At 32.7% G+C, this 72,089-nt stretch overlaps 3 protein-coding genes across 3 annotated transcripts; 2 read left to right on the forward strand and 1 right to left on the reverse strand.

Moving 5' to 3' along the window:
• Positions 1-4,926: 4,926 nt before the first annotated feature.
• Positions 4,927-10,548, forward strand: LOC107922660 (GTP-binding protein ERG). The gene is made up of 8 exons (XM_016852787.2): positions 4,927-5,624; positions 5,721-5,810; positions 6,146-6,291; positions 7,505-7,663; positions 8,055-8,121; positions 8,833-8,940; positions 9,423-9,562; positions 10,084-10,548. Exons 1-8 carry the CDS (start codon positions 5,127-5,129, stop codon positions 10,169-10,171), a joined length of 1,296 nt encoding a protein of 431 aa, XP_016708276.2. The 5' UTR covers positions 4,927-5,126; the 3' UTR covers positions 10,172-10,548.
• Positions 10,549-15,042: 4,494 nt separating this feature from the next.
• Positions 15,043-16,184, reverse strand: LOC107921413 (uncharacterized). Its single transcript, XM_016851268.2, has one exon. The coding sequence runs from the start codon at positions 15,948-15,950 to the stop codon at positions 15,174-15,176; it is 777 nt and encodes a 258-aa protein (XP_016706757.1). The 5' UTR covers positions 15,951-16,184; the 3' UTR covers positions 15,043-15,173.
• Positions 16,185-17,430: 1,246 nt separating this feature from the next.
• LOC107921072 (uncharacterized) lies at positions 17,431-18,570 on the forward strand. Its single transcript, XM_016850924.2, has one exon. The coding sequence runs from the start codon at positions 17,431-17,433 to the stop codon at positions 18,568-18,570; it is 1,140 nt and encodes a 379-aa protein (XP_016706413.1).
• Positions 18,571-72,089: the final 53,519 nt, after the last annotated feature.

A 72,089-nucleotide genomic window follows, 5' to 3' on the forward strand; every position in this document is an offset into this window, starting at 1 on the left:
AAAGAATATAATTAGGAGTAAATTAAGTTAACAAGGGAAATGTAAAGTGTAGTTACTATTAGTATATTTTGAGAAAAGATTAAATTGAAAAAAATTAAATAAATTATGTTGCAATAGGCATGAGGTTCCGATACATGTGTTTCAAAGGTTCAATACATGAATAATTTGATGTTAAAAAAGATTAGTAATGTACAGGTCTTGATACTATGAATGAGATATCGATATCTTTATTCTTAGAATCATAAATTCACCTAAAAATGCTCTGGAAAAAAGATTTAAGGTTATCTAATTAAAATTTTAATAATATAAAATTTTAGAAAGAGATTTAATATCATATGGAGTCCAGATATTGTTAGAAAAGTAAGCAAGGGTTAGGGGATTGAAATTAAAAATTTTAATGTGACATTTCTTATTTATATATGTTAATGAGTCAGATAAGGGGTGTTACATTATTAGTCTTGTTGTTGTATCATTAAAGACCTGAGACTAAACTCCTAATTATATATCATTATGGAAGCTAACAAATAAAATTTTGTTAAATGACCTTATTAAATTATTGCAATCCTCATAAGCCACATGTGATCCCTTTATGTTTTATCCATTCACCAACTTTGATAACCTTTTTCTTAAAGTTATACTATTTATATTATAGTGTAAATAATCATCAATCCAATGAATGACTTCAATCAATTCGAAATAACTTATGGTTATGCTTTAATTATATCAACCATATAATGCCTTTAAAAAGATACTTTAACTCTTTGGTGAGAGGTATGGTTCTATATCTATATGAAAAGTTACACCATAAATAAGTTGCATACCCAACGTATAAACTTACTTGCTTACTACCTTGAGAACACTTTTATTGATAGTACTATAACACTTTGTTACCCGACCCGATCATTGGGTTTAAGCTTCAAGATGCCACATTTGTTTCTGGAGCAACTATAAACAATTACATTTAATTAGAATCATTAAACATCCAAATATGAGTAATACACATGTATAATATAATATGTAATCATTCTCAGGTGTTATACGAGCTTACAAAAGCTCTTTTGCTAACCTGAGATCGAATTAAGACTAAATTGTAAAGAATTCAAAATGTTGGGTTGACGTTGTGACTTCAGGGGTCCCTTATCGTGGTGCAACTCACTAACTAGGTCCCGTCGCGACGTTGAGAGTATGTCGTCACGATGTGACTCTGTTTTGAAAATAGCCAAAATAGCACCAACCTGCATCACTTAGAAAACAAATTCACCACAACCAATCACCGATTCAGCCAAATTTTTCATTGTCAAATGTTCAATCTTAGCATATCTCATCATATATACCTTTATATCACCAAAACTTACATATTAACACAAATAATTATACAATTACCATCCATTTACCAAATTGACATATATATATTCACGTATAATCCCGATATTACAACCATTCATACAAACCAAAAAGTACCAAGTTCATATATGCAATTCAATCATTTGACCATTTTCAAGTTACCATTTCAAGCTTCAATTATGAACATATTTACACCTTATGAAAAAATCAACTCAACTTAGGTACATGTCGTATAACGAATAAAGGAGACTTTACAAACATTGGTGAGTCGAGGATATCAGACCAGATGCTGGAATCACTTCTCAAGACCTTGAGATGTACCTATACCTGCGCACGAGAAAAAAGATCATACGTTGAACGATAATGCTCATTGGTATTTCTATGATTCAAATCAATATAACATAAGTTAAATCAATTTCAAACATTCAATTCAAATTTTATTTCCATCCAACTATTATGCTATCATACTAAGTTTTAATCAACATATCAATCTACATATGCAACTACAAGCACCAAATATACCATATGAATCACTCTATACATGTTTAAATTAACCAATCTAAAGATTATACCATGTTAACATATTAGTATCGTTGATATCACATTTATAATCAATTCATAGCATTTGGTCATATCAACATACCATTTCTGAATGAATCAATTAATTCACCACATTTTCATATAGACCTTTTGAGCTCGTATATCTAGTTCGCATGATCTTTCACATGCTATTGATATTCATATATCATAATTCATCTTTGTAACACCAAATGACATTATCGATCCAGTTCACATATCATTTATCAATTTTACACATTATATCCCTATTAACCTGACTCAGACTCGAATGGATACATGGATCCCAACCAACACACCAATTTGGCATCTACTGCCTCATCGAAACGTCCGAAGTAAACATATTGCACCTAGTGCTCATTGGTATAATCGAAGTAATTGTTGTGCCTAGCACTCATCAAAACGTCCAAAGGAAAATGTGCTTAGTGCTCATCGACATATAGTTGAATTAATCCCGTACTCAATCTATCTTATGGCATGCCAACTATATATTGACTTTGTCCGAACAGTTAATAGAGTAACCAATTTTCCAATTTCATTGTATAGTTAAATTCACATTCTATCAATCTCAATTTATCATCAATTCATCAAGTTATATAACATTTTTCAACTCAATTTCATACCAAATATCATAAATCATTAAGTTATGCTACTTTCCATTTTATTTAGTTTAGTCTTCTATCTTGATAATCAATCTCAATCGTAGCAATTTAATTAAAATAACCATTTTCAACTCACCTCAATAACATATTATGCAAAACATCATGAATATGCAACAATTAAATTGATCCCAGATCATAAAAATACAAACCAAGTTTCCGAGTAACTCGTCGACAACTTTTGTTCTTCCTTTCCCTCTTGCAGGATCTGCGTCAATGTTAGCTACATACAATCAAAAGACATATGCATTATCAATTTCCCATCCAACTCACATTCAATTACAAAGACAAGCATATTTTATAATTTATTCAATTTAGTCCCTAAACTCGGGACATAACTTTCGATCTAAAGCTTCTGATTAAAATCTAATTTCACATATACTCATTAAGGACTTTCTACTTTCTATTCCTACCAAAATTTCATAACATTTTTTCATTTTATTCAATTTGGTCCCTAATGTACGAAACTAATAATTAAGCTTTACAATTTAGTCCTTTTCATAAACTAAGCTTAATTTCTATCAATTTCATACCTAATTCTTCAAGAATTCAATAATGGAAACTTTCTAAAACTTTAATAGTTTCACAAATTAGTACATGGGCTAGCTAAATCAAGCTTCAATGATTCAATTTCCATAAAAATCAAAGAAGAATGGTTAGGGACTTACTTGAAATAAGTGGTCGAATGTGAAAATAGGTTGAAAGCTTTCTCATTTGGCTTTCAAATGGTAGGAGGTGGATTTAGGAAGAAGATGATGGCTTTTGTCATCTTTTTCTACCAAAAGTTATCTTTTATACTTAGGTTTAGCTGTTATTAAACTTAAATATTTTGTTTAATCTTAATTAATTATCACTTAATATTTAATTAACCAATGTTATTGACATCCACCAGCACAATCCACTATCATCTATTTAAATTTCGTTTATTAGCCATTTGAGTCCTTTGGATAATTGCTATCTAAGTCCCCAAGCCTTTTTCTAATTAAAAATCTATAGCAATTGGATTTTTACAAATTAATCCTTGATCCTTTATTAACCACTTTTTCAGCTAAATTACTTAACCAAATTTCAATTCATCCATATAATAACTCTATAAATATTCTTATTTAATATTTACAAACTCAGTTTATGAAAATAGAGTTCCAAAACCACATTTTTTGACTCCACTAGAAATCGGATTATTACAAGTACATTAAAACAATCAAGTTATACATGTGCATACGAATACTTAGGTTTAAGGTTAAACATAGTGACTTTCACAAAGTGAACTATAGATAGTTGAGACATCTATTCAATTTAGGTTTAGTCCAATGCATTGTCACTCCAAGTTAATATATCTACTCAGGAGTCGCTCATGCTTTGATAACTAAGAGAAGCTATCTTTTTATATGAAATTTATACAATGTAATAGTTCTTACATGAGTTACTTGCTCTTGAAAACTTCGTGAATTACAAACATGTTTAAATTAACAACTATATAAAAACTATAGGAAGTTATCTTCAACATAGAAAACTTATTTGTTATGTTATTTTAACATAGTCTAACTTGGGTAATCAATTAATCATGCTTGCTTATACCATTTGTTTTACATGCAAACCATTTAGAGCAGAATATGTGCATATTATCATGAATAATAGTGTGGATGTTTAAAGTAATTTACATTATAATGAAAATGGACAAATCTTAACAATCTCGCACTTAAAGTAAAGATTTGGCATAATGACTTATTTTACTCTCCAACTTTACAAAAAAGTCATTTTAGTCATTCATTTATTTTTTCGTTTCTTTTAGCCTTGAACTTGTAGTATTTGTCAAATCACCCCAAAATGGATGGAAAATTTAATAAATGTTAACTTTACTAACACGACAACCACGTGTATGCCATGTTAGTAATTAATTTACTTTTCTATCCATTTTTAGGTGATTTGACAAATAACACATGTAAGGGCTAAAAGAGGTGAAAATTAAATTAAGGGCTAAAATAAAATTTTCTGTAAAGTTTAAGGGCCAAATAAGTTATTATACCAAAATATTTTGCATCCCATATATATATTGAGTGTAACAAGTACAATACAATTACAAATACAAGTCCGAATAACCACAAGTATTAAACTATTACAAATGGACTATCCAAGTAACCACAAAGTATAATCATACTATTACAACATAAATAAATTAAGAACTAATACAATTCAGACTAAAATCAACTAATTGAAATTATTTGAACTAAAATTTCCATTATGGGACTTGGATACCTATGAATAGAGTATTTGACAACACATTTTATAGGATAGGGGAATAAAAACTTAATTGCCTCGGCCTGACCTGCGCTATTGGGCTCCTGAGAGGCCCCTACTCCAAAACTTTTGTGTTTTTTTTCCCTCTTCGAAGTCCAAAGTCTAAAACCCCAAAACCCCAAAACGCTCCTCGTCTTCGGCACTCTGCAATCATCACCACCACCCCAACCGCTCGCCCTACAGCTACAGGACGCTCGCAGTGTGTTTACCGAGAACAAACGGAAGCAAATCCAAGATAACAGAAATCCAATGAATACAACAAAGAAGGCTTTGACAGCAGTCACACATCTTACTTCTCTTTATCCTCGCCGACTACACACCTTCCACCATCACCGCCTATTTTATCGTTTATTTTCAGCCCAACCCCAGCAACGCCAAGATGATTCGGACGACTCCCACCCTAACAACAGCGCTATCTCTGACTTTGACAGTGCCCAATTCTCCATCCCCGATGCCCTCAGAACTACCCCTCAACAACCTACCTGGGATGTCCACCATAGGCAACGAGTTGAGCGGATATTCTCCAACGGCGATCTCCGCCACAGAAAAGTTAAAGAAGAGGAAGAGGAAGAGGAAGAGGAGAGCAGGAGAAGGATTCTTGCAAAAGCCTTGCTTGAGGCAGCCTTAGAGGGCCCAGACGAGGATGCCGACCAGGACCAAGAGGTCAAGGAAGAGGACCAGAAGTCTCTCTCCGTTGGGATAATTGGCGCCCCTAATGCTGGAAAGTCAGCCCTTACTAATTTTATGGTTTGTTCATTAGCTCATTCTATTTCCTTCTCTTTAGGCATTGGCGTATTCATTCATATCACAACTAATTGATATCTCCAATGCGTTTTTTATAAGGTTGGGACTAAGGTTGCTGCTGTGTCACGGAAGACAAACACAACCACACATGAAGTTTTAGGGGTCATGACTAAAGGGGATACCCAAATTGTATGTTCCTTTTTTTTTTGTTTATTCCTATTACTATGCTTTCACTTCTCTGTTTGCTTTTGGAATTTTCCTGCTCCTTTGTGACATACAGTACGCCCTGTTTTTTACTGCAAGACACAACAATATTTGTTCAACTGTGTTACTTTTAGCTGTTTTACTGGCTTTCTATCTCCTTTTTTATACTAAATTTCAGAAAATGGGATTGTTATGATTCCATGTTTCTTTCTCGCCCTCCTGGGAATTCATGTGTGGGGAACTCATCTTTTACTCTTGCTTTATTGTTATAGTGGCCTTTAGGAATATCATTCTACTAATCTGGTGTGTACATTATGCAGTGCTTTTTTGATACCCCTGGACTCATGTTAAATAGAAGTGGATATCTTCACAAAGATATGAAGGTTCGCGTTGAGAGTGCCTGGAGTTCAGTTAATCTCTATGATGTGCTCATGGTTATTTTTGATGTCCATAGGCATCTTACAAAGTTAGTGATACACCACAGCTGATATTTTGACCTTCTTATACTTTTATATTAATTTTCTCCTTGGACATGTAGCAACCTTATTGTTGGTGTGCTTCTGATTTGGTTCATTTTTTTATCATCTCTTTTACTGCCCAATACATTGTTGTCCATTTAGCTTGATTCCAGGATTTCTAGCCTCCATTCATCCTGTCCATTTGCTTACTATCCTGCATTATCTAGAGAGGTTGCTGATTGTATGGTCAATTTGATTAACTCTTAGCCTTCAGTGCATCCTTTGGAAACCAGTGTAGTTCATAGCTTTTCTGTTACCATTTCATCATCATTGTAGATCTATTTGCCTCGGGGACTTCAACCGAGATCTATCATCAGTCTTCTGTTATCCGTAGACTATACTACATGGTTTTATCTTGTAATGGTGTACCAAACTTTCTTCATGAGGGAAGCTGCTTTGCTTTCTTGTAACAAATTAGAGATAGCGGGTGGATCTAACCTATTCCTAAAAGGGTTAAGGTCTTTAAGGGTTGTGGCTTTGATTTTCTGACTGGAATTCGAGGCACTTGGAATGGGTGATGAATGGTTGCATGCTATTTCTTGGTTAAGGAGTTTGGTATGCCATGAACGTGATAAATGTTGTTGTTTTTGCTTTCAGTGTTGTGTGCAGCCGTTAGAAATGCAGGCAGTCCTCATCTTGTGCTACTGTGAGCTGCAAAAAGCTTTTTTGGTCCCTCACCTTATAGATATCTAAATAAGAAAGATTGTCCTCCTGGTGTCATAATTTATTATATATATTTAGCTTATGAATTGCAATGAGCTTTTAGTATGTTCATGTGCAATGCTTAGTTTTCTGTTTGAAGAATTTTAGCAAGGAAATTTTCTGTGCAGCTATTCAGTTCCCCCAGAACAACACATATCCCCTTTTAGAATATACTTCAGATTGACTTCTGCCTCTTGCTTTCAAAATGCATAATTCTCTCTGTTTTCTCAAACTTGTCACTTCGGCGTACTGATCTCTTCCGATATGCCTTTTATCATAAACATTTGGGGCCTTCCATGTGGTTATGTGTTGCTTTGATCATATAAAATGGTCTTTAAGTCGGGAAAATACTTTTTTGTACTCTAACTTTAGCCTTTCAAGCTTCTTGTCTAATGCTGAAGTTGTTTTCTTCATCTTGATCGCTGATCAGATTCTCATTCTAATGATTCATCCATACAGGCCTGATTCAAGGGTGATAAGATTAATCAAACGTATGGGAGAAGAACCGAATCCTAAACAAATACGGATTTTATGCATGAATAAGGTAGATTTGATAGAGAAAAAGAAGGAATTGTTGAAGGTTGCTGAGCAGTTCAAAGATCTTCCTGGCTATGGAAGGTAGGTTTTCCTGCTGAAAGGAGGTAGCTCCTTTTAGGATATAAACAAGCATGCTTATTTTCATTCATTTCGAAGCTCCGAAACAACATGACTGACCTGTCCGATGTTGGCAGCTATATAAGCGAGATACGGACATTAACCCCTTTGTTTGAGTCTGTACTGTTTTCATTCATCTGTAAGCATGGTAATAGAGTAGCACATAGCCTAGCAACTAAGGGTGTAGAAAGGGCCAGTCCTATCTTGTTTGATATGGATTACCCTGATTATTTGCATGATTTCATTATGTATGACATCATTGAAGCTGATTAATAAAACTTTTACGAGGTATATTCAGAAACAAAAAGCATGCTTAAGTTAGCTTCTAATAAATTTAATTCTACTTATTTTCCAGGATTTTCATGATCTCAGGATTGAAGGGCTCTGGAGTAGAAGATCTTACTAAATATCTCATGGAACAGGCATTTTTTTATTCTACTTATGCTTCTATTTGAAGTAACTGGATTCTGTTATGTCTTTAAAATATGCCATTTATTCTCTTATGCATCTGGTTTAAGTAACTGGATTCTGTTATTTCTTTGATATGGCTTTTCATAATATCTTTTCTAGTTAACTAATTTGTTTGTACATGTTATCTTCTCTCAAGATCATTTTAGGATGATGGTAAGGATATTCAAATGATATCTTGCCTCTGGACTCTTCTGAGGCATGGTGTTATTGTTACCAATTTTGTTGTCAAATATATTTTCATTTTCTGATATTATTTTTTCATATTCAGCCTTATTGTTTTCGCAAATATTTATATGCATTTTTATTTTAGATTGATTTGATGTGATTTGCTCTTAAGATTATAGTTTATTTGTGTTATGTGAACCTTGTGTTAGCATATACATGCGTCTTTACTGGATGAATGAGTAAAGAATAAAATAGCTGGTGGTCATTAGTTACAAAGAGCTCTGTCACTCCTTCCGTTCTGCATTGGATTTTTTTTACCTTGAATCTGAATGATAATGCATTATGTATTCTATTAGATATTTCTTTGGCATTAATACCTTCTTAGTATGCTTCTGTCGAAGGGTGAAGCATGCTGAAGTTTTGTTCTGCCATTGCATGTCCTCCTCCCTCTATAAAGTAATACAACTTAGTATCAATGGCATTTTTTTCACCCGTAGGCAGTTCAAAGGCCTTGGGATGAAGATCCTATCACAATGAGTGAAGAAGTCATGAAGAATATTTCATTGGAAGTTGTCCGGGAAAGGTTACTAGATCATGTGCATCAGGTAAAACTTGTGTTGTTTGTCTATGCCTTGGCTTTTGGTTCATTGGAAGTTCTCGTATTCAAATTCCAATTCTAGAGGTGGAATTTGTGAAATTCCTTGATTTTTACTAGGAAATTAGTCATTTATTACATTTCCTTCTTTATGTGATTTTTTTATTTTCCATTTTATTTACAAAACTCATTTAAATATATATATTTTCATGCTATTAGATCTCTATTTACTTTTACAAACCTAATGAAATCCCTATCGGATATTTTTTGTATTTTATTTTTAATGCAATTTTTGTTATAATTATTTTATCAAATTCTGGTATTGAAATTTTATTAAAAATATTTATCCAAACAATGCAATTACCATTGCTAGTATTTTGAATTGGTGAATTTTGATATGCTTTTATTTTTACTTCTTTTTTTGAGGGTTGTGTTGAGGAGTTGTCTAATGATCAAAGATTAAAACAAGGACTAAAACTTTTCTTGTGGCAGGAAATCCCATATGGTATTGATCACCGTTTGGTAGACTGGAAGGAGTTACGAGATGGATCTCTGAGGATTGAGCATCACTTCATTACCAGCAAAATGAGCCAGCGAAAGATTCTTGTGGGGAAGAATGGCTCAAAAATAGGGTAAGCTAGTGCTATCTCCAATTAATTTCTTTTCATGGTTCCACTGGTATTTCAATCATGTGCAACATAGTGTCTCCTTGAAATCTTAATGCTAAGATATGAGGTGGTCCGCTGTGTGCGCTATAGTAGCATGATATCAGAAGATGTCTAATTCATATTCCCCCTTGATTCAACGGACACAAAATAATAACAAATAAATAAAGCAGGAGGATGGACAATGAAAAACTGAATGTCAGTATTGCAGCAATACAAGGGCTAGCAGAAACTTTATTACGTAAATATCATGACAAGTTCAATTCTGTGGTTCCATTTTTGCTTCCTGTGATCCCTTGAGGTCCATATGCCTTCATTTTAGTTAAAGCATGGAAACCTCACAGGGATTTGATTTTTGCTTGTTTCTTTAGAGTTCCGTATTCTTTCCTGAAGTTCTGAAATAAAATCTGATATTTTAATGTTTGCTTGAATGCAATTCTCACAATGATTATGTGTGTGTTATATATATACTATTTAATTAATCACAGGAGAATCGGGATTGAAGCTAACGAGGAGCTAAGGTCTATCTTCAAAAGGGAGGTGCATCTCATTCTTCAGGTTAGAGTTAAAACATAAGCTCCAAGAAAATATAGTCAAAATGTCCAGAACTGCACACACATCCCGGGATACCATCTGAGGTGTATATAAAACGAGTAGCCAATGTATTTGTACCGTCATTTCCCTAGGGTCTTATCTTTGTAAGGCCAAAATGAAGTCAGCTATTAGTGGCTACAGATGATTAATTTTATTGGGAGGTTCAAGTGGGGGTAACACAAATTATGAAAAGATCCCACTTTTGCTCTCCTTCAATGCGCCTACGTGTGCTAAATTTTTAGGTGAATTACTTTTAATTTCTTGTAGTCCCAAGTGTTGTATTCATGTCTCATTACATGAAAGCTAAGGTTGAGGACCTATTCAGTTAATTCATTTGTCATTTTATTATTTAAAGTAGAGATCATTCCTTACTTTTTCACATATCTATTTTAGTAAGTTGTCAAGAGAGGACAAAATTGATGTTGTATCCTGTCACAGCAATTAGTGGATGTTTAAGTTTTATAATCCTCTGCTTGTAGATATAAAACATTGAGCTTATTCCATTTTTATACCGTTCTGAGCCCTTTGGCTATAAGATATAAATGTATGGGTGAGAATTACTTGCTTGAAAGATGGTGAATGCTGGATGTATGTCAGAATTCAGAGTTGTTGGGACTTGGGAGTCACTTTTATTTGTTTAGTAGTGGAGGGGGGGGGGGATTTCTACGACTGAACTCAGGAGATGAGTTTGGTCGACAATGAACAAAAAGGAGAAAAGATGTATAGGCCCCTGTAGATGCCTGCCTGTCTTGTTCACCCCAAAACTGGCAATTTTTATTTTTTAAATCTTCATAAGGTTGGGCATCATGTAATTTTTTAAAATCGATCAAATCAAGATAATGAAATTGGACTTTCACGGTTTTATTTCCTTACTTTTTTTAGCTACTCAATTATCAAAAATTACAATCAAAAGTTTGTAACATTTTGGTAGTTCGTGTTTTGATATTATGCAAATTAAAACTTAATATTACTTAAACAATAATTATGATTTTCATAAATATATAAATTAATTGGTGTGAACTAAAGTTGGTTATTGGATTTGATGAAGAACATCCAAATAAATTGACTTGTCCTTTACCCTTTTGCTACATAAATTTTTACGTGTTTGGTAGAATAGAAAAGCAAAAGGATTGAAAAGAAAAATTTTAAATGTGCTTGCTAGAGAAAAAAAGTGAGGAAAGAAAATAGAAGAGATGGTTATTTTTTATGCTAATGTATAAAAATCAATCCTAACAAGAAGTGGATGGAATACTTTTTCTTTCAAATTATTCATCTCTACTTGAATTATATTTTCTATTTTTCTTTCATTTTGGTTGAGAAAGGAACTGCATTAAATAAATTCAAAGTAGAGTAAGATACATAACAAGCTCTAAGAATCTCTCTCAATTTCGAAAATTGAGCGAATTAGTCCCTCTTAAAAAAATTGAAAAAATATAATTTCGGTCAATTTTGAAAGTGAGCAATTAAGAACAATTAATCACGGCATTAATGTTTTTTGTTAATTGTGCACAATTTTGATTGATATAATAACAAATTTAGTCTTCGGTGTATATATTTTGTTAATTTAGTCTTGATTCTAAAAAAAGTAACAAAGTTAGCCTCAACGTTTACACATTTACAAAAATATGTGGACTAAATTTGGTAAATCATGATCAAATTGGTAGAATGTATAAATTATGAGAGTTAAATTTGTTATTGTAGCAATCAAATTTATGTAAAATTGAAAAATATTGATGCCATAATTAATTGTCCTTAGTTGCTCACTTTCAAAATTGATAGGAATTAAATTGTTTCGACTTTTTTGAGAGAGACCAATTTGCTTAATACCGAAATTGAGAGGGATTGGAGAGGTCTTTTTACCGATATAAAATAATCCAAGTTACTAGGAGGGCATTGTGTAATGCATGGTTAAGTGTCAAGTAAGGAAATTGTAAGAGTCACTTTTACATGGAAAATGCACCAGTCTTAGGAGAGTGAGAGGTTGTTTGGGTGCTTAAAAATTGTTTGCAACATTGTTGGTGAAATCAATTGCTGCTCCCTTCTCTTCCAATTAGATGCTGGCGCTATTGCAATCGTTGGAAGTTGTTGCTGCCTTTGTCCTTCAAAGCCCACCTTATCCAAAGTGTTTCCAAGGAGAGGTGCATAGAAGATGAGTTTGAAAGGCAAGTGTTTCCATAAATTCGTAATCGACTAAATGTGCAAAGTTAGCAATTGATCAGTAATACATTCATATTAAAAAGGCTAATTCATGATTAGTAATACAATTGATTAATAAGTTAATGATGAGTTAGTAAACAAGATTGATAGTTGGTATTAATTAAAATGTAATTTAAGCATGTTTAATGTCATTGATGGTAAAATTCCATGCATGAAAAAGTCGTCAGATTTCACTCTTTCAAAACAACTTCCTTTCATTTTCTTTTGGAATAGAGGTTGGCGTTGAGGTATTTTTTCAATCAAGTGACGTTGCATAGAAAAATTGTCATGTTTGGATTGGCAAGTTCTAACAACAAATATAATGATTAAGATACTTGTCAACTCATCTTTCGTATCCAAGCTATACTTACCAAGAGATCACAAAATTTTCTTTAGATTATATCGAAGTAATTATCTCCCCTTAAATTATGGAGCAGATTGAATCAAGCCTTTGAAGAAAAGATATCCAGATCATTGAAAATTTATCTTATAATATTCTAGAAATATTATGTGATATTTATCTTAATTACTTCAAGAAAAATGTAGTTTTTCTTTTCAACAATACATAAAATTAAAAAAGTGTAAATTAAAAAAAATGTAAGGAAAAAGTCCAAAAATTAAATTATTCTTATGAGATATGACATGTTGCTAAATTAAAAGAATTCTTATAATTTGGGGCTAAAATTATTAAAAAATAGAAAATATAATAATGTATTTTAAAAAAATAAAATTAAAAAAATATAGAAAACATTCAAGGTTACTAAATTTACTATAGATATTTAGATATCTATATTTTTTTTTCTATTTTTTAATTTTGGTATTTTTTTAGTTTTATGTATATATATTAAAAAGTCATTTATATATATATTTATAATTTTTCTGATTATTAAAAAAATATATTTTGAGATTTTTTTTTGCTCTTTTTTTAAATTTCTCTCTTTTTTTTTTTTCGAATTTGTTTTACATTAATAATAGAGTGATGTGGCAAGTTCGGAGCGATCACATCAATGTTTTCTTAATGAATCGAGCCTTGGAGTAATGGATGTGATGTTCGGAGACTTTCGATCATAAAGTGATGAAAAAAAGGTTTTTTAAATACCAAAGTAATAATTGGATACAATTTAGGAGTTAAATTATGCATTAATTCTGAATTTTTACGTAAAAGTATCATAGAGAGGCGCCAAATTGTATTTTGTCCATTCTACTCAAAAGATAAGCGAAATAGTCTCTGTACATTAGATGAAAGAACAAATTAATCATTCTGTTAAAGAAAATCTATTTTTACTATTAAAAATTGCTCTCTATACGTTAATATGAGGTACACGTGGTGCTCTATATGTAACTGTCTGGTCATTCCAGTAGCTACGTCAATTTTTAACAATAAAAATTGATGAAATTTTTAATAGAAAAACTATATATTTTTTGATCCAATATATAAAAAATTAATTTACCTATAAATTTTATTAGTTCATACATAAGCAGAAAAAAGAGGGAATCCAATTTTGGAGATTTAAAAAAGACTAGTATTTTAATCATCTTTTAAAGTTAGAAACAAAAAGACACAGAAGCATGGGTCCCTCTTCAACTCAAAATCAGTATGGACATATCTAATTACTTTCTTTTTACCTTCCATCTTTAAAAAGAAAACAAAGGAAACTGGTTGCTTTAAAAGAGAACAAAAAAGAAAAAGATAAAAATGAGGGATTCATGCCTTTTTAAGTGTTTATACTCATATCTACATGTAAATGTATTAGGGAAGAAGTTAAATTGCATTTTTACTCCCCTATTTAAAAAATGAATAAATTAATCTCTTTATACTAGATTAAAAAATAGACTAGTTATTCTCTGTAAAAATTCCATCTAGCTCTATTATTAAAAATTGATCTTTATACATCAGTATAAGGTACATGTGGCACGTTACGTGTCCACCAACTTTTAACAATACAAATGAATGAATTTTTTAATAAAAAAGATCAATTTGCCCATTGGTTTAACGTACGGGGATTAAGTTACCTATTTTTTTTAGTAGAGGAGGCAAAATGCAATCTGACTTCTAGTATAAGAGCCTCCATGGTACTTTTATCCATATACATTTGAATATTAAATTTGTGATTGGAATATGATATTTGAAATGGTAAAAGCACCATAGAGGTCCCTGTAGTAGGAGTCATATTGCATTTTCCCCTTTCTACTCAAAAAATGGGCTAATTAGTCCTTGTATATTAGATCAAAGAGCAAATTGATCCTCCTGTTAAAAACTCCATCCATTTCTATTGTTAAAAATTGGTTTTTGACGTACATGTGGTGTGCTAGTTATTTAGTCAGGCACACTGGTTTTTAATAGTACAAATAGATGAAACTTTAAATAAAAAAGACTAATTTGCTCTTTAATCTAATGTACATAGACCAATTTGCTCATTTTTTTGAGTAGAGGAGGCAAAATGCAATCTAAATCTTAATATAGGGGCCACTATAGTAGTTTTACCTATTTTAAATATATTGGAAAATCATTTAAAATTTTAAATATATTGGTATCAATTGAGGACAGCATAATTGATAGCCATGAAACTAGATAATTGATAGGCATGAAAGAGAAATACCATGTTTACCTGTCTGCCAAGTCCATAACACTGATGTTTGTTCACATCCATCACTGATTTAGATCTAATCTCTTTCTTTTACTAAATTCAATTCTTCTAATTTACAGATATGCTAACCACATTCACAAATTCATGGCCAGCTAAAATACCCAACTGTACTTAAAAATGTAATATGAACTGAAAACTGTTCATCTTTTCTTCGTTTTGGTCTTACCATTACAGAAGAGTGAACCAAACCCAAAAAAGCTTACAGTTGCATTAGAAATGATTGGATTTGGAAGATTCAAAATAGGACTCACTCGAACTCCATTCCCATGAGCTCCACAACTCTTCTTTAATGCAGGCTTTTGTGTAGAATTACCATAATAAGTATAATACAACGTACCAGAAGAAGAACTTGACACTGATGATCTTCTTGTCAAAGATGGCTGTTTCTGGGTTTCTTTTGGAATTGGAGTTGAACCTGTTGAATTACTGCGTGTAAGAAATTGAAGTGACCGGATTAGGCTTTTACTTCGACTGCTTTCACAATTGAGACTACTGCTTCTGTTAAACTGCCAGAAAGATTTGGATGAGGCAGGCTTATCATCTTCATCAATGCTCATTAATAAAAATTCTTTCAATCTTTTCTTCTCTGGGTTATCTGTTTTGAACTGCTGGGGTGAAGAACGAACAACAGCACCAGGTTGGAGTTGACGACGAACTTGATTCGCAACCACAGCTTTTTCCTTTATCTCAATTGGTCGAATCTTGCCATTGGAAAAGAGCTCATCAGCTGAAGGGAGTTCTTGAACGAAACTATTATTAACAAAACAGAAATCGAAATCCGATGTTGGATTTAAGAGTGATGTGTCTAATCTCTGATGATGACATTCTTCAATGGAATCTACCCCATCTTCTTGGTCGAGATCGTCAGAAAACGAGATTCTTGGGCTTGAAATCTCTGCCAAAATTTCAATTGCCATAGTTTAAAACCATGTTTCAATCTATATGTAACAATGGCGAATGGGAGAGAAGAGAAAAGAAGTGTACAAAGTTGTGGAATTCAAGCACCGAAAGGATAGAAAAGGAACTCTTTTTTGGGTTTCCAATGAAACTTTTACTTTAGGAATGTAACCTCTAAGAATTGATAGATAGCTTCACCTTATACTTGTTTGGATTTCACTTTATTAATAATTTAAGATGAAGAACTTGGTCCACTGTGTAACAAAACCTTCAAATCTCAATTAATCATCTACTTGTATTAATTGGATCTGATCTAATTGTATTATATAATTCAGATAATATCCATTTTAGTAATTTGGAACTTGTTTTTAATAATTTTATAATTATTTCCTTATGTGCCCACATATACACAATAATGTCCCTTCCATTTCAATAATTTAAAATAAATATATATATTTTTGTTTTAAACTCCCTTTTCTAAGTATTTTTACATAGATTTAAGTATTTCTGGGTTGAGGTGTGTTCATAGCTTTTATAATGCTCTTTAAATCGCCTTATGTTGAATTATTGTACTCCAGTTATGACCATTTTAGTAAAAACTAAGATAGTTAGAAAATTTTGAATAAGCTTTTAATTATAATAGATTTAATTTTAAGGCATAAATTTTAATTATGTGTAAGCCCAATAATATATTTATTAAATTTTATATTTTAGACATTTATTTATTTCGAATTAATTGGTATTTTAGATTAATTTGGCTGATTGAAGATGTAAAGAAAAGTGATTATATGGTTGAATATGATAGATGTTAAGAGTCGAGTAATTAAGTCATGGCTAAAAAAAAGGGTATTCTTACAATGTTTGCAATTCATGATGGTGTTGGAGTTTTGTTGCATAAGGTCGGGAAAGGGTTGTTTGCTCAATCTTGGTGAGCTTTCGGGACATGCAATGTTAGAAGAGAAAGGAACCTGTTTGATGAAACAAACAGAGATGACCACTCCAGCAGGTGAATTGGAAGAAGAATGATTGTTTAGGAATTAAATGCAAAAATAAATATAATTAAATCACTTTCATACATCATATCATATTAGAATCATTGCATGAACGTGGCCATAAAACAAAAAGGCTTAGTAAAGGGTTGATGATAGCAGTTGTAGGCAAAGAGAAATCCCAGCCTTTGTTGTGACCCAAAGCTATTGGGCATAAATTAAAAAACCCAACATCCTGAAGCTGAATTTGTGCCCTAAACCCTAATAAACCAGGTTTTAAGACTTTGTAGGTCGTGCAATCGAAAGAACCCAGGTTTAGATTTATCAGCAACAAAGCATCAGTGTCAAAGAAAGGCAGGTTGCCGTTACAAGACAAAAGCTGGTGTGGTGTTACAGGCAAGTTTCTCAGTCCTCCGACATGTATGAATCTTTGTAATTTCAGTTTGTTATGCTAGAAGAAAGCCCGAATCTAAACCAGTAAAACCCCACGAGAAGAAAAAAGGAAAAAACAATGGCACCGCCTATAATCAGATCTCTAATCGCATTCTCTCTGAATAAATCATGCCGTTCTCAGAAACCCATTTCTGGTTACTCCATCTCTTCTATTTTCTTCTCATCTTCACCCACCCAGGAATCAAGAGCTTCCCTTCCTTTAGCGGATCACTTGGTTGAGAAACACAGCTTTTCCCCTGAACTTGCCGTCAAGACTGCATCTTCCCTAACCTATGTGAAGGATCCTCGTAAGTGTGATACTATAATTTCCTTCTTGAAAGAAAGCGGTTTCTCTAAATCCCATATTGAAGCAGTGGTCAAAAGAAAGCCTAACCTTCTATATTCTAGTCTTGAGAAAACCATTAAACCCAAGTTCAAGATTTTCCAGGATTTAGGATTTTCAACACATGATGTTGCTGATATTGTAGCTAGTGATCCCTGGATTTTGACTAGAAGCGTGGATGATAGGATTGCACCTTCTATTTCCGATTTAAAGACTGTTTTAGGATCGAATGATGATGTTGTTAAGTTATTGAAAACTTCTGCTTGGTTTCTCAAATCTGATTTGCAAAAGACTATGATGCCTAATATAGAGTTCTTGAGAAATTGCGGGATTTGTTCATCGCAAATTGTTTCATATGTGTTCAGCTTTCCTAGATTTTTCTTGCTTAAACCTGAGAGCATTAAGCAGTTTGTTGAAAGGGCGGATGCCTTGGGGTTCGATAGGAAGTCAAATATGTTTCTTGCTGCTATTAGGATGTTGAGTTCAATGAGTGAAGAGAATTGGGAACTCAAATTGAAGCTTTTTAGGAAATTGGGTTTCTCTGAAGATGATATCATGTCTACTTTTAGGAGGACACCACAGGTGTTTGCTGTATCTGAAAGGAAGATTAAGCAAGTCACTGACTTTTTGCTTAATAGAACGAATGTAGGTATTTCATTTATAATAAGCCACCCAATGGTGCTTATTTGCAGCCTTGAGCGTAGGCTGAAGCCTCGGTTACTGGTTATTGAGACTCTGGAAAGTAAGAATTCTCTAAGAAGGAAAGTTAGCATGACTACAATTTATAAGATGCCTGACAAGAAGTTCAGAGAGAAATACGTTGTTCCTTACTTAAAAGAGCTCGAGGAAGTATCCATGTCTATTGTGGGCACTTAATTGTTAAATTTTGTATAGTTGAGGGCACATATCAAATCTTTGATGTACTTTGGGTTCATAATCCCGTATTTCTTCATGAAATTGGTTCTTTAAGCAGTTTGTAAGATTTTACTTCGCAATAATCGAGTCTTATGTTGGATAACTCCAATACTGTCTCAATACAACAGACAACATTGTAGTTGATTGTTTTAGACTGTTAGTCATTGTTTCCAGTCTCTGCACTATGCACAATGCACATCCACTTGTGATGGTTCCTGTATTTGCTGCTTTCTAATGTTATTTATATATACTCACACCGATGGTTTTAGGGTGTGTTCTCGTACTGGTTATTGTTAGAAACTTTTCGTTTTCTTGCCATTGAATATCTACTCTGATATGCCATAGTTTTGCATGTAAATGGTCATTTGCTGCTGCAGGCAGGTTGCTAACCTTAAATGCATTTTGGATTGACCTATTGCAGGTCACTGTAAATCATGTTTTTGATCAATTGCATGAGAACCAGTGTTTTGCGAAGCTGAATTATTTTTAATAAGGAAATTGCGTGGATCTTTCTTTTAAACAAATAGGAATGCAGAAACATGTTAAAGTTTGTTTTGAAGGGAAAAGCATAGTAAAAATGAATTTTAAGAGTTATGTCAAAAGAAAATGAGATCTTGAAGTGGCACTTATTGAGAGACTTGGTCTTTAACTTGTGGCAAATCATGGGATTTTGTTTTAGTTTGAAATGGGATCATTTGTATCTCAAATCTCCAAAGGATGAATTCTAGATGATTGCATATTTTATTATACAGGGCTAGCCTTATCTTTGAGGTACAGTTACTGTCCTGCAAACCACAGAAGGTTCTGGTCTTTGTTAGGGTTGTACTTTAGCAGAGTCAAGCTTGATTCAAAACTTGCTGCTTGGAGCTTAATTTGAGCTCTATCAAATACTATTTATCCATGCAGGGGTGAAGGTACATGCTACTAACACCTGGTTATTTATGCTAGTCCTAAATTAGATGAACCTAAACTCTTATGGCAGAATTTTAGGACTGTTGTGGATTTATGCCGTGGCTCGTGACTAAGGCCTTCAATGAGATTATTTCTCCTTAGGAGAGGGCATGTCCCCATCTCTTAATATGTTGGTCCAAGGGAAAGTTATCAACATTGTAACTTCCTTTACTCGACCCAATAACAAATCCGAATAAAATATTTCATATCCATTTATTATTATTATTATTTAAACTTGAAATCGTTTAAGGCTTTTTTTCTGTTAATCCTTAATTTAGCACTTTATACCCTTTTTCGTGCACTACAATAAAGCATTTACATTAAATCATCTTAGGAATTCTTCTGTACTTTTATTGGAATTTGTACAAATAACCATCTTAGGATTGAATTCCTAAAAAATCACTTATTCGGATTGAAATTTTTAAATAATTTAATGTAGTTTTGATGAATTTTGAAAAAACCAAAAAGCACAGAGGAAATCTTAAAAAATCATTAACGAATAATTTCAACATATTTGAATTTTGAATTATGAAAAATAAAGAGACTAAATTCTTGGAAATAAAATACAATGACTAAATTTTAAATTTGCAAAGAGTATAAGGATTGATGATATATTTTAACCTTAAAATAAATATTAAACTAGATTTCTTACTTTACTATGCACAAATTAATTGTATGTATTAATAAAATATATTAAAATGTATTGTAATTTTGTTAATAAAATGATAAATAAATTTAAACATAATATTTAAATTTTTGTTAAAAGTTGTTTTGAATAATTAAATGTTATGAATGGATTGGCAGTTCAACGTTTTTTAATATTAGAATATAAAAATTTAACTTCAAAATTCCCAATATCTCTTTATACAATAATTTCAAGTATTTTAATTTTAAAACATACTAATTTTTTTTATTGTAAAGAAGAGGGAAATATACGTCGTCAAAAAACAGCTGAACCACCCCTCGCGATAGCTGTCCCTGTTGCATCGTGTCCAATTTAGTGCCTAACACCCTCTATTAGTGTGTCAAAAAACTGAGTTTCCATGTCCTCTAGATTGCAGGATTTTGCTAAGCTGTTTGCTACAAAGTTTGCTTCAAGTAAAACACTCGCTACTCGGACCAGCCAATCTCGTCTGCAAAGCTCTCTAATGCGACGAACAACACCCAAACAAGCTCCATCATGCTCCCCATTTGCTAAACAAACAGCCTGCACATTGCCACTCTCAAGTATCCCTTGCTCCAAGCTACTTCGAGTCCAATGAGGATCGTCCATAGCTCTGCCGTAAGGATGTCCCCCATTCCAGTGATCTTCCAAAATCCAGTAGCCACCGACCAGCTTCATCCCGAACCACCCCTCCAACTGATGTCCATCCCAACCCTACATGCAACGCCCCGTCCACGTTAACTTTCACCCAACCTGAATCAGGGGCATTCCAACTCACCACCGACGGGGCGTGGGCATTGCTTAGCTTACGCCATTCCTCTGCGTGTTGGATAGTAGCAGCCCAGCTTACACTAGCTGTCAAAATTGCACTCGAGTTTGCATTGGCGGTTTTATATAGAAAGACAATATTCCTACTCATCCATATCTGCCAGCAAACCACCCTAAATAAAATGCACCAATTAATACCCGCATAATCCATATTATGTTCATCTCCCAAGTTAGGCACCAGCCAATTCGAAAGAGTAGCCAAGAGGAAATCATGTTGACGACTTAATGGTACAATCGCCCCCCAAACAGCCTTGGCCATGCCGCAATCTCGTAAGACATGCATGACCGACTCGCATTGCGCTCCACAAACCTAACATGTAGGCGACTCAACAACCCCTCTTTGGCACGGGAGCCATAAGAGAAGCGAATGCGCTGAGGTAATGGACACTTCCATACCAACCCCATTGTTGTTCCCGATCTGCAATGGCTACCCCAGCCAACTTCTTATACATTGTTAGCTAAAATAATCAAACTGGAATTGTCAAGAGAGGGGGTGAACTGGCTTTTAAAAAAATTGTGTAAGCTAGAGAATAAGGATAAAAAAATTTGACACAAGAATTTAGAATGGTTCGGCTCAAATTTCCTACTCCACTACCTTAGATTTCCATTAATAAGAAATTTCCCAAATTCACTAATTTGATAATTTTTGAGGATAAAGTTTAACCTTACAAACTCTCTTAAGGTTTCTATCCAAACCTTAAGACACAAACCCTTCCTAAAGAAATACAAATGAGCAAACAAAGAAGGAGCACTTACAAGATCAAAATGTTTGCAAATTAAGCTCAATTACAAGGAAGAACACTTGAGCTAAATGAAAACAATGAAAGCTCACAAGTGTTTAAAGAAAATTGTTGAGAATTATAAGCACAATGTTGTTTTTTTATTGAACTTTTTGCTTGATAATCTCTCTAGTTGTTGTAGATCCTTTGGAGGCTGGTTTATATACTCCTAATTGATTTCCAACCGTTGTGATTCTTGGAGACATGAATAGAGCCGTTGGGGATGAAATAACCAGTGCATTTAATTCACCTGCAACAACAAGTATCGATTCTAGCAAAGGAGATTTTGATATTTTTTGCATTTAATGCAAAATTCAGTGACCATTGTAACTGAAGATATTGATACCAGTGGTCTTTTATTGATACCTTATGAAAAAGTATCGATACTGGATCGATATTTAGTTGAATTTGTGAAAAAAATGTCAATTTAGTATCGTTTTTAAAAGGGGTATTGATATTTTTTTTAGCCTGGAGCTATCCTGACATGCTTAAAAACAATTTAACTTATTGACAAAAATTCTAACTTGATTGAAATAATTTTAACTTGATTTAAAAGTTGATTTGATTTTTTTCTAAGAGTTCAAAGTATAAGATTCAAAATTTTATCTCTTAGACTTCATTTGAAATATCATTTTGCCAATTTTGTTCAACTTTAACTTTTATTTAAAAACATTTTAATTTGTTATATTAAAACATATTATCAAATAAAGTTTGACTTAACAATCTCCCCCCCTTTTTTTTATATAACAAAACATTTGGCAAATTTGTTTTTGAATAAATTGCTTCCCCATTATAAAAGACATTTTCAATTTAAGGTCCTTTAAAACAAATTGACATAAGTTTAAAACTTTGACATTCATTTTTACTTTTGAAAAAAAAATGTTCACATAATTTGCATAAAGTTAATTTAGCACAATATCAAATATTAATCAACCAAATTACCTTTACTTATCAACAATTTACCTTTGCTTTCTCCTCTTTTTATTATATAAAAAAAATCAAATAAAGCTTAGGAGAAAAGAAATGGTTAGTTCAAGAATAAAAATATAAAAATATAGACTAAGTAACTAACATGTGCCAAAAAAATCACCAAAATATCTTAAAATACTAATAAAAAACATTAAGGTTCAAAATGCAATAGTCATAGGAAATTAGCAAAAATAATAGTGCAAATGTTATGAACAATGATACGAAGATGCAAACTTAAAGATATACCCTAATTTTCATCATGAGGAGAAAAGGGACGTGTCGAAGGAAAATGAGCTAGAAGTGATTCCATTTGTATCTCTAACGTCATCAGCCTCGAGTCAACATCATCTCTAAAACCCCGAGGATCATTATACAATGAATGAATAGCACTAAGGAGAGCAACATTGACGTTAGAAGCAGCCTAAGATGGAGCAGCCGGTGGAAGAACATGTTCGGGAGAAGGAACATGTTTCGAAGCCAGAGCATCCTCGAAAGCACTTTCTGTAATACCCCCTACCTGTATTCATCGCCGAAATAGGGTACGAGGCATTACCGAAGTTTACCTAATTAATTTTTCGCAAAGTCTCAATTTTTTTTTATAAAAACTCAATATAATCCCTTTATAAATATTCAACCTTCCTTGCAATTTTTAAAACCGGAACCAATCCAAACCAACCAATCTATTTCAATCAATTTGATACCAAATCATACTTTAATTATAATTATACTATTTAGCATATTCATCACACTTTACTTTAATTCATATTCATTAAACAAGTTTTAGTATTTATATTATCATCAAACTATATACATGCCATATAAATCAAAAAGGAAATTTACAAAAGCTATCAGAGAAAATCTGGATAGTGTGATCCTCAGTGTTGATCCGATCCTCCGTATATTTTCACGTCAATCTACAAGAGACATTGAATACACTCAAGTAAGTTTATAGAAACTTAGTAAGTTCATAGGCATAAAACATAAATCTTACCAAACATTTATACACTTATACATTATACACCATTACTAAGTTTACCAGTCAACCACAATCATTGGTGAGTCCCTTGGTATAAACTCACTACTACTTATCCTTTTATTATAATTCTTTTGGGACCATTTGTCACTTACCATCCTTAATCAAAATTAGGGAACGGTTACGGAAATTTGAGTACTTCACTTCCACTTTGCCATAGTATAACTATGGTCTTACGTATGATCACTTGTCACTTGTCCCTGATCAAATAAGTGTAGCTAAGTTACCACTTATCACTTGTCACTTGTCACTGATCAGATAAGTTTAGCTGAAGCTACTACTTATCACTTGTCACTGATCAGATAAATGTAGCTGAAGCTACTACTTATCACTTGTCACTGATCAGAAATACTCAAATTCGGCGTTTCGCTCAATTTGATCGTTTATTTGGTTTTCGCATTTTTATTTTATTCTCATTTCAACAATAAATATATCTCATCATACATTATATAATTCATGAAATTAACATTTAATCATTAAATTTCAGCCATATGAACTTATCTGGGTCGATTTGTAGAATTTGTAAAAGTTCAGGGACTAATCAGCTACTTTTTCTTTTCCTCGGCTTGCTACGGGTTCTCGATATGATTCAAATATATGAAAAATTAGCTTGGAGGGACTCGTAAATGGCGTTCTTGGTTGAGAAATATGAAGAATTACCTAGAAACTCTTTTAATTAAGATTTTTATTTGTTAATTTTTACAAAATTTCCAATTTTGCCCTTATTACATCACTTTTTCAGATTTTTTTCTTCTCTTATGCCGTCTCAACTATCCCATATTGGCATATTTATGCCTTAAGTCCCTCCTTATTTATCACTTAAGCTATTTAATCACTTTTTAACAAATTTTGCATTATTTTCAATTTAGTCCTTTTTAATTAATTGACCACCTAAACGTTAGAATTTTCTAACGAAACTTTAATACCAACTCAATGACACTCTATAAATATTTCTAAAAATATTTATGGCTCATTTTATGAATTTGGGGTTTCGATACCTCATTTTTGATTCTAATTATTTTAATATTTATTTCTAGTACACTATTCACTATTTCAAAATTTTTCCTAACTTCACATTTAACTTATACTCAGTAAATTAATAATATTTTCTACTCACTTGTCGGATTTAGTGATCTTGAATCACCGTTCCGATACCACTGAAAATTCAGGCCATTACAACTCTCCCCCCTCTTAGGAAATTTCATCCTCGAAATTTCGTACCTGTAAATAAATTCGGATACTGAAATCTCATCAATTCCTCCATTTCCCAGGTTGCCTCATCAGATCCATGTCGATTCCATAACACTTTAACTAGTGGTACACATTTATTCCTCAACTCTTTAACTTCCCGAGCTAAAATTTTCACCGATTCCTCTGAATAAGTCATGTTGGGTTGGAGCTCTATTTCCATAATAGGAATTACATGTGATGGATCTGATCTGTACTGTCTCAACATAGACACATGAAACACGTTATGAATATTTTCAAGTTTTGGGGGCAAATCCAATCTATAGGCTACCGGAACGATTCTTTCAATAATTTTATACGGCCCGATAAATCGTGGGCTGAGTTTTCCCTTCCTGCCGAACCGCAAAAATTTCTTCCACGGTGACACTTTCAAAAATACACGATCACCCACATTAAACTCTATATCCCTTCTCTTCAAATTTGCATATGATTTTTGCCGATCGGAGACAACTTTTAAACAATCTCAAATAATACAAACTTTTTCTTCAGTTTCTCGAATCAAGTCCACTCCTACTAGTTTCGGTTCACTTAATTTAAACCAATATAATGGAGTTCTACACTTCTATACAGAGCTTCAAATGGTGCCATTTTAATACTAGTTTGATAACTATTATTATAAGCAAATTCAGCTAAAGGTATTCCTTAATATATCTTCTAAAATCTGAATCACTCGCTCTGACTGCCCGTCTGTTTGGGGATGAAAAGCTGGGCTGAAATTTAATTTGGTTCACTCCACCCAATCAAAATCCCACTATTCTCTCCATGATTCACTCCTCCATTCAAATTCCACAGCATTTCAGTCAAACTCCACCACCTCACAACACAGGTAATAAAAATAAATACTCCACAGTACAACACAAGACTCGAACCTCAAACCTTAAGAGTACTCCACACGCCACCTACCACTAGACCAACAGGCTCTTTTTGTCATAAAACAAGCACTAATATTTATAAAGCCTATATACCAGCGTCTAGATTCATTTAAGGCAAAAACTAAAAATTCTGCAAATGCCAAGTCTTAAACCTAGGCATCTCAAACACTCTCATACACACCCAAATCACTTAGCCAATAAAGCAAACAAGCAATTTATATCAAATCATGCAAAAACTAATTGCTTAGATTTTTGGGGCGTTACAGTAAGATAAAACAAAGAACCAATCATAGACCTAAATAATGTAAAGTCTACACATTTACCTTCTTCATCTTTGTCAAGCTTTGTGGAAGGGCTCATAGGAGTAGCTTGAGGTTTAAGGATGTCCATCCCAAATTTCTTGAGCATTTCCTTTATATACTTGGCTATATTTATGAAGATGCCATCTTTCTTTTACTTGATTTGGAGCCCCAAAAAGAATGAGAGCTCTCCGATCATGCTCATCTCAAACTTACATTGCATTAGCTTTGAAAAATCCTCACAAAGAATTTTATTAGTAGCACCAAAAATAATATCATCAACATAAATTTGTACTACTAATAAATCTTTTCCTTTTCTCTTAATAAAAAATGTTGTGTTAACATTCCTTTTAGAAAAACCTTTTTCAACAAGAAAATTTGAAAGTCTTTCATACAAAGCTCTAGGAGCTTGTTTCAAACCATATAAAGCTTTAGAGAATTTGAAAATTTTGGATCTTCAAAACCTGGTGGTTGTTCAACATACACTTCTTAATTTATAAAACCATTTAGAAAAGCAATTTTGAAATCCATTTGAAATAATTTAAACTATTAAAATATGCAAATGCTAAAAGCATCCTAATGGCTTCCATTTTAGCTACGAGAGCATATGTTTCATCATAGTTTATTCCTTCCTCTTGAGTGTAACATTGACCTACAAGCCTAGCCTTATTCCTCACTATGTTACCACTCTCATCTAACTTATTCCTAAAAACCTACTTAGTACCTATAGTAGATTTTTCACTAGGTCTATCAACTAGGGTCTATACATTACTTCTCTCAAATTGATTTAAATCATCTTATATGACCAACATCCAATATTCATCATTAAATGCTTTTTTAATATTTTTAGGCTTTATGCATGAGATAAATGCAACATAATTACATGCATTTTTACGAGAAGATCTAGTAGTTACCCTTATTGATGGATCTCCCAAAATCTTACCATTATTCACATAGCTAAACTTTATTAGATGAGTGACTTCCCTCTCCTCTAATGTAAGCTCCATTAGAGCATCTTGAGCTTATTCTTGTATCTTCTCACTTGATGATTGTTCCACTTTATCATCATCATTATTAAAAATTTATGCATCATAATCATCAATACAAGAATCCTTTCTAGGAGGAAGGTTAGAGTCATAAAAAACAACATGTATAGACATTTCTACTACTAAAGTTCTTTTGTTAAACATCCGATAACCTTTAGAATTTAAAGAATAACCAAAAAAGAAAATCCTTCATCACTTTTTGTATAAAACTTACCAAGATTGCATTTTTCATTATTTAAAATAAAACACTTGCATAAGGATGAAAATAGCTAATGTTAGGCTTTTTGTTGTTGAAAAGTTCATATGAAGTTTTCTTTAAAATATGTCTAATCATTACTCTTAATAATATATCAAGTGGTGTTTGTGGCTTCTGCCAAAAAATATTTTGGTAATTTATTTTCACAAAGCATGGTTCTAGCCATTTCCTCTAAAGTTCTATTTTCTTCTCAACAACTTCATTTGTTGAGGGGTTCTAGGTGCAGAAAAATTATGGCTAATCCTATTTGAATTACAAATATTATCAAAACCAAAATTTTGAAATTCGGTTCCATGGTCACTCCTCACACTAGAAATAGAGTAACATTTTTCATTTTGATTCATTTTTGAAAATGTGACGAATTTTTCTAAAGCCTCATCTTTAATACTTAAGAAAAAAACTCAAGTAAATCTAGAATAGTCATCAACAAGTACAAATGCATATTGTTTTCCACCCAAGCTAGTTGTTTTAATAGGCCCAAAAAGATCCATGTGAATTAGTTGAAGAACTCTACTAGTGGATACATCATTAATAGGTTTAAGGAAACTCTTCTATGTTTACCCTTGGTACATGCATCACAAATTTTGTCTAAATCGAAGTCAATTTTAGGAAGTCCTTTAACTAAGTTATTTTTGGCTAATTTTTGCAATATGATCATGCTAGCATGTCCTAGTTTTCTATGTCATAACCAAGAAAAATTTTCATTTTTAACAACAAGGCATATGAATGAATCATGCATGTCATCTAAATGCACCATGTAAGTATTTCCTATCCTATGTCCTATAAGCATAATCGTACTAGACACAATTTCAATTACTTTACATCCATTAGACTCAAAAAATGACATGGAGACCTTTATCACACAATTGACTAATAATTAATAGATTATGCTTAAGATTGTTGACATACAAAATATTTTCAATAAAAGTTGAATTTTTTTTACTAATAGAACCAATTCCTTCTATTTGTCCTTTGGAGTTGTCACCAAATGTAAGTTCTCCACTTTTTGGCTTTAATTTGATAAAGTAACTCTTGTCACCGATTATGTGCCTTGAGCATTCACTGTCAAGGTACCATGAGTTTTTGCTTGAATTGCCCACCTTGAAGTAATGCTCCTCTTCCTACAAACATAGAATTAATTTTTTAATTTTGGTACCCAAATTCTTTTGGGTCCATAAGCATTAGTTTCTAAGATTTTAGTCCTTTTAGGTATCCATTTAGAAAAGATATCATTATATTTAATAGTAATGAGTCCTTTAGGGACCTATATACTTCTAACTAATTTTTTCTTACAAGTTTTGAAATGACTTATATGTTTATAGTGATTAAAGATATTTTTAACAAATTTTTTTTTTGGAATTTTCTCCTTTTCCAAACCTTTTTGGAAAAAAAAATTGTTAGAGTGAGCTTTTTCACTCTTAGGCAACTCAAGTTGCTTTTGATGATCATCATGAACTTTTGAAAGCAAATTATGCAAGTCTTGGTTCTTTTTCTCAAACTCATTTATAATAGCTTTCATATCATGAATTTTACTTTCAAGTTCATGACTGGTTTTGAAGAGTGAATTATTTTCATCTTTTAATTTTAAAATGTTTTTCTTATATTTTGAAATCATAGTTTCAGACTGCAAACCCAACTCATCATAGGCATCTTATAACTCATCAAATAAATAAGAAATTGAATTAAATGAGTTAGAAGTTACCATAGGATCATCAATGACCATAAGGCAAAAGTTGGCTACTTCTTGATCTTCATCTTTAGATGAATCTTCGTCACTCCAAGTAGCAACATGAGCTTTGGGCTTTTGTTTGCTTGATCCCTTTTTATTCTATTAGGGGCAATCGAACTTGATGTGTCTCGGCTTCTTGCATTCATAGCATATTATGGGATCCTTCTCTTTGGTAGATTCAAGCTTGAGTCATTTCTTCTTTTGGAATTTTCTCTCTCTATTGGACCTCATAAACTTATTGAATCTTCTAACAAACATTGTCATTTCTTTATCCTCATCCACCTCTTCACTTGATTTACTATCTTCATTAGTGGTGAATTTGAGAGCAACACCAACCTTTTTTTTCTCAGTTTTGGCTTCTTCAACCTCTTCATTATGCCTCATCTCATGTGTAAGCAAAGAATTGATAGCACATCCAAAGTCAATGTTTATAAATTCTTTACTTATTCAATTGTAGTCACATTAGTTTCCCATGATTTAGGCAAGCTTCAAAGAATTTTCCTTACCACCTCTTCATTTGGATATGTCTTCTTATGAGACTTTAATCCATTGATGATGATAGTAAACTGATCGAAAATCATCTTGATATCTTCCTTGGGATTTATTTTGAAGGTTTCATAATTTAGAGTAAGAATGCTGACCTTAGACTTCTTGACTTGAATAGTACCTTCATGTGTGACTTCGAGCTTATCCCATATCTCCTTAACATTGGAACAATATGAAACTCTACTATATTCTTCAGGGCCAAATGCAAAAGATAAGATGTGCATAGCCTTGGAATTCAACTGAATACTTTTTCTATCTTCTTCATTCCACTCTTTCTTGCTCTTTGGAATAAGAAGTTCTTCTTATTGCTTGAGAGGTATGGATTGACCGTCCATGACAACATCTCATACAAAAAGATCATTTGCTTGTATGAATAACATCATTCTTGTCTTTCAATATGAATAGTTGACATTGCTGAAGTAAGGAGGCTTGGAGATAGATTGTGGTTCTCCATGAAAAACTGATCTGGATGTAGACGTCATCTCTTATCAATTAATTTGTAGATTGTTGAGCTTCTTCAATGATCTCCTCTTTGGTTGTTAAAACATTTAAAAGAAGCTAGCTCTGATATCAATTGTTAGATCAAATAATCAAATTGAAATTTCCAAGAGGGGTGGTGAATTGGCTTTTAAAAAAATTGTGGAAGCTAGAGAATAAGGATAGAAAATTTTGACATAAGAATTTAGAGTGGATCGACCCCAATTGCCTAATCCACTAGCTTAGCTTTCCACTACTAAGGATTTCTCTAAATTCACTAATTTGATAACTAATGAGGACAAGGTTTAACCTTAAAAACTCTCTTAAAGTTTCTACCCAAACCTTAAGACACAAACTCTCCTCAAAGAAATAAAACTGAGCAAACAAAGAAAAACCCCTTACAAGATCAGAGTGTTTGCAAATTAAGATCAATTACAAGGAAGAGCAGTTGAGCTAAATGAAAACAATGAAAACTTACAAGTGGTTAAAGAAAATTGTTGAGGATTGTAAGCACGAGGTTGTTTTTTATTGAACTTTTTGCTTGATAATCTCTCTAGTTATTGTAGACCCTTTGGAGATTGGTTTATATACCCCTTAATTAATTTCCAATTGTTGTGGTTGTTGGAGACATGAATAAAGCCATTGGGGACGAAATAACCAGTGCATTTAATTCACCTACAACAACGGGTATTGATATTGGCAAAAGAGATATCGATATTTTTTGCATCTAATGCAAAATTCAGTGATAATTGGAACTAAATATATCGATACCAGTGGTCTTTTATTGATACCTTATGAAAAATTATCAATATTTAGCTGAATTGGTGAAAAACAAAATGTTAATTTTGTATAATTTTTAAAAGGGATATCGATATTTTGAAAACTATCAATACTTGACCAAAAAGTATCAATACTTTTTGGCCTGAAGCTATTCTGACATGTTTAAAAATATTTTAACTTCTTTACAAAAATTCTAACTTGATTGAAATAATTTTAACTTGAATTAAAAGTTGATTGAAATTTTTTTAAGAGTTCAAAGTATAAGATTCAAAATTTTATCTCTTAGACTTCATTTGAAATATCATTTTGCCAATTTTGTTCAACTTTAACTTTATTCAAAAATTTTTTAATTTGTTATATTTAAACATATTATCAAATAAAGCTTGATTTAACATACACATCTAGGATAGTAAAAACACCTAATGACCCTCTCTTCTAGTAACAAGAATCTGGCCTCTGAAGAACATTTGGAGGCTGCATATTCTCCAACTGGGCAAGCTCAGCTTGGTCAAAGACATCAGTTAAACGACGCCAATCTCATTCCTTGCGTGCATCCACCATTTCATAAAGTTGAATATCTTCCAAAGCTTTTTGTGATGATCGACCATGAGCATTAGGACGACCAAAATCCTTAAGCCATTCATCTAACCAAAATCGTATCTTTTTCCGTTGCCAACATTCTACCTTATATTCGCTCGTAATGTTTCCCAAATTCTAGCCAGCGAGCGTCATGATTGCCTATAAATGTGTTACCATTTATAGTTAAAATATCATTCTAAAAATATATTAAATCAATTCGGCGGTGTCCACAAGCGTATGGGTCAAATTGTAATATAATATATGTTACAAAAAAATAGTGATAAGTATTTCGAGAATCGTACCCAAGGGATTAGAGATTGGAGAAATCGTCATTAAATTAATTACAAAAAATTATTATTAATCTAATCGAGTCACAGATTAGTAGTGTTAATCCACATTAAAATATTAATTAAACTAGTTAAATTAACTAACCTAAACTAATCTAATGGACTTTCCTATTCCTAGTGTCGATAATGCGAGCATCTAGCCTATGATCAATTAAATACCTAATTATCTAATTAGGTAATTAATTATCCTAAGTTGAGTTATTTATCACCCTTATCTATGACGACCCTTCCAGTTCATTTTCATTAAAGATTGCCACCTAAGTCACCCTTCTGGTCTCTTCCTAAGCATACAGATACCCTTCCAGTCTCAACTGTCTTGATATTTTATTAAAGGTGTCACTCCATAATATACTAAGTACCCTTGAATAAACAACCAATTTCAGATAAATAATTACTTAACAAATAAATTAGCTTAGTAATCGAAACTTGCGAGATATAAAATATGAAGAAATTATTCAATTACTCATACAACAATTAATTGATCAAGTTAACGAAGCATAAATAAAAGAATAAAGAAAGATATAGGAGAATGCTCATGAATATTATTGAAGCAGGGATCCAGAGCAATCTCCTCTCGCGATTGTCTTCACATCAAAATAGAAAAGTTCCGACTACACAAATAAGAAAAGAAAATAAAACTAAACTAAATAGAAAACCTATATAGGTCTAAAACTATTTACAATTCCATTGACCATAAGGTTGCTTACATAGGAAACTACCTACTTGGTGAACACTCAATCCCGAGATACACTTAAATACCACTGAATAAAATATTATGCTAAAAGCTAGGGTCTAGTTACGAAAATTCTCTAAAAGTGCCATGAGAAGAATCATCAATATCTTGGTTGCCCTGGTCCCATCTTCGAGATGTGGGAATGCTTCTCGTCCCAAAGACCACACCATAATATCCTTCCCATTTCCATCGCATTGTCGTGATGAGAGGAATCTCCTCGTTACGGCGTTGAGTGCTTTCTTGGGCCTTGGCAAGTTTTTGGCTTATCGGGCTCATTGTCTCATGTCCCGATCATTTTTCCTTATATTCTTGGACCTTAATTGGCATCCTACACAATTAATTAGCTCATTTTTCCTTACGGGTCATCGAAATTTTAAAAAATGTGTAAAAACACTTATTTTTATTAGCTTTTTAATCCTAACCTACTAATACCAAAAATGCGATAATTAATTATAAAAGTGCTAGAAAAAGAACCTTGTTAAGTGCGGAAATGACCTAAAATAACTACTACAAGTGATGTCAGTTCATGCCACACGTATGAGCAATTCTCTCTCAGTATGCTTTACGGACAGAAGTCAACAATATTATCGAAGTACCTTGACCCAAAGATCCTCCAAATGAGTAACGAGCCCTATTCCTAGCTTTAACAAAAAGATTCATTCTAAAGTACCAACCGATTTAGCCCCAAGCCCTCATACTCCACGGGATCACAACACTTTTCCTATTTTAGGAGAGGTATCTTTCACTTACTTGCATTCAACCCATATGAATTGTCAAGTGTATTTGCTTACAATCCTATAAATAAAATGACATAAATATACTGGATTAGAGTTAAATCTAATAGGGGGATCTATAGCATGAATTAATGCAATAATAGGGGTTTTAATTAGAAATAAATTTCAATTAATCAACCTAGAGTCAGTTTCTCTTGTGCTCGAAAGAGATATTAGCATAATTTAGGGATTTCTAGAAATCAAAGTGCTAAGCAAAGAAATTGCGTAATTTAGATTAATAGTGACAAATGAAATCTAGGTGGATTCTTACCTGGGTATTGTTTTGATTCTTGGTTGTTATTTATTTTCGTGTTAAATAATAAAAAGACGGTAATTACTAGTAGTCCTCGTGGGAACGATATCTCTGCTCACCGTAAGTATACTATTAATTGATAGGTGCACATGCCTTAGTAAAATTTTTAGTTAGTTTTGTGACCATCATTTTCTAATTAAAAAATCTATAGCGGTTGAAATTTTACAATTTAGTCCCTAGGTCCTAATTAACTGCAATTTTGGTTAAATTGACTATTCAAATTTTACTACATCTTCTGTTTCTTGAATCAATTCTTGCTCGATTTCTTTCTTTTCACACAATTCTGATCAGCATAAGGGTGTTCTACACCATCGACCATATAATGCTTCATAATGAGTGATTTGGATACTCAATTAGAAACTATTATTAAACACAAATTCAAGTAACAAAAAATAACGTTCCTAGCCAGATTCGAGATCAATAACACAAGCTCGCAGCATATCTTCCAACACTTGAATAACTCGCTTTGATTGGCCATTAGGTTAAGGATGGAAAGTTATGCTTAAATTCAACCTCGTACCTAAGGTTTCATGTAATTGTTTCCCAAATCTTGAGGTAAAATGAGGATCTTGGTCGGAGATAATATATACAAGTACGCCATGTAGTCTAACTATCTCACGGATATATAATTTAGCCAGCTTTGGAAGTGACTAATCAGTCCTTACTGCCAAAAAATAAGTAGACTTTGTCAATTGATCAACCATCACTCAAATGACATTTCTTTTGCTCGATGATTTCGGTGGACCAACTACGAAATCGATTGCGATCCGTTCCATTTCTATTTTGGAATAAAGATAGGATGTAGCAACCAGGTGAGAATTTTGTACTCACCTTTACCCGCTGGCAGGTCAAACATTTTTCTACATGTTCAACAATTTCCCTTTTCATTTTGGCCACCAATACAATTCTTATAGGTCACGGTACATTTTCGCACCACTAGGATGCATAGTAAAGGAACTATCATGAGCTTTGTGTAGAATTAATTATTTAAATTCAACATCTTTAGGAACACAGATCATGGAATCTAAGGCAATCATTCTCATTTGCGCTAAAATTTTCAATAGTGTCCTGTGATCGCATCCTGACGTGCATGCATCGGGGCTATGAATCAACACCAAAACAATTATAATCTAGTGGTGTACTGCAAAATTGACAGATCGAGTTCTAATATTTGTAGTGTTACGATAGAACACTCGAGTATTCCAAGGATCAAACCTAAGAGAGTTTGAGGACTAAGTGATTCCTAAGTAACATGCACACAACCAAAAATTCAAACTAACTACTCATTTTGATTGGGTAATGTGTTGGACAAAAGACTACCCTTGTAACTAATATCTCTTCATCAAGCAGCAGTATCGCGACACCTAGGCTTCGGTGTCATGACGCCCAAAATAGTGGAAAACTTGTGGGCCTGTGGGGGTTCAATGTCGTGACACCCATTGGTCGATGTCGCAACATCACTGGAGGCGGCCTCAATTTCTTCACTTCAACACTGTAACACCCTAATCCTGAATACAGAGTACTCGAATACTAAGGCGCTACATCAGGTCACCGGAGCGACCTAGCAAAATTTTCAAATAATTTAAAACATTGAAATACATTTTATATAAGAAAAATACCATACATAGTTATATTGAAAATAGTAATAAAAGTAGTTATACAAAATATGTAGAGCTCCAATATCAGTGTATATCAAAATAGTAAAAATAAAAAAATGATAAATGAGTTACAGGCCTACAAAAAAAAAAGGCTTTAGGAATACAATGCCCACTAATAGATAATGTACTGTCCTCTGAATACGTGATGCTAGGAGTCTCTCGTCGATGATGTTCCATGGACACGAACAAAATTCTACAAATCTGAACATTAAGACAATTTGAAGGCTAAGCTTTACAGGCTCAGTGGTACACAACAAATCTACCATACTTCAAGCAATTCATAAATATAAGCATGCAAATCAAATGTGTAAATAGAAACATGACATGAGTATCGAATAATTAAATTGTGAGTCATTAAATCTACATAACCAAATCACTTGCATATCAAACTTGTCAAACTTGATAGATTGCACATACTATTCAAATAATGGGGTATCCGGATAGTCCCGCACCACTCATGGCCGTTAGTTAAATAATCCCGGGTGTCCGTAGGGTTATCTCGAGCGCCACTTATTACCGCTAGTTAGGTTAGAGCTCGAAGGCTGAGCGCAAACAAAGCATCTAACATATAATAACAAAAATACAACCATGAAATTTAAGTCTCATACTCGTTTCAACTTGCTTATCATTCCAGCTAAAATATTAACTAATGAGATGTGATAGTCTACTACCTTGACATTCTGACATGTTCTCATTCAAAAATTAATAACTCTAAATATATAATTCTAAATCAAGAACTATTTGTTTTAAATGAAACTAAACTTCTGTGCAGTTATAGAGATATGAGGCTCACTTCCTGTTTTATCTTTTGAATTTTTTTTATTTTTCAAAGTCATTGCTAAATCTGTTTTATAAAAATTCTGCTACCAAATTTTTATGACCTTTCAACACTAAAAAATGCATATATTTTAAAATACAAATAAAAATCGATCTCTGTTTGTTCTAAACCAAACTAGACTGACTCACGGTAACAATGATGTATAGATCACTTCTTAATTAATTTTAAAAAAATTATGGTAAATTTTTAAACTTACTATTCATGTAATAATTTATTTTTGGCAGATTTCAGAACTAGGTTTTTAGCTTCGTTTTAAATCATCCGAACATGATTTCCACCAAAAGACATATAACATGCATGCATTATCACACAAGCATCATATTTATAACTTATCAAGAAACATAGGAGAGTTAGAGGGTACCACCTTGATGGAAGAACACGAACAAAGTTTCTTGCCTAGCTCTCAACCACTTTGCCTTTACCCTTAGCTTTAGAAGATTCACCACCCTCTTCAACTAATAAACATGTAATACATAAGATTTCCCACAAAAAAAAAGGGAGTTGATAGGATGCAAAAATACATGCTTTAAATAAATAAGTAATATATGAGAAGATGTGTAAAGACTTCCTCAAACTCAAACCCTTCCAAACACCCAAAAACCTCCACATTCATCCTTGATAAATATAGATAATTTTCTTTCCATGAGACTTTAAAAAAAAGCTAGATCGAGACCCTTACCTTTTTTGAGATTTGGAGGATGAAAAATGGTGAGAACTCACTCAAATCTCCCTCCCTCTACACAGTTTGCTAAGGGAAATAGATGGAAAGAAGAAAAAAAAAGAAATGTAAAAAGAAAAAAAATAGGGTGATTATAATATAGGGAAAAATAGGGACAAGTCCACTTTATTTTATCCCATACCTCAATCTGTTAAACCATCTTTTCCCATTAGTTGGGGGAAGACTTTTATTCAAAGATAGTAAAATTACTATATTAGCCATCCATATTCCCTTACTTCACATAAGCTTCCCAACATCCTTAATTTCTTATAAAAATGTCCAAAATTCACCTAAATTAATTCCAACAAAACCTAATCCCAATATAAATTCATCCATCGGCAATCAAGGTCAACACTCGAACGTTGACTCGAGAATTTGGGGTCATTACAACTCTCCCCTCCTTAAAAGAAATTTCGTCCTTGAAATTTACCTGAATAAAAAAGGTGCAGGTACTGTAATTTCATGGACTCCTCTGGCTCCCATGTCGCCTCCTCAACTCTGTGATTCCTCCACAAGACTTTCACTAAGGGGATCTTTTTGTTTCTAAGTTCTTTAATATCTCGAGCCAAAATCTAAATAAACTCTTCTTCATATGACAAGTCTAGGCTCACCTCAATCTGCTCAAGTGGTAAGATATGGGAATGATCAAAATGATATCTCCTAAGCATAGACACGTGGAACATATTATGAATACGCTCTAACTTCGGCGGCAAGGCTAATCGATATGCCACTGGTCCAACTCTCTCTAGAACTTCATAAGATCCAATGAACCTGAAACTCAATTTCCCTTTGCGTTTGAAGCGTAAAACTTTCTTCCAATGTGAAACCTTAAAGAAGAATTTGTTGCCCACTGCAAACTTTATCTCCTTGTGCTTCAAATCTGAATATGACTTCTGACGATTGAAAGTTACTCTCAGATTGTCTTGGATCATCCGAACCTTATCTTCAGTCTTCTAAACCAACTTCGGACCAACAATCTTCCTCTCATTAAGTTTTGTCCAACACAAAAGAGTCCTGCACTTACGACAATATAATGCCTCAAAATGAGTCATTTGAATGCTAGATTGATAACTATTTCTGTATGCAAACTTGACCAAGGGAATGTGCTCCTCCCAACCTCCCTAAAACTCAATGATACAAAAATGAAACATATCCTCGAGGTTTTGAATGACTCACTCTGACTAACCATCAGTCTGCGGATGAAAAGTTATACTGAAGTGTATGCGAGTACCCAACGTCTCATGAAGGGCTCTCCAAACTTTTAAAGTGAAATGCAGATCTCTGTCTGAAATAATCAAAGTAACACCCTGTGAAGCCTCACTATCTCACCAATATACAATTTGGCCAACTTTTCGAGAGTGAAGTCCATGCGCACTGGTAGAAAATGTGCAGTCTTCGTTAATCAGTCAACGATTACCCAAATTGGGTCGTGTCTACACCGAGACATAGGTGACATAGTCACAAAATCCATAGTGACTCTACCTCATTTTCACTGTGGAATCTGGATAGGATGAAGAAGACCTGAAGGAACTTGATGCTCTACCATAACCCGCTGACAAGCTAAGTATCGAGTCACAACTTTGACACATTTCTCTTTATCCTTGGCCACCAATAAAATAGAAAAAGCTCCTGATACATCTTGTTACTACCTGGGTGCATAGTAAATGAACTACTATGTGCCTCATGAAGAATCTTATCCCTCAGTTTACCTGCTGGAACATAAAGTCGCCCTCTGAAACACAATACATTGCCATCTTGCAATTCGAAGCCTGATGCTTCTCATCTCCTCACCCTATCTGCTCTGGCAACCAAACTATCATCAAATATCTGCTCTTCTTTTACCTCTAGAACCAACATTGGTTCAACCTAAAGCTCAGCTAATAAACCATCGTGCTCTAACAAGATAAAATTTGCAAACATCGCTCACTACGCTGCCACTGATTTATGACTCAATGTATCCATTACCACAGTAACTTTACCTAGATGATAGTCAATGACGCAGTCATAGTCTTTAAGCAGCTCGATCCATCTATGTTGCCTCAAATTTAGCTCATTCTGGGTGAGCAAATACCTAAGACTCTTGTGGTCGGTATAGATATAACACTTTTCCCTAAAGAGATAGTGCTTCCAAATCTTCAATGCGAAAACCACTGCTGTTAACTTTAAATCATGGGTAGGGTAGTTACGCTCATGCGACTTAAGCTACCTAGATGCATAAGAGACTACCGTACCTTCCTGTATGAGAACGCAACCAAGTTTATTCAAGGACGCATTACTGAACACTACATAGTCCTTACTTGACTTAAGCTGAGTCAAAACTGGTGCCTTTGTCAAAATTTCCTTAAGCTTATCAAAACTCTGTTGGCGTTTCTCATTATACTCAAATGGAACTCTCTTATGCAGCAACTTGGTTAATGGAAAAGCAATCATCGAATAACTTTTAACAAACCGTCTATAATACCCAGCGAGGCCCAAAAAACTACAAACTTTAGAAATATTACACGGTGGCTTCCAATCCACCACTGCCTGAATCTTTTATGGATCTACTCGGATACCATCCGCAGCGACAATGTGACCCAAAAAGGCCACCTAAAAAAGCCAACATGCACACTTACTAAATTTTGCAAAAAGTCGTCTCTCTCGAAGGGTTTGAAGTACAACTCGGAGATGGTGACCATGCTTATCCTCAAATTGCGAATACACCAATATATCATCAATGAAAACCACCATAAATTGATCTAAGTAGGGATAAAAAATACGGTTCATTAAATCCATGAAGGCTGTAGGAGCATTTGTGAGCCTAAACGGCTTCACCAAGAACTCATAATGGCTATATCTAGTCCTAAAAGCTGTCTTCAGGATATCCCCATCCTTAACTTTCAACTAATTATTCCCCGATCTCAAATCAATCTTAGAAAACACGTAAGCACCTCTCAACTGGTCAAACAGGTCATCAATCCTCGGAAGCGGGTATTTGTTGTTCACTGTCACCTTATTAAGCTAACGATAATCAATGCACAATCTCATCGACCTATCATTCTTTTGGATGAATAACACTAGTGCTCCCCATGACGACACATTAGGGCGTATAAAGTTGCGCTCAAGAAACTCTAGCAACTGAGTCTTCAATTCTTTCAACTTAGCCAATGTCATGCGGTATGGGGCAATGGATACTGGAGCTGTAATAGGCAACACCTCGATCTCAAATTTTAACTCTTTGTCTGGGGGTAATCTCAGTAACTCCTTAGAAAAAACATCTGAAAACTATTTCATAGTTTGCATGTCCTCCAATGCTGGACTTTGGACCCTTGTATGCACCACACAAGCTAAGAAGGCTTCGCAGCCTCTACTAATCAACCTCCAAGCTACAGTTATAGAAATGACATAAGACGAGCATTCACTAATCTCATTAGTCACTAGGACTCTGGTTCCGTCTAACCCACAGAGCTTAAGTTGCCTCTCTCTACATCTTAAACTTGCTTCATGCTCGGTCAACCAATCCATGCCCAAAATTATATTAAACTTTCGAAAGGGCAACTTCATCAAGTCTGTCGGAAATACCTAACCTTGAATCTCAACTGTACATCTCCGATACACCTTATCCACCAACAAATAAACTCCTAACGGGCTAGATACTCGAACCCCAACATCTAACTCTTAAATAGGAATACTTCTCTCTCAGATGATCTCACTGTAGATATATGAATGCGTGGACCCAGAGTCCACTAATACAGTAATGGGAATAGAGAACAATGTGACAATACTTGTAATCACATCAGCGGTGTTGCAGTCTTCCCGAGCTTTCATAACGTACTATCTAGATCGAACTTGAATATCAGATACAACTATAGATCTAATCGTGCCTTTACTCTGCTAGCCTGAGGTGACATTATCACCACCATGAGTTGACCCTCTACCACATTGAAAAGAAGGTGCTGATCTCTAAGTCTGAGCAGGCGAAGCACCGCTAGCTCTAGGGCAACCTGTGACAAAATGCTCGGTGGACCCACACTAGAAACAGGCTCTAGTCCTCTGATAACACTCCCCGAGATGTCTCCGGCCACTGAAATTACAAATTGGAAAAGTCGGGGTTTTGACTGATCCTTCTGAACTCTCTAGCGACGAGGAAGTCAATGGTCTCCTACGAGCCATTGGTCTTGACCCTTGGCCTGATCTCTGAGACTATGTCCATGGAGCTCTCCTAAATCCTCTAGAATCTCGAATCCTTTTGGTTGCTATCTGAGATGGTCTCGAGGTGTCAGAAGCCCTCTTACTCTGGATACTAGACTCGTCTGACGAGCTCAATCTCATACCTAGAATCCTCTTTATAGCATTAGCTTGCCGTACCAATTTTGAAAATACCTTGGGCGAGTCTGCCACCAAATAAGTGTGAATATCAATATGCAGCCCCTCACAGAATCTCCTGTACCTTTGACTCTAAGAAGCCACTAACTCAGGGGCAAAGCTGTTCAATCGCAAGAAGTCTCTCTCATACTCATACACCGATCAATTACCCTGGAATAGTCGTGAAAACTGCATCCTCAAGTCATCTATATGTGCCTGACCGATATACTTCCTTCGAAACTCAGACAAGAGTTGATCCCACGTCGGCTGCTCTGGCTGTAAAGCCATCTCGACCGTCTCCTACCAATCATATACATCACCCTTCAACAATGAGATGCTGCACTCTAAGTTACCATCAGGGGTAAAATAGAGTGGGCTCAAAGTCCTCAATATGTCCCTCAACCATTGATCAGCAGCTATCGGGTCATCCTTGTTGGTGCCATAAAAGTCTCCCGCCTTACATCTGTAAAATCTCTTTATTGGAGTATTTTGTAGAACGACAGGTGGTGGTGGAGCAAGTGGGGTAGGTTGAACCCTCGAGATAGCTCGAAGGATACGATGTAGCGTAAAATTAAGATTATGGAAGTAAGCTGCCTCATCCATGCCTGGATCCATTTGAATGTCAAAGTTGTCGGTGTTCGAGACAAACTCATCTCTCGTATCATCCATCGAAGAAGCATGACTCTCCTCCTTAGCCTCATGGCTACGATTGGAATCATCGAACATGTCAAATCTGAGGATGAAACAGAAAAAAGGAAAGCATCATCAGACTTTTAGTCTTAGAAGAGTAGACTCTTAAACATAAGGGTATGTGTTCATCGACACCTTACTACGATTGACCAGCTGGTCCTAAAACCGGCTAAACCTTGCTCTAATACCACTAAATGTAACACCCTAATCCTGAATACAGAGTACTCAAATACTAGGGCACTACATCAAGTCACCGGAGCAACCCAATAAAATTTTGAAATAATGTAAAACATTGAAATACATTTTATATAAGAGAAAATACCATACATAGTTATACTGAAAATAGTAATAAAAGTAGTTTTACAAAATATGCGGAGCTCCAATATCATCGTATATCAAAATAGTCAAAATAAAAAAATGATAAATGAGTTACAGACCTACAAAAAAAAATACAAGTAAGGCCTTAGGAATACAATGTCCACTAATAGATAAGGTACTGTACTCTAAATACATTATGCTAGGAGTCTTTCGTCAATGATGTTCCTCAGATACGAACAAAAGTCTACAAATCTAAAAATTAAGATAACTTGAAGGCTGAGCTTTACAGGCTCAGTAGTACACAACAAATCTACCATACTTCAAGCAATTCATAAATATAAGCATGCAAATCAAATATATACATAGAAACATGACATGAGTATTAAATAATTAAATCATGAGTCATTAAATCTACATAACTAAATCACTTGCATATAAAACTTGTAAAACTTGTTAGATTGCACATAGTACTCAAATAATTGGGTATCCGGATAGTCCTGCGCCACTCATGGTCGCTAGTGAAATAATCCAGGGTGTTCGTAGGGTTATCCCGAGCGCCACTCATGGCCGTTAGTTAGGTTGGAGCCCGAAGCTTGAGCACAAACAAAGCATCAAACATATAATCAAAAAAATACAACCATGACATTTAAGTCTCATACTCGTTTCAAATTGCTTATCATTCTAGCTAAACTATTAACTAATGAGATATGATAGTCTGCTACCTTGACATTCTGACCTTTTCTCATTCAAAAATTAATAACTTTTAATATATAATTCTAAATCGAGCATCATTTATTTTAAACGAAACTAGACTTCTGTACAGTTATAGAGATACAAGGCTGACTTCTTATTTTATCTTATGAAATTTTTGGTGATTTTTGAAAATCACTACTAAATTTGTTTTATAAAAAATTCTACTGCCAGATTTTTATGACCTTTCAACAATTAAAAATGCATATCTTTTAAAATACAAATTGGAATTGATCTCTGTTTGTTATAAAAAAAACTAGACTAACTCACGGTTACAATGATGTATATAGCACTTCTTAATTATTTTTATAGAATTTATGGTGGATTTTTAAACTTACTATTCATGTAATAATTTGTTTCTGGCAGATTTCAGAACTAAGTTTTTAGCTTCATTTTAGATCATCCAAACATGATTTCCACCCAAAGACATATAACATGCATGTATTATCACACAAGCATCATATTTATAACTTATCAAGAAGCATAGGAGAGTTAGAGGGTACCACTTTGATGGAAGAACACGAACAAAGTTTCTTGCCTAGCTCTCCAATAGTTTGCCTTTACCCTTGGCTTTAGAAGATTCACCATCCTCTTTAACTAATAACCATGTACCACACAAGATATCCCACAAAAAAAAGAGTTGATAGGATGCAAAAATACATGCTTTAAATAATAAATAAATAAATAATATATGAGAATATGGGTAGAGACTTCCTCAAACTCAAACCCTCCCAAACACCCAAAAACCTCCACCTTCATCCTTGATGAACATATATATATTTTTTCCATGGAACTTTAAAAAAAGCTAGATCAAGACTCTTACCTTCTTTGAGATTTGGAGGATGAAAAATGGTGAGAACTCACTCAAATCTCTCTCCCTCTAAACGGTTTGCTAAGGGAAATAGATGGAAAGAAGAAAAAAAATAAAGAAATGTAAAAAGAAAAAAAATAGGGTGATTAAAATAAACAAATCCACTTTATCCCATACCTCAATCTGCCAAACCATCTTTTCCCATTAATTTTGAGAAGACTTTTATTCAAAAATGGTAAAATCACCATATTAGCCATCCATCTTCCCCTACTTCACACAAGCTTCCCAGCATCCTTAATTTCTTATAAAAAGGTCCAAAATTCACCTAAATTAATTCCAACAAAACCTAATCCCAAAATAAAATTATCCATCGGTAACCCAAGTTAACACTCAAACGTTGAATCGATAATTTGTGGCTGTTACAAACACCTTCAAGGGTATCAGGACTTCGGAGGCTCGGTATCGTGATGTTGGCTTGGTGTTGTGACATCCATCCTTCAATATCACGACTCCCACGATAATAATCTTTCCTGTTGGTTTTTCATTAAAGTTTTGCATCCTCAAGGTGAAAAGTCCGCGTGTTGCAACTTCAGTGGCATCAGTTTCGTGACACCCACTCTTAATGATATTTTCCTTGATGTTAGGCCATTATTGTCTCTACACAAACTTAATCACATCGTGAAGTTCCCTATGGCACCCTTTGGCCAATTTGGGTCTTAAAATGGGTAAAACTCAACAAAATATCTATTAAGGTTTGAAAGTAAAAATCAATAAAACCATATAAAAGACACGTAAATTACTTGAGAATAAGCTCCTCGAGTATATTGGAGAACCTAATTTGACGTATCAAATTATGACAGATCAAATTACTAGGACTCTAGCCTTGGATCTCTTAACTGATGACACAATCCCTTTTGTCAAGCTACCCGTTGATATGGAGTCCCCACAAGGATTTCCCTAACCTCTAATAGTAGGAGCAAACCTCTGAGTGGTAGCAGGAGAATTAACATCATTTCATGGACAATCTTGAACAAAATGGTCTAGTGACCCATAATAGAAGCATGTCCCGATATTTTTCCAACACTCGCCTCTATGCCTTTTTCTACACAACTAACACATGTCAGATAACTGTCAGCCACCATACACTTCCTCTTTAAGGAGAGAAACTGTACATGTGAGACACTTGTGCAGAGAACACTCAAGTTGTTGCAATATTTGATTCATCGATTCAAGCCAAGTTTCAGCTATCGAGGGATCAACTCCTTTTAATCTTTTAAAATTGGTGGCATCATATTTCCATAGTTATTTTATCGAAGCTCACTGAATTGCGGGCATTGGTGCAACTTGTGGAGCAGCTCCTACCACTCTCCAAAGGGCTTTCGCTATAATGAAGGGTAAGTTTCGGAGTAGACCAAAAATACCTTAGGTGTGACTATATCTGAGGAGAGACAGGTTGGTCTGGACGACTGAAGCAATGTAGGCTCTAGCAAAATAGATTGAAGTGGTTTGTGAAGAAATCAAACCTCAAATAGCTGAGGTTATAGATGTGGCGGTTTCACGTGAGATACACGATGGGATGAAAAATTAGGTTTGAACCTAGTATAATTCTATTTTTTTATGCTTTTGATGATGTGTCCTATGATTTTTATTTGGAATTGCTAAGTATGCAAAAATCCTAGATTTTACCAAATTGTGAAGAAAAATGTTAGAGAATTTGAGATTGACATTGTTGTTTTATTGAAAACTTGGGTAAGCAAGAGCGAGGTAGATTTGACCATTGCTCAAATTAGGTTTAGTTTCTCCTATCAGGTAAAAGCGAAAGGCTTTGTAGGTGGCATTTGGGCTTTATAGAATGATGGTATTGAAATAGATGTTATTTATAATCATTTCTTGTTTATTCATATGGTGTTAGGGTGATTAGTTTTGGAATTTTTTTAAAATATGATTGTTGTTTATGGGAGTCCGAAGTCGGCTAAAAGAAAGGATTTGCGGCGTTACTTTAATGTGATTGCCGAGAGTATAAATGTGCCATTGGTTATTGAAGAGGATTGGAATATGGTTCTAAGTCTTGATGAGTGTAATGGGGTTATAGCTTCCAATCGTAAGATCTGTCAAAGTTTTAAGGAGTGTATTTTAAACAATAATTTATGACATATGGGATTCACAAGTCCTTAATTCACTTGGACTAGAGGGGAGGTGTTTGAAAGACTAGATAGAATATGTAATTTTGATTGGGCTTTGGAATTCCAAAATTTGTAGTTCAACACCTTCATCGTCTGAAATCTGGCCACAGACTGTTGTTAATAAAGCTGGGAGGTGAGCCAAGAAAAAAAATGCAAAGACCATTTTTTTTTCGTTAGATGGCTTTCTCGTGAATCATTTTAGAGTTTTATAAAAACAAGCCAGAATGATAAGGGGAATATAAAAAAAATACCATTAGCAGCTTTACGAAATCGATTAAGAAGTGGAACAGGGATGTCTTTAGACACATTATAAGGAGAAAGAAGTAAATTAGTGCAAGGCTTAGAGGGATTCAAGAGGCACTAGACTTTCAGCTAACTAGGAACTTGAGGAAGTTAGAATTAAAACTTAGAATGGAGTTGGAAACAATATTATATTTGGAAGAGCTTTTGTGGAAGCAAAAATCGAGATGCAAATGGGTGATCAATGGTGATAGAAACACGAAATATTTTCATTCTCATACTATGAGTTGTTGATTGTGCCATGGCATATGAACGTTGAGCAAAGAATTAACACAAAATATCATTAATTAAAGTAGCTTGATTGCAAGTGGGACAAGTTATTTGTAATATTTGAAAATGTTATAATGGAACACTTAGGGCAGTCTAAGGATTGAACACAAGAGACATCGATCAATAAGGTGAATGAAAATGATAATACATGCAATTAAGAAGTCTAGCTAGCTAATTACTAAGTACTATATTACGAAAATTCATGATTCAAGTTTAATTATACTACATCACACCTTGAAGGACTAAATTGAACAACAGTCAGAAGTACACAAATATCAATTCAATGAGATAAAGTGGTCGGTTGATACCCATGTTGCTAATTAATTTTTGGATTAGGTATCTAAATTTCTCAAAGTCCAAATTGGTCCAATTTTACCTTTCGGTCACCATTTTACTCAATTAGATGATTTAGTTTGATTTATCTCTCGACCTCACTAAACTAAATCAGGAAAATCAAATTAGTTCGCAATAGGATCTCCTCTCGGTCTCATCTATCTAAAGGTTCACTTAGAGACGTCAATTCTAAGTTTTGAAGTCTATTTGAATTAGTCTAATTTTTACAATTTAGTCCTTAATCCAAAAACTAACCATGCAAACCACATAAAACTTAGTTCTTAATCATCATCAACATACATATACTAGTCAATTCCATGCTTAAATGATTTATCAAATAACCAATTAAAGTATCTTTTATATGTTTTTGTTGATTTTTTTAGTGTTAAACATTAATAAACATTTTGCAAGTTTTACACCCTTTTGAGACCCAAATTGGCCAAATGATGCCATGGGGGACGTAATGATGTGATTGAGTTGGTGTAGGGAGACGATAATGGCTCAAACTCGAGAAAAACATCATTTAGAATGGGTATTGCAATATCGGTGCCACGGAAGTTGTCACTCGGCCAAGCCACATAGCCGTGTGAACGAAACTACCATAAATATCAAACGCCTGTTGCTCTGTACGAATAATATCTTGATTTACTTGAGAAATGAAATCGAACCTGAACAACAAATAAGAACTGAGTTACAAACTTTATAAGAGAATAGCATAGTATGCAAAAATATTTATGAAGTGTGAAATCTAACTTCTAGGATAATATCCTTGAAACATGAAATACCGACTAAAGGTATTTGTGTTAATCCAAATAAAAGGTCAATAAACGTGATTTGGAAATCTTCGAAGAATGTACAGGAGAGCACAATTTCTGAGAATGGGGAAGTGTTACAGATGGTTAATTGAGGCTTCATGGTGATCGCATTACCGTTAATGAAACTACTACAAAAAATTACTAGTTTCATCGAGTCAGGAAATGGTTGATAGAGCTTATTGTGAATACTTGTTTGACTTGGAGTTATGACGATTCTATTCTCAACAGACTGGAGAACTAAACTAGTATATTTTCAAAGAATTTAGGAATTTCAGAAAGATAATTTGAAGTGCTAGCTAAATAAAGAGTTATACTTCCGAGTTCAGTATTGATGGCAACAGAAATCTATGCCTTTGTAACTGTTCGAGGATGCCGAAAGATTCAAAACTAAAATGAGATGAATTTTGTGAAGCTCGAAGCAGTACTTATTTTTGTTACCAAGGTAGTATTAGAGTATACAGTTTTGTAACATAGTTGTATTAGTAGTAAAGTATAAGAGAAATTTTAGAACATGTTATCAGAAGCCTATTACATTAGCAAGTTAAAGTCGAGCATCGAGTTCCATCAAGTTTGTTACAGCCTGTGATGATTTTGGAATGGAAATGAAATCAAGTCATTGTGGACTTCGTATAAGATTTATCGTTAACACCAAAAAAGAAAGATGCAATTTGGGTCATTGTTGGCAGACTTACCAAGTCCTCACATTTCATTTCGATTAAATAAATTACTCAATCAAAAAGTTAACTAAATTTTTGCATTGTAACTATTGTCAATCAAGTATTAAATGGTGTTATATAAAGCTTTATACAGTTGTAATTGTAGGACTTAGTTATATTGGTCAAAATTGTGTGAAAGAAAACTAGTTGGGACTAATTTGGTCAGAGAGACATAAGGTAAAGTTTGCATTATCCGAAACTATTTGAAAGTTGCCTCAGACCGTCAGAAATTGTATATCAATCTAAAAAGAAAGGATATTGAATCTCAGAATGATGACATTGTGTTCCTGAAAGTCTCGCCTTGAGAAAAAGATTTTACAGTTCAGTGAAAGTGTTAGCTCGGGAACTAAAAGACCTATGGAATAAACGAGTATTGCTGGTAAAAGTTTTGTTGCATTATCAAGCTACGTAAGAACGAGAAGAATTGATGAAATTTTAGTACTTAAATCTGTTCACAAGTAAAAATTTTGAGGACGAAATTTTCTAAGAATGAGAGAGTTGTAACAACCCATTTTTCAGTGGTACCGAAAATGGTGGTTTCAGAACTCCGTATTTTGATGATCGATTCAGTAAATATTATTTAATAATATTTATGATTTTATTATAGTGTTTTATTAAATTTTGATCTGATAATTTTTGTGAATTGGTAAGTCAGTCAAGGTACAAATGGTGCGTACTAAAAGTTAGTGGTTTTGAAAAATGAGGTATCAAAACCTCATTTTCATAAAATGAGCTCATAAATATTATTTTTGAATATTTAGGGAGCTATTATATAAGTGGAGTGAAGTTTGGTCTGGAAATTTTAATGATCTGATGGTTAATTAAGTAAAAAAAACTAAATTATAAAAATTGTAAAAATTATTCGCTATTCATTTTTATTGATTAAAATGGGTTAAAAAGTGATTGTTTAAGGTAAGTGGAAATTAGCCACTTTTACATAGGTGGGTGGGTTAATGCTTTATAATTAATAATTTATAAGTTAAATTTTAATTGTTTAAATTAAAATAAAAGTTAATTAAAGAATAATAAAACAAAAACAAAGTGATATTCTTCATCACTTTCATCTTTTCACCGAAACATTAAAAAGAAAAGCTTGGAAGCCATGTTTGAATGCTTCGAAGGTTCGACCATTTGCATGTAAGTTCTATTTGAGCTTGTTTTTCGTAAATTTTATATTTTTGAGATCGTTATAGATTGACCTAACTAACCCGAGTATTAAATTGTAAATCTTTCAAATGTTTTAGAAGTTTCCATTGATGAATCTTGATTTTTTTTAATATATTAAATGGTAGAATTTGAAGCTTAGAAATGAAATAGGACGAATTTGTAAAGTGGAATTTGTTAATTTTGAGTTTAGGTACTAAAATGTAAAAAATTTGAAATTGACATGAAATTTATTTAATTATTAATTTTATAGGACTGTATATGTTTGAATTTGAAATTGTATTGATAAACGAAGCTTGAATTGGAAATATATAGCTATTTTGGTATTAGGGATTAAATTGAATAAAATGCAAAATTTTAGGGCAATTTAAAAATTGAAATTGAATTATTATATGATTACAATAGGTTGTTTTGAGATATTTGAAATTGATAAATTGAATTAAATTATAGTATAGATCGGAATTTGAACCAATCGGTAGATAAATGCAAAAAGAAAAAAAATTGCGAAATAGTCCTTGGGGCCGTGTTTGAGGTTGTTTTGGTTAGGTAAGTTCGTATGGACTTACTTTATTAAATTGTGATACGATTGTGTTATTTTGTTTATTGTTAGTTAGAAATTCTCTCTCTCTCTCTCTTTCTATATATATATAAAGGTTTGGCATCAAATGGATTAAATCAAAAAATGATGAAATATATGATAAAATGAATAGATGTGTGGTATTGAATGATTGTGAAATTGTTATATAATTCTATGATATATGTACGATGTTTATTTCAATTAATTCTTGTTTATGTTGGGTTGTACGTATATTATATATGGATTATGAATCGTTTTGATTGTTTAATTGAATGTTTATAGTCAAAATTGCATGTGAATTGCTCCGTTATCTATTATAGCATATTATAGCTCAGATCCAGCAATCGAACCGGGTGAAGGGTGTTACAAAAGTCATGATATCCCTGAAAGTGCTGAAGTGAAAAAAATTGAGGCAAACTCTAGTTTATGGTTCTATTGTCTTTAACTTTTCTTTCATCTATTTAGCTTTCTAGTTGTATTCTTCTTCTTCTTCATTCTTCTAGGGTTTAGTTTCAACTTTTCTGGTTTTTAGTTGTGTTAGTTGGTAGTTTTTTACTTTTTACTGTAGTTTTGTCTTAATTGTTATTTAGTACTCAAAACTCTCTTTGTATTTTGATTTTAATCCATAACATTGAATATAAATCAGGTCTATTTCCTTTATCTTTGTTAAAAAATCTGAACTTTCATGATATTTTGTAGGTCCACTGTTAACATCTTCATTCTCCTCAAGTAGCAAACAAGAAATCACTAAGCTTTCTTCAACCCTATTCCTTGTTTTTATTTTAATGTATGCTTTGAATGTATGTTGGTTGTAGATTATATGGAAATGATGATGAGTAACTAAATCTATGGTGGTTGGTTGATGGAAATGTTGCTTGGTTAGTTTTTGGTACAAGGACTAAATTATAAAAAATGGACTAAATCGAATAAACTTTAAAACTTATAATTGTCGCCTCTAGGGGAAAACATAGATAGGTGAGATCGAGAGGAGATCTTATTGAGCACCATTTTGGTTATCCCGAGTTAGTTTGGTGAGGTTGAGAGATAAATCAGACTAAATCGTCTAATTTGGTAAAGTGATGACCTAGAGGTAAAATTGAGTCAATTAGAAGTTTAGGCTTTTTTCGATCCCTAATCAAAAGTATAGTTAGCAACATGAAAATCAACCAACCATTGTTGTTTCTTAAATTGTTAGTTGCTTAGTTTTGTCTATTTTACAATTTGTCCTTTTTAATGTTAGGTAATTAATTAGCATAATTAATCTCAATTATGAATTGTCATAATATAGGGCTTAACAAGTAGTTAGCTAGACTTTTTGGTTGCATACTTGTTTTTTAGGAATCATTTAGTCCTTGAACTCTTTTGGGTTCGATGCTTAGAATACTCGAGTGTTTCATTGTAACACTACAAATACTACAACTCAACCTATCACACTTAAAGTACACTACTAGATTATAATTGTTTTTGTGTTGATTTATAGCCCTGTTGCATGTACGCCAGGGCACGATCAGTCATTCATTCTATGAAAACCAAGCACGATCAGTCATTCATTCTATGAAAACCAAGCAGGGGCGTAAGGGATGTATGACAATTAAACTGGACCTTGAGAAATTGTATGGTTGTATTTGTTGAGATTTTGTAGAAGAGACAATTCATTGTGTAGGCTTTTTGGATAATCTATGTGACCTAATTAGGAGTTGTGTTTCGACATCCTTTTTGTAGATCCTTTGAAATGGGGAGTTCACATTGGAGTTTAAACTTTCAAGAGGAGTTCAGCAAGGCGACCATCTATATTCGTATATATTCATTCTTTGTATGGAGTACCTTGGTCATTGTATTCAAAAGTTTGTTTTGGATGGTTGATAGGCTTCGATTAGATTATTAGAGAATGGGCCTTTTGTTTCTAATATTTTCTTTGCAGATGATGTGGTTCTCTTTTGTGAAGCAGATATGGTTCAAGCAAGTATACTTGAGGAGATTATTACAAGCTTCAGTTACTTCTCGGTCATAAGGTGAATACGAATAAGACACAAGTAGTCTTTATCTAGGAATGTAAATAATGAATTTGCAAATGCCATTAGTAGACATGTGGGTGTGAGTCGGGTAACAGATGTTGGAAATTACCTTGGGGTGCCTTTATTTCATCAAAGGGTTACGAGTGGAACGTATGCCTTTCTATTGGGTTGCAAAGATGTTGTCATTATCGGGAAGGGTCATGCTCGCTAAGTCGATCCTCAATGCTGTTCCAGTGTATTTTATGTAGTCAACACTTATACCGTAAGAATTCATATTGAGTTAAGAAGTTGATTCGAAAGTTCATTTGGGGTTCGACATTCACTATTCGGAAAACTGCGTTGATATGTTGGAATAAGTGTTGCCAACCACTTGATAGGGGTGGCCTAGCAATAAAGAGTATTCATAACCAAAATAAGTCATTTATGTTGAAGCTCGGTTTTGGCATCTTATCTAAACTGGATTCGTATTGGGTACAAATATTGCGAGGAAAGTATAAGGTGTTTGAAGGCTGTCCGGTGAGCATTGAACGGCGGAATTGCAACTTTGTGTAGAAGTCCCTGGCGAAAGTTTAGGAGGTTCTGAGGTGGAGTGTGTTTTGGCAGTTTGGGGATGGTCGGAAAATAAAATTCTGGTAGAATGTCTGGATTAGTGATCTTGGACCTCTTAAGGAGTATTGCACAGTTGACGAACCGACTTTCAAAGAAGCTACTGTATATGCTATGAGGAATGCCGCTGGTGAGTGGAATTGGGAGTGCGGAGTTGCCACAACACATCTTAAAATATATTGCATGTATTCGACCTCCAAAAGCTGATGCAAGGAATGATCGATGCACCTGGAGAAGGACTGAACATGGCCGTTTTTCAGTGGCCGATGGGTACAAGCTGTTTGTGAAAAATAAGTGGCAGCCGAAGGAGGAAAGATGGGAGCTAGTTTGGGGATAAATGTTGAATGTATTGTGTAATATGACTGATTTTTAATCTAGCTTTTCATTATTTTCAAAAAAGAGAATCTCACCTACCGAGTTCCATCATTTAATTTTTTAGAGAAAGGGTTCATCAAATTCTAGTGGATACTTTTGCCAAAATTATTCATCTTTAAAGTAGAGGATTACAGGCCCTCAAACTCTAAAGTGCATACTATTATGTGCAAAACTTTTCTTACGATAATATAAATAATTTTCTGAGCTTTCTTATTCATTTGATTAAAATAATGTGGAGGATTTTTCTTTTTAAAATTTAAAACTATGGGAAAGTGAACTATACCATTTCATAACAAGGAAAAGAGAAATACAAAGCTTAAATTAGGTTGGCATAAAGAGCCACCACAATTTGTACTTCATATCTTTTTCTTAGGTTTAATTATTGAATAATATACATATTTTTGGATTTCACGAATGGTTTATAGATAGTTGGCAGACGCTCCAATCATATATGATCATATTCCACTTTTTGATCAGCCACTGTACTTAGTTCTCCCATGCATTTCTCTGTAACATTCTACTATTTTAGCCCAAATTTTAAAATCAACTAATTATTTGATTGGAATATCATATTAAAATTTTATAATTATGACCTATTAGGGTTCTAGAGAAAAAAAATCAATTGATTATAGTGTTTTTTTAATTAAATCCAACGGTATCAAGTAATCATATTGTTTTAAAAATTCTAAACTTTTTTATTATATTGATTAGTTTCATGTATTATTTTTAAATATATTGATAAAAATTGGAGATATAGACTCTCAGTTTTCTATGTATTTTATATAAATGGGGATTAAAAGATTTTGTGCTTTAAATATGAATACTTTTTAATCAGGATAAATATTAAAATTATATATGAATTGTGACGCAATATGTAATGTCGTGCACAAATTTTGATTTTGTGTCATTTTATAAATTTTACAAATCACTAACAACATCATCAAATTAGTACCCTTTTACATTAATATCAATGCAATATGGAAATAAATGTATGCATTTATTCCTTTAAATGTATATATAGTTGAATCAAAATCAAAGTTTTATATATACATATGAACCATAATTTAAGTTTCATGTGTATAATTGCACCAAATCAAAGTTTATATATCAAATTACATATTAGACCAAAGTTCATTTATAATTTTAATATTTATTCCTATTTAATTTGATGTCTATGTTATATGTTGGTCAAATTAGAAAGTTTTCATATAGGCCAATCAATTATGCAAATTTAAATTGTTAATATCCATGTAACTAATGAAATACTTGTATGGAAATATGGATAAATGAACTTTCACTACTCATTAGAAATTTAGATTTTGCCCCTCTATGAATAATGAAAATTATGGAGGCAAGTTATTTTTTTAGATATAGATTTTAATGTTGAATGACAACCCGTATAGTTAATGAAAATTATTTATTTGTCTATTAAAGTTAATAACATTTTTTATGATCTATCCAAAGGATTGCTTATATGAATTTATAAAGTAAATTTAATATCTTGAGTATTTATGTATTACTTCATTTTTATGTATTATTTTATAACTAATTCATTAATTTGTTACTTATTTAATAAGTTAACTTCTTTGAATGGAGTAATATTAGAAGATAAACTTGCTACTATTATTGACTTAAGTGGTAGGGAAGAGAAATTACACCATCAATAATAGGAACGATCAATCATAATGAGCCTTATGTTTTTGCGAGTAACTATTGTTAACATAATTAAAAGCATAATTTCACAACATGAAATTGTAAAGGAATATATTACGTTTGTGGAACAACGTTTTCGTTATGCAAACAAGCCACTCTTTGGTAATTTAATAGCACAGCTCACAATCATAAGGTTCGATGGGTCAAGGGGATCCACTACAACAAATTAGGGATACGACCGTGGAAACAAGGGACATTTACAACAAAAATACCACCAGTTTGAACCCCCACGATGTTCTACATAAAACCGCTTCTATACTGCTGACATTCACAACGTTTATGAAAAAAATGCCTCTAGAAGAATCCATTTAGCAACGTTTATGACCAAAATGCCTCCAGTGGAACACTTTAGCGGCATTTTGGAATGAATTCGCCATTGTAGTTCATAACTTTTAGTGGCGGTTCTCGTAAAAATGCCTCTAATCAATTCTATATGAATAAGTGAGATATAAAGAAAATTTAGTTTCGTTTTTCGTATATATGAAGCAGCGTTTCTTCCCTAAACGCCACAATATGCTTAGATTATTTTATTTGATTATTAAGAAATAAATATTTCTAATTAGATAAAGTAATATAAATTTAGAAGAAATCAATGTGAATTATAATATAAATGACAAGTTATATATTAATTTAAATAAATATTTCAATAAAATTTAAAAAAATAATTTTATTATTTTTATAAAAAAACATATAATTAATGTTTAATTTAACATATTTATATTTTTATAAAAAAAAAAGTAAATTAATTCCAAGAACTTAGCAGAACGATGTGTATGTAACGACGTTTTTAAAAGGAAACATCATGAAACTGTAAAGTCTAAATGCACAAGTGGAACGACGTGCCGATTGGTTGGGAAGCACAATTATTTACTGGTTTTCTAGGGTTCACAGCTCGACATGGTCGGTGGTGTCCAATACATTTCGAGAGATGGGATAAGCTGAAGAAAGTCCAGAAAGCGGCCATTCTTGATCATATTAGCTAGGGTGACACTTTATATTTTAATTGCATTTCTAATTCTTTATTGAATTCTTTTAGATAATAATTAGTTAAACTTTCAATTGCAGACCAAATTTCATTTAGATGAAAAGTTGGAAGACTTTGTTCTGAAATCTTTGGGGACGAACTGGAAAGATTGTACGTGCAAATTGAAGGAACATGTCATGAAGTATGAAGATCCTTAGGTTGGAAGCGAAAACGTACCATGTGGTGTGGTTGGGTGGCAATACCAGAATTTTGTGGACTTTGTGTTCTCGGATAAAGCGAATGTAAATAAATAATAGTCAAATTATTTTTTCATTTAATATTATATTATGTTTATATAAACGTTAGACTTGATCATGGGCCGAGTCACCTGTCCAAGCTTAAAGGCCTGCCCGAAAAGTAAGAGAGTTTGAAAAATAAATATAGGCTCAAAAAATGAGTTTAGACAAAAAAAAAAGGTCCACTTAAAAATTAGGTTGGGCCTCAAGTAGTATTTTTGACTCGAGCCCAGCCTGACCTACCTCAAATTTGCCTAAAATTTTTTCATTGTTGGTTACTATTGTTTTGCCACTGTTTTGCTATTATATTGCAACTATTTTATTGTTATTATTTGGATATTGTATAACTCTTATTTTGTTATTAATTTTGTTACTATTTTAGAGACATTTACTTGCTAATTTGTAACTATTTAGTGTTATTTAAGTATAAATTTTTTTTATGTATTTTCAATTTGTTGAGAAACATTTATTTTAATATTTTTAGTTTATTTTATGTATTATATTTTTAATTTTTTGTATAATTTTTTTAATATGGGCGGGTTGGGTCGGGTTCAGGTTTAGCATTTTTTTTATCTAGGTTGAGCTTGGTCAAAATTTTAAGCTCATTTTTGGAGTCTTGTCGAACTCGTACCTAAAAAACAGGCCTAGAATTTTATATCGACTTGACCCGAACTCGACTCAACCTAACCCATGGTCAGATCTATATAAGTGTTAGTAAATATTTATCATTTGTACAAGAAAGAGAAAAGATGAACAAAGGAGCTGAAGCCATAAAAAATGCATTCACACAAGTGGTTCAAGAAGTTTTGCTTAGTTTGCTGATGAAAAGGTATGAGAAATCACTTGAATTATTGGTCTTAGTCAGCACTTAAATGGTGTTAATTGTTTCAATTTTTATTATTGTTAACCAACTCTCTTTTTTTTTTCGAGGTTTTGTAGGAAACTATAGATGGAAAGTTTTTCGATTGACTTGAACTTTTTCGTCTGATGCACACAAAGAAAGATGAAAAAACACAACTTATGATCTTTATGCTAATCCTTAAATCTAATGACTACTTATCATATTTTTTTTCAAATGACATTTTAAACTTTAAATTATTTGAATATCGTGCAGGAGAAAGCAAATTCAAGGCTTGTTGGGCATCAATAAGCTGCACCGAATGGGACTTCACTGGATCCGCAAGAACTTCAAATTTGAGTTACTACAAAAGTGTTTGGACCGAAGAGAAATGGACGAGTGTAAATTTTCGGAATAGGTCCGACTTCATCTCAATTCTTTGGATGTGGCTCTCAACGAAATACTTTGTCACATGAAGTAGTCAAAGAACTAGATGCCGTCAAAGCAACAATTGCAAAAATGCATGCCAAAATCAATGAAGTTAGGAGAAAGATAGAGGAAATACACGCACAAAACATACTAGTGAACAAATATAAATTTTTATATTAAATATAAGATTTGAATAAATAATATAAACAAATATTTATATTTATGTAAAAACACCAGATCTAAATAAAAAAGATTCAATAAATATTTATATTTATTTAAAACATCATATTTGAAAAACAATTAAATAAACAAGATCTTGAAAAACTAGAAATTGAATAATGGAATTGAGTTTTACTAAATGTTGAGGCCTGTTTTCACAGTTTCCTTAAGATAGATTCGACCGCTCCTATGGTACTTGAAGAAACGTTGGTCGTCTATCTCCTAGAATACAACAACAAAATGATCGTAACAGTAGTACTTCTGCAGTGATCAACGAACAAACCTTGCCTTCTTCTATCACCGAACGTTTGAAAATTTGGAGAGAAAAAGAAAAAAAATTGAGAGTGAAATAAATTCGTTGTGTGTCTCTAAAGAATTATATAGTGTTTTTTAGGCTTTTATAGGCATTCAATATGGAGGAATTTTAAAAATTTTCATGAATAAAGATACAAACCTGCATTAAAATAGCCTTTAAATCAATTTGAATAAAATCAAATCAAATTGAAACAGGTTCTGTATAATTTTGTTACTATTTGTTTGGATATTGGATATTGTGGCATTTGTAAACATCACTAAAGGTTTAAAAAAATGTCGTGATATCCCTAATTTGCTGTAGTGGGAATGCAAGAATATATCATCAAGATGACTAATATTGCAACAAGGCTAAAAGATTTCAAGGATGATGGTAGATGACTCATGCTTAGTTTAGTTCATTTTGAACTCACTGCGTTTGAATTGTGAGTTATTTCAAATTAACTATAGCACTATTAAAAATAAATGTGATATTAATGAATTAGATAATAAGCTCGTTTAGGAGAAAGTGAGATTAAAGAGTTAACGAAGTTATTCCATCAAACTTGTGAGTCGAAGAGCTGACATAAAACTAAAGTTGAAAACCAACAAGTTTAAGAAGAAGGAAAACTTGTTTGTCGATGTCTCTAGTGGGGAGAAAAAGGAAGGAATGACAAATAAGTGTTACTTCTATAAGAGAGTTGGAACACTATAAAAATTTTTACCAAAAACGCAAAATTTGGTTCGAAAAGAATGTTTGGAATTAAACTTAATTGATTGTTTAATCCCAATGTTGCTATCACGTATTTAACATAATACAAAGATTCTTTTGTATCCAAATAAAGATTTGAAGATTTTCTTTATATAAAGAATAAAACGATGACTCCAATTCAACTAGTTATCATTTAAACCTGTTTCAGAACTTGTAATCTTTATAGAAAAGAAATCTCGCCATCATTACTAGACATAACTATGGACTCCAAATAAAACCGTTTATCCTCTCATATTTTCTACAAGATCATGATTATGGGCTTTTCATCTTTGGCCGCTTGGCAAAATGGGAAATTTTCTGTTTAAGACCCCCAAATACGAAATATTTTAATTAAATTTCTTAGCTTTTAGTCTTTAAAAAGTAATAATTTAACTTAAATCTTTTTAATACAAAATCTTCCGCCGTCAGTATCATTAAAAAATCGACAAACCACGATTTTCAAAGAAGAAAGAAAGAGAGATAAGGTTCTGTTTCTCCAATCCTGCCTCATGTAGATCTAAGAGATCTTCTTTTTCCACTTTTCACATTCATAAAAAGGCAAAAAGCTAACCAAATCTAAGCCACTTCATCATGAATCATGCAAAGAACTAGCAACGAAAACCATAAGATTTGCTCCAACTTGCAAACTTCATCCGAATATCATTTTATCCGGTCGAGGATAGATAATATTGGATTATGCAAACCGGCCAAAGATTTCATTCATGGAAACCATGCTTTTTGTTATTCGTTTAGGGAATATATATACAATGCTTAGAAGGGATTTTAGAGACTGTTCCTTTGAAGACCCACCGCCCTTCACAACAATTTGGCTCCTTGTCTAAACACCATATATATTTTTCTACCACTTTAATTCGATTCGTATGACCAAATTCACCACAAATACTATTAACTGTTGATGAATAATAGCTTTGGAATAGATTAAGCAAAAACAAAAGTGAGAATCCGGGTTTTAATAGTTACTTGGATTATGCGTATATTTCACATCTTTCATGTTCCAATTATTCATCTAGAACACAATTTCCTTTAAACAAAATTACAAGCTTGAAAAAGAAAAGGAAGATTACTTCAATTTCCTTTAAACTTGGGTTTGTGTGCAATGAAACACATTATCCTTTTATTTATGGCTTGGAGAGGAGTTATGAGTAGTTCTAGGTATTGTGTTAAAAAAAACTTGTAAAATTTATTTTAAATTAATGATAAATGTAATTCCAATGATTATGTGGATTATAAAAATTTAATACTTTAAAACCAAATTTTTATTCTAGTAGGTATATAATTTTTCTGTAATATAAATTATAAAGTTTAATATATCATTTAGTATTTGAATTTGACACTTTTTTAATGTAGAACTCATGTTACTTTTTGGCCCAATCTAGTATCTGTATCTGACAAAAGCTATATGTTTTAGTATCCAAAGACAACGGTGTTAACTTTTTAGTGTTTAATTCGGGTTTGAGGGTTGATTGGGTGAAAGTTAATTGCTAATATTATTAGGTTTGATTTTTTCATAAATTTTTTAATAGAATGAATTTAGTATTAATTGTGAATTTGTATAATTTACATTTAATTTGTCAAATACAATTTGATGGGTGTGAATTAATTTGGGTTTTAGGATTGATTTCATAAAAGTTAATTGCTAATATTAATAGCTAATTACGAATTTTCATCAAACTAACTCTAAAACCCAAATCAAATACTAAAAAATTAACATTATTACCTTCAAGTACCAAAATATATTACTTTTGTCAAATACGAGTACCACATTGAGCTAAAAAAAATAACATAATTCTCAAATTAAAAAAAATATCAAATTCAGACACCAAATTATACATTAAGCCAATTATATATATTGACAGTAAATGTTTAAATTTTATAAATTAACGAATTAAAAATGATTATATGGTTGTTCTTTTTAAGTAATTAAAATTATTTTTTAATATAAAAAAATGTCATCTTAATATCTTATTCATTTCACTTACAAAATTTAAATATTTACCAGTAAGATAATTTCAAATCGAACAAAGTAGTTTGGAATATATACTTTTCAAGTGACAAGTGGCTGCCACCAGTGGACGACGACGGATGGAATTTTAGGAACGTGAAAACAATGGGTAAAAATAACAAGGATAGATATCAAATTTATACATTAATTTTATTTTAATGTTTAATTTGATACATGAATTTTGATTTGGTATAATTATATACATTAAACTTGAATTGTGGCTCATATGTATATATGAAGCTTAGATTTGATTCAATTGTACATATTTAAAGAAATAAATACAAACATTTATTTTCATATTGGATTCATATAGTTGTGGCTTATATGTATATATGCAGCTTAGTAAAAAAAATTTTGGTCACCAAACTATTTAGATTTTTAAGTATTTTTATCTTTATGTTAGCCCGCTAGTGACAAAAAAATATAAAATTGAATAGTTAAATGATTATTTTGTAACTTTGTCATAATTAAGTGATCATTTTGTAACTTTTATAGCCAAGACTTGAATTGCAACGTCCCACAAGATATGCATTCATAATACTTATTTAATATTATTGGTTTTCTATTAAAAAATTTTATTTCTGTCAACAGTCCCAAAAAAGCTAGTGGTTAAGAGTTGGTCTCCAATTGATCAAAAAATTAGAGTTTGAAAGTAGTGATTAACGTCGGTGAAATTAGGGTTTAATGGGAATTCGTCTTTCTTATATTCTCATGAAGTTCACAATTGTGATTCTCTTACTAAATTATTAATCATGAATCTTATATTGTAAAATTATACTATTATGAAAGAATCTGGAATATGAATATATTTAATTACTTTTTTCCACATACGTAAATATATGAAGGGATTTGTTCCATTTCCACAAGCAAGCAAGGAAAAAAGAGTAGATTTATTGGGGGGTTTTATTTCGAGTTATTTTTGTCTCTCACTCAAATATTATAAAGAAAATCTAACTTTGGTTTGCCTAATTCTCTCTTTTTTGACAAATATTGGTCCACCAGACCCAACTTTGAACATCTCTCTTCAATATTATAAATCTAACTTTCCTGTTGCCTAACTCTCTCCTTTTTTAACAATCTTTCATCTACCTTCTTTTTCACTATTTATAGGGATTCAAACCATCAGTAAAAAATAAGAAAAAGCATATACACATGCAATAAAATTAGGGTTACTGCATAATGAAGCTAAACTGGTTTGATTTTTGCTTAATGAAAATGACCTTTTATCTCTAACAATATATTATATTGTATATATGTATATATTGCAGCGTAAAGAGTGAATATAATTATGTGGAAGTTTGTAGGAAGTCGGTTTGGTTATATATTCTTTGATACTTTCCAGCTGGTATGAGATCTATGTGAATAATTAATTAAAGATATAATGATAACTTAAAAAGAAATTATTTTAGTCATTCATTTAATTTTATTTTTTTTAGTTTTTAAATTTGTGTTTTTTTGTCAAATCACTTCAAAATGAATAGAAAAGTTAATGTTTTTTTTAATGTCATCCACATGTATGCCAAATCAACAAAGTTAACTTTTCCATCTATATTAAGCTGATTTGACAAAAAAATGAAAGTTTAAAAACTAAAATAAATTTTTTATATAAAATTGGAATGAAAAAAAGAACATTATGCCTAAATTAAAATCACTTTTGGTTGGGTCGATGCATCTTGTGGGTGATGTTGTTTGATACTTGTTCGATGGTCTATAAATTTTTCGTTAGAATAGCATTTATTATGAAAATATAGTATTAGTGTGATGAAAAGAAAGATTCTATGGAAATGGATTGGAAACTTCATGTATCTTTTTCTTTGTCGTTCAACTATTGCTTGGAAACATAGTCATAAGGTGCTAATACAAATGATTGATTCAAACTTGGTTTGAATAAAAAAAAATCTGACTTCGAATTTCATCTGAATTTTAGAAAAAAAAGTTTATTCTATCTTTCCTAAAATATAAATGGAAAATATAACCAAATCAACCTTGAATTGAAATAAAATATAATAAAAAGGTTTAAATACAAAATTAGCCTCAAATTTGATGGAAAGAGGAAGAAGGAAGAAAATTGCAGTTCACACAGTGATGATATGTTGAGAGCCAGTCAAGAGGAAGGTTGAGCAATGAGTGAGGGGTTAAAATATATTTTTATCATGTATTAATTTATAATTTTATTGTTTTTTAAGGGACTTAACAGAATTTTTTTCATTTTAGGGGCCAAAGTATAATTCAACCATATATTAATTTATAATTTAAGCATTTCTTAAGGGACCACATAGCAATTTTCCATTTTGGGTACTTAGAAGAGAAGTTGATCACCACCATGGCATTAGGTCTTAACACATGTCTATACTGGGTTTTTTTTTCTCGGTTGGTCTATTAGAGAACATGATAGTCATCCTAGCTAGGCGGTGATAGGGCTAATGTGTTTGGCAATTTAGCTGCAATTAGACTGATGTGGACTCAATGAAGCCCCACATAGACTCTACGTATGATTCATGCAAGGAAGAGACTTAAAACCTATATTTGGAGATATAGTTTGGAAGCATTCCACGTGTTGATCATGCATGTCTTTGTAAGGATCATAGTTGGTGAGTTGCTGTTATTGGGCGAGGTTGTGGTTGATGAGGAAAGGTCAGTGCAGCCCATTTTGGCGAGGTACGCATAACAATTTCCTCCACTTGAGGGGAGATTATGCAGTAAACTTACCCAAGGCAAGGCAATGACACTTGGAATTTCTATCCTTTGAAATCTTGGCAACCTATTCGCAAATTATATATGTGGTAGGGGTGTACCGAATGTTGTGCACATGTCTTGGAATCGTAAGAGTCTCAGTTTTAGTGGGAGTCTCAGTTTTAGTGGAGAGATGTGTCATTTAAGTTTTTTTCCAGATATTGAGGGAGCCATGTGATTGTTGTTCATTGGACATGGATTGGCTAATCATAATTATAATGGCATGTGTTTGCACTGGTTGTGAAGAAATTTACATTTTATTCAATTTAGTCCCTAATGAAATAATCATATCTTTCAATTTTGAGCCTTAATTTAAAAACTGACTTCAATTACATACATTAGGGACCCTCTACTTCCTATTTATGCCAAAATTTCACAAAAAAAACATATTTTATTCACTTCAGTCCTCATGTACGAAACTAACAATTAAAGTTTACAATCTAGTCCCTTTTCATAATCTAACCTTAAAGTCTGTCAATTTAACACTAAATTCTTCAAAAAATCAAAAATGAAAACTTTCAAAAACTTTAACAATTTTACAAATTGGTACATGGGCTAGCTAAATCAAGCTCTCATGACCTCAAAACCATAAAAATACAAGAAAATGACTTAATTAAACTTACCTAATGTTGGCCGAAAGTTGAAACCCTTGAAGCTTTTATGTTTTTCTTTCTATGGTGGTGGTCAGTTTGAAGGTAGGAGATGAAAGAAAATTTATCTTTCATTCAACTAAATTTTGGCTTTATACTTTATAATTAATTATTTAATTAATCTTTTTTAATTAACTTACTAATCTTTTTTTAATTTTAAGCCACCATCATCCACTAACACATCCCAAAATGGTTTAATTTCCATTTTGGACCTTTGGTTAATTATAATTTAAGTCCTTAAGCCTTTGGCCAATAAAAAAACCTATAGCGATTGAACTTTTACAATTTAGTCCCTACATCTAAGTTAAGTACTAATTCAAAAAAATTTGCTAGACCAAAATTTAGTATAATTTTATACTAACTCTGTAAATATTCATATTTAATATTTACGGACTCGGTTTATGGAAAAGGGGTTAAGAAATCGCCTTTTCAACTACAAAATCTGTCAAGACTTACGTTTTTTATGGCCTTACGATAAGAGAACTCCAATCCAAACTCCCTTAAGTCAATGCTCCATTTAGTCATTCTTTTGATGACTCAAATTTTTTTTAGAGTTTCTTTTAAAGATTAATCAGATAGCACCTTGATAGGTGCGTCTAGCAATATTGTCATAGTTTCCAAGGTACGAAAACTAGTGCATAAACTATATTCTCTAATCTAGTATAATTTACCTCATCATTGTATAGAAACCTAAGCATGTAATAAACAAGTAAATGGAAAGCTCCCACGCATGTAATAAACAAGTAAATGGAAAGCTCCCACTTCATTTTACCCAGACGACAATGATAATCTCATTAAATGCCTCTAAGCAGAGTTGCAAGACATCGCTTGGCCAGGGTGAAACCAAGAAAGGGTGGGGGGAGGAACCTAAATACACCTTTTTTTGATAAAAAGAAATTTGACATTAATCCATCCACTTGAAAGGTGCTTTAAGAGCCTTAAACAATGGTAAACATCTTTTATCCATTTTTGAAATAAATTGATTAAGGGCCACCACCCTACTTGTCAATCGCTAAATGAAACCCAATAGCTTTCTAGCTACCATGTCAAATGCAAACTTCAATGAGTTACACTTCATATTGTACTCCCTGATAGTTTAAAATACCTCCTAAAGGTCCCAGATTTGTTGCTCTATAGATGCACTCTTAACTAAAAAATCATAAATATATACCTCCATGTTCTTTCCAATCTAGTATTAGAATTTTGTTTACTAGTTGTTGACAAGTGGGCCCTTCATGTTGGGAAATGTGCCTATATTGTAGTAAACACGTAATTTTTTCTATATATTTGAACGATGAATAAATAAATAAGGTTAATTTCACATTTCACTATTATGTCTTTTGTGTTTCTATCTTTCATGTTTTACATGCATAGCGAAATTATGACAAACAAATATTAGCTAATCGATTATCTAAGTTCAAACTGATAATAAGTGGCACCGTAAGATTGTTTATATTAAGAGAAAGACAACTTACTTAAGTAGATAATCTAAACGAGTTCGTAATCCTGTAAAAGAATCAAAGTAAGCATTCGATTCAAATACTTAGAAGGATTATTATGTTGTCTACAATTCTAATTGGAGAGATGACTAGTCTTGGCTATCAGAGCAGTTGATTCCACAAGTAGAGACAGATGTTTTCATTGGAAAAATGATGCATTAGACTAGATCTAAGTTGAATTAATTTTGAATCCATTTGTGAACTAATTCAATTGTGACAATCATGGTGTGATTTACCTAAATCCTAAGTTAGTCACTGATCATGCATATGTAACTCATGTGCTTTGATATAAGTGAATGTTTATGCTCTAAAGATGACTAAGCCCATAGCTGGTATGTTGGGGACATGACTTGTGTATGTCATGGTTTTACTAGAAACAATGAAATTCATAGCTCGATTAAAGAGTTAACAATATCCTCTCATTGGCATTGTATGGATTGATAAATATGTAACGTGGCCACAGGTTGCTTGTTCTCAAATGAGCAATTTATCACAGTCATTTGTTGACAGTAATCATATTAATCATTAAGAAGACACAATGAAGACAATGAGATAAAATAGGTTTGTATTGAGTGAAAAAATTTAACTCAAATGAATAAATGATATCATATAAGGGTAACACACATGACGAGGTCATTGGATAAATCAGTTGGATGAATTGCTTTCGTAAATAGTATACAATAAGGAGTTTTCAGTCATGGTACTTCTTGTGGACTAACTCCATAATTAAGTAAATTGTGAATTATCAGAATGATGCTTTTGGACATAATTGAAATTACTAGAGGCTAATTGTATATGTTTGATTAGTCTCTCCGTTAGCTCAATAAAAGCTCGAGCGGACTACATTTGAATTAGAAGAAAATTCTCTGACTTTGGAAATAATTTAATTGAGTCGATTTATTCGATGTGGAGTTAAATTAGGCGGTCGTGAAAATTGTTCAATTAAAGAATTTGATTAAAGAATTTTCTTGAAAATTTAATTTTGAAAAATCTCAGTGATTTTTGAGAAAATTAATTTTGATTAAGCAAAATTAATTAAATTAATCAAATTAATTGAAATAAATATGATACTTTTGGAAATTAATTTTTAAGTCAGATAATTGACCCAATGGGTAATTGAACTTGAAAATTAGACCTGAGATCGAAAATTGGGCTCGATAACCCAAAACCAAGATCGAGACCCAAAAACTGGTTGAACTGGGTTTGGTATGTGAAATCGGGTCAACGATCCAACTGATAGTTGGACCGGTCTAGACTGGTTAGGCCATCATTGGCCCAGACCGAACCGGCAAAGGTCGAATTGGTTCGAGGTGCTGTGAGGGTGTCACACCTGCGATGACACCACTGGATACGACGGTGTCGGTGGCAACTGCAACATTCTGGTGGCCGAAGGGTGGTCCTTTGGCGGTTGAACAGTGGAGGAATCACACTCCTACTAGGACTCTACCGAATTATTTGATTTGAGATTAACTATTTCAAAAATAATATTATTTTATAAGATTTAATATTAAATTTAATTTGATACTTATCTTGATAGTATTTTATTAATTTAATATTAAAGTGATTATCTTAATATTAAAATAAATTTAATATGTATCTTGTAGATAAATATTTAATTAATTTAATAGATTTAACATTAAATTTAATCTAATACTTATCTTGATAAGTATTATATTAATTTAATATTAAAGTGATTAAATTTAATCATAATTGAACCCTTTAAACTCTACATATATAAAAAGAGCCTTGGGTCATTACTTTTCACAGACTTAAATTTAAGATAAAGTTGTAAAGAGAAAATTTTTTGAAGAAATTATTTCAGAAGATTTCTAGAGATATTTTTCTTATTTACAACTTGGACAAAAATTTTAGAGAAATTATGAAATTGCCCCATTGATAATTTTGTGAATTTTTTTTAATCAAAGCGAGCCCACACTCGGTAGACGTTATCTTGAGGATAGCAGAGAAGACTAGACTATTCAATCTAAACGTTCATCCTATACGAATCGACAAGGTATGATTTTTCTTCAAACCTATTTTTCCCCAAGTTCTTGTTTTGGAAAAAAATTTAAACTCTGATTTTTCCTCAAATCTATTTTCCGTTGCATCCATGTTTTCGATCAATTGTTATCAGAGCCAGGTTGCGCTATACCTATAAGTATAAACAGATAATCAAAATAGATTTCTCTTCTTCTTGAATGATTTGATTACATGGAAAGTGACATTTTTTTAGATTTTATGCATGTTTTGAGTTATATATGGGAATGGATGTGATATTATATATTTATTTTATAATTGTTATTTTTTCCAAGGTTATCATTCTTAGGAAATAAACGTGGACTATCATCTCCATGTAGAACTTTTTTTTAAAATTCATAAAATTCTTGTGAACCAAAAACGAACTTAGAACTTAAATGTAATTTTTCCAAAAAAAAGTCCATGACGAGGTTTGGCAACTGGTCCATTAAACTATTTAGAGCAATTCTATTTATAGGCCTAGGTTTGGCAAGTGGTTATTGACCTAAAATGGTTGGCTATTTCTCATTAAATTTCATTGTGTGGACAGAAACACCTTTGGTCCATTAAGTGACCACGTTGCATCGGTGTCGTGACACTGATGGCAATTTACTATTTAGGGCATAACTTCAGGGTTGTGTTACGACACTGATGGTGGACTACTCCTTATGTCTTCTGCTTGTTGTGTTGTGACATCCAAACTCCCTATTCCAACATCGCGGGTAGTTTACTATCTTTATGCCTTCAAATAATGTCCTACACACTCACCAAACATATTAGTCTAGCTTTAGGCCTACCTTGGCCCACAAGGTCATAAAAATCACCTAAATTGCTCATTTTATTGCCTAAGGACTAAAAGTGAAAACTAAACAAAAATATAACAAAATTTCTTCCCTACGAGCTCATTAAGTATAGAAAGTAGTTTAATCAGTTGCAACGAATTGCAGCAGATCAAACTCCCCCACACTTAAGTCATTGCTTGTCCTCAAGCAAGAAAAACATAAAAAGCAAAACATAAAGTAAATGACGATCCTTTAACAAGTATGATCCAAATATTAGTTTAGGAGCGAAGCAAATAGGAGTAACCGTGAATACGCATATTTCTGGCATGATATGTAAATGACTTGCCACTATTAACCTCAAACACCTAAGTTCAATATATTACAAAGCATATAAACAAAAAGATCACCAAATATATGAATCCATCAAGAGAATTACATAGGGTTTTCAAGTATATTGGCATAATATAGACAACTATTACTACGATCACTTAATGCAATGTCCATTCACAAATAGACTTACCTAGGTCACAAGTACTTTTTGGCTTGTAACATTCTGAGGCTTAAGTTTGGTATGGAATTCAAGAACAGGGCTCATCAAAACGGTTTCAAGCATGAAATGAGTTTGATACATCATATTGTTCCATATTCACCCTATTTAGTATCCCTTTCCCACTTACAGTCTTTTTTGTCCTTCTCTCACCTTTCTTATTTATCCATGCAGGAAGTCACAATATAACAATAGCAACTGCGATTAGGTTAACAAGTTTTTGTGCACTAATGATTGAGTTTTTCTATTTTGGTGACCTTTTTTTTAGGATCACTTTGACTATTTTACTCTTTTCTCACTCACAATGCTTCTTGCTTTAGTTAGTACTTTTTCATCTCGTTTTAACTTTTTTTTCTAAATTTTTCTTTATTTGCACACCTTTGCTTGACCTATAATTACTATATCACATTGTTTATTCTTGTTTCACTCTAATCTTTCAAAATCACTGTTATGTCTCTACCTATCCCTCAATACGTATGGTCCAACGTGTAAGTTGGTGCAGTTTGAGGACCAAAGAAAAAGGATAAGTATAATTCAAGTTTTGACTTAGGGTTTCGTATGAAGGTTTCCCAAGAAGTGATTTCTGGCTCAAATATAAATACTAAAGAATGATGAATAAGGTTGGCTTTTTGGCTCTTGGTTTATACCAATTAATGGCTTAGGTCATCCCTAGGTATTCCAATATTCATGAATTTAATCGACTAAATAATCGCAACTTTAGTTAACTATTATTCATACTAACATGCTCGTTTTCCTATATTTTCTTTATCATTTGGTATACTCAATTACTTAATGCCCATTCACAATGTAATATATAGAGCTAATTAGTCTATTAATTGATAATTAAAATCATTCGTTATCATGACAAATTTACAGTAAACACAATCAACCTATATACATACCCCTAACCAATCACTTGTATTTGTACAAGTTCAAGCAAACATTAGAGAAGAAAAATAAATTTAAAAAAAATAAAAATAAATTTCCTAAAATTAAAAATAAAAAAATTCCTATGTTACCCCTACACACTTTAGATAGCATATTGCCCTTAATATGTAACCCTCAAAAATAAGAAAAAAGTTACCTGATTGATCGTGACATTGTCATAACCTTATGGTGAGTTTCTCATTCCTTATTTGCTAAAGCTCGTAATTGTAGTGTTTTCTTCGTGTAGGAGTTCATGCATAGAAAATTTATAAAAAAAAACATATATATACTAATGTTAACCTACTCCTTATCTAAAACAAAAATTGAAAATTATCTAAGTTAATTTTTTTACGGTTTCTCAAATTAAAAATTAAAAATAAAGTTCAATCATCAAATTTGGGTGGTTGCCACCCCTCCATCGGAGCTTTCCTTCTGCTTGAAACATAGGCTCGTGATGAGCCTCCACTCAATGAATGGGTTTGTTGAGTTGGGCTTTGGATGACTTACCATTTGTGCGAAGATCTTTACGGTTGGAATGTTACCTCGTAATCGTCATCCTCTAGAAAATCTTACTCCATATCATCCTCCTCTTTGTCCTCATCATCATCTCCTTCCTTATTATTCCCTTCTTCCTCCTCGGATTGTTGGTGGACCTGCGTCAAGCCGTATTTGTTAGGAGGCAAGTTTGGTATTGGGCTACCATTTTTCCTTGCGAATTCTTGTCCAACCGAACCCATTTTGTGCATCCACCATATTACCCATTCCATGTCTAGGATACCACTTCCTTCGAGTCCCTTTCGAACTAATGATGTTACTTTTCTTTTCATTGATCCCAAGACATCTATTTTTTTTTGTTTCTTATGTTGGTTCCAATCCTTGATTGGCCTTATAATTATTCTTAGTTACCATTGGAACCCTGACCTTTTTACATAATGTCGTCACTAGGTGGGGAAAGATGACCCCGACCTTCTGGCCGCTTATGCATCACTTCATACTATGATAGATCCACCTCTCGATGCATACTTGTTTCTTCTGTAAAATAGGATATAACAAAATAGCTCAAAAAATATTGACATTAGATACGTTTAAAATAGGTATAATTCGAGTGCATAAAAACTACATCCATATTTTTGCAATGGGGAAAATAATTGCTTGGTTAAAGGATGTTGAGACATCAGTACTCGGTCGAAGCTTCCATTCACCCCTACCCTCGATTAATAATTCACAATTTTTTCCATATCTATGTTTTTGAAGTCTGTTAAATCAATGTTATTAATAAAATCAAACTTATAGTATGGTACATTCTAAAATTCACAAATTTCCTTAGAGGTGATATGCACCTATTGACCCCTAACTGTTATGTCTTCCCAAACATTATCAAAGGTCTCCTAGATTCCTGGTTTCGAAATGATGCGTAAAGTTCCTATACTACCAGAATAATAGTAGGTTCTTTAGAAGTTAAACAAAATCCCTCCCACCTATGATACTAGACTAATGCCCAAATTTCTTTACACAAGTTTAGGAATGGTTCGAAACCCTACTATTGTATGAACGTCTTCCCTTGTAGTTCAAAAATATTTTTTGATGTTTGCGTTTGGAAAATTAGAGGGACTTACGTTCATCGGTATTTCTTTTTCATTAGTTCTTCTAACTGCCTAAGAGGCATGTTTCTCATGAATTTTGACTAGATGAACTTGAACCTAAGCAATCTATTTCTAATTAATCAATACAGCAATAAATGGAAAAAGGAACTCTTAACCTTGTTACACTGAATGCTTATAGTTCTGTTCATGGTCTTGTTGCAAATTCTCCATGGACATGTAGCTTGTTACTTGCATAAGAGAAGAACTGAAGAAGAGAGAAAGGAATTGCAACAAAAATAAAATAAAAAGGGGTGGAAATAAGGGTTTAAGAGTAAATGGTTTTAAGGAGGGTTTAAGCTTTTAAGGTTAAGAAGCTTAATAAGAGTGGTTCATGTGTTAAATAAACTTATATACGGTGTTTTTTAAAGTTAAAATAAGATGGAATCAGGGTTTTGGCCGGCGGGTTGGGTCAAACCTTGCAAAATTTTGGCCGACAAGGGTTCCTTATCGCGACAA

The sequence above is a fragment of the Gossypium hirsutum genome, chromosome D01 (genome assembly GCF_007990345.1).
Source record: "Gossypium hirsutum isolate 1008001.06 chromosome D01, Gossypium_hirsutum_v2.1, whole genome shotgun sequence".
Classification (NCBI taxonomy): domain Eukaryota; kingdom Viridiplantae; phylum Streptophyta; class Magnoliopsida; order Malvales; family Malvaceae; genus Gossypium; species Gossypium hirsutum.

Coding starts and splice junctions, on each gene's coding strand:
- LOC107922660 (XM_016852787.2), top strand. CDS start 5,127: ATGAATACAACAAAGAAGGCTTTGACAGCAGTCACACATCTTACTTCT. Junction 8,941..9,422: donor TACTAGATCATGTGCATCAG/GTAAAACTTGTG, acceptor TTCTTGTGGCAG/GAAATCCCATATGGTATTGA. Junction 9,563..10,083: donor AAGAATGGCTCAAAAATAGG/GTAAGCTAGTGC, acceptor AATTAATCACAG/GAGAATCGGGATTGAAGCTA.
- LOC107921413 (XM_016851268.2), bottom strand. CDS start 15,950: ATGGCAATTGAAATTTTGGCAGAGATTTCAAGCCCAAGAATCTCGTTT.
- LOC107921072 (XM_016850924.2), top strand. CDS start 17,431: ATGGCACCGCCTATAATCAGATCTCTAATCGCATTCTCTCTGAATAAA.